Source organism: Leopardus geoffroyi (assembly GCF_018350155.1).
Source record: "Leopardus geoffroyi isolate Oge1 chromosome D3 unlocalized genomic scaffold, O.geoffroyi_Oge1_pat1.0 chrD3_random_Un_scaffold_49, whole genome shotgun sequence".
Lineage (NCBI taxonomy): Eukaryota > Metazoa > Chordata > Mammalia > Carnivora > Felidae > Leopardus > Leopardus geoffroyi.
In genome coordinates this window covers 16,278-77,225 of record NW_025543561.1, presented here as the reverse complement: position 1 = coordinate 77,225, position 60,948 = coordinate 16,278, and the positions used below count along the sequence as shown (strand labels likewise).

General features: G+C 45.3%; 1 long non-coding RNA gene across 1 annotated transcript; it reads left to right on the top strand.

The window, feature by feature from the left end:
- Positions 1-7,765: 7,765 nt before the first annotated feature.
- On the top strand, positions 7,766-19,834 carry LOC123595694. Its single transcript, XR_006711306.1, has 4 exons — positions 7,766-7,777; positions 13,510-13,518; positions 17,644-18,738; positions 19,420-19,834. It is a non-coding gene; the product is annotated as an uncharacterized LOC123595694 (long non-coding RNA).
- The last annotated feature ends 41,114 nt before the right edge of the window (positions 19,835-60,948 follow it).

Here is a 60,948-nt window from a genome sequence, read left to right as displayed (position 1 = left end):
AACCACCAATGGTTAAGCCAGTCTTTATCAATTTGAGCCATGGTGTGTACATTAAGATCATTGTAGCAACTCTGTCTTTAATGTTATCAAAAGATACAAGTCCATCGTTTCTTAAGATTATACGTTATTGTTATTGAAAATCATTTTAGTAGCAGATTTGGCCATTGTTTGGGTTTTCCAGAACTTGGCATGGGAGATATATCCAATAATTCTTCAAATGTGCTGTGCTAGTAATAGCTTGGGAGAGCCAAATGATCGGATTATGTTGGAGGGTGTCTCTAATAAAGCCTAGACTTAAGTAAGTAATTAGTTACTGGCAACAGAAAAAATAAACTAATACAGACTTGGATAATCATACACTTATTAAAAGGAAAATTGTGGCCAAGAAAATCAAAAGCAAATATATGCCAAGGAGAGTGTGACAATCAGTGGTTCCATTCATCTAGGAGAATCTTGTTCGCAATGATCTTGAATGGAAGGTATATGCTTCCAAGAATATTTCAGTCAGTAGTTGACTTCCAAGGACTGTGTGCTTCTGGAGGTGCTTTTAAGAACCTAAGTTTAGGATGCATAATGGCTATAACTCTCCAATTATTGCATTTGAAGATGACCAGTGATGTTGTTTTAGTTGAGAAATATGTTTCCAAGGATCGATTGATTGTGATTTAGTTTCTGTAATGGAAGCCAAAAGTACCTGGAAATCATTCCAGCAAGTTTCATAGAAAGTGTTTCTCAGGTGTCTTTTGCAGAACATCCAATCACTCTGTCTTAGGTTATGCACAATGTATCAAATAACTGGCAAGGAAAATAAATCTGTCACTGTTGATGAAAGGACTGAGTGTATAGTCCTTTACAATACTTACCTATATCAGCTTATGAAGGATTGAAACCAAGTATGGATAGAAATATTATCAGTCTCATAGGGAAACAATCCATGATTTGCTGAGAGGAGGAGGCTAAATGTGACTGATAGTTTAGATAGTTTGGCTTTAATATTCCATTTGTTCCTTTTGTTTTTCTAATCAATCAGTGATGATAAGGCCCATGAAGTTTCTAAGTAAGAGGCAAAACCTTGCCCAATTCGCAAAGAACTATCCCAGTAAAATGTGTTCCTATCAATGGATAGATAAGTCAGAATTACCCATGTAAGATAAGGGACATAAAATCTGATACTTTTTACCCTTGGAGAGTACTGTGGCCTTTTTACAGGGGAATGTTTCAATACGTTCCTCCCCATCCCCAAATATATATTGCATTACTAACAGATATTCAACACCTGTAAAAGGAGGAAATTGTAGGAAATTCATTTGGAGATGCTCAAGGGGTCTCTTAGACATGGTTCGAGTCCATGACTCACAAATCTCTGCTTTTCCAGAATTGTATCGGTTTACAGGTGTGACATGAGTGGTCCATATCCTCTATCCTCCTTACAAAGTGTCCCCATCATGGGGCACCTTGGTGGCTCAGTCAGTCGTGTCCGACTTCGGCTCAGGTTTTGATCTCATGGTTCATGGGTCTGAGCCCTGCATCTGGCTGTGTGCTGACAGCTCAGAGTCTGGAGCCTGTGTCAGATTCTGTCTCCCTCTCTCTCTCTGCCCCTCCTCCCTCCCTCCTTCCCTCTCTCCCTCCCTCCCTCTCTCTCTCTCTCTCTGTCTCTCTCTCTCAAAAATAAATAAATGTTACCAAAAAAAGTGTCCCCATCAATGTTCATTTTGTATCACAGCCAATTTGTCCCTACCATGATGGGTTATCTAATGGAAAATCTTAGCAAATAGCCATTTACATTTATCTGGTACTACCATATGGCCAGCCTGGCTTTGCCAAAACCTATAATCATGGATATTATAATCTAATTGTTCCCAGTACGACTGTCCAGAATTGCAGGCCACTTTTTGTGTGTTTCTGATGGAATCCTTGAAGACCTTCATGGATTTTTCTTTCAGTTCTTATGAAATCCTTGCAGGCAGACTTTTATCAGGGCAGCCTATTTAGCATGATGGCTAAGATTTAGAATGTGGATCTGGGCATGATTGTTACCATTATGCAGTAATTTCTGTAGAATGCAGACTGGCATTGGTCACATAGGAAGACAGCATCTAGAAGCACGGAAGGCCAGTGAGTGTTTCTTTGAAGAAACACTGTAGAGTTTCTCTAGAGGTGACTGAAAAATAAGTGCTTGGTAGCATTATACCTTTTGCCATAGAAGAGCAAAGAGGGAGAGAAGAGTGCCCCACCTCCAACCTACTTCCCTAGCAGCCAAGGTCAGCACATCAGCTAGTACTGACCCTAAAGTATGGAGAGACAGTTGGCATTTGGTAATATCTGGGTGAGAATTTTCCCAGCTACTATAAAGTATGATGTACATGGTACATTTCCAACTGGAAACTTTTCTGCTGTGAAAACACACGATGTCAGGAATTAAGACCTTTGATGATGCCACAACAGGAAAAGAGGTGGCAATATGATCACCAATCTTCACTTCTCTAACATCCTGGCTTATGGCTGTAACTGTACCACTGAAGTTCAGCGCCAGTAATTTATGTTTCTCCATCGTGTCATCAGCCCCATATAAAGTATTGCTGAAATATTAGCTGGAGGTGCTGACAGGAAAATAATCTTCTGAGTGGACACATATTTTATCAGTCTCAGCTTCCACAACGGATCGTTGAGCAATGTGTTTGTGCCTTTCTGTCTCAGCTGTCACCTCTCCTACACTGTAGAGATCCAAGGTGTAGCAAGTAGACATCTGAGTTCGGTTTGCCTTTGTGAGGTTTGCTATCATAAGCCTTTCCAAGGAGAGTACACTTGGTTTCAGGAGTGAATAATCTCCCCTGATCAATAGAGAGTTCTGGATAATCCTTCCCCTTACACTTAATAACAGCTTGTGCTATACTTGCCATGTCCTATGGGCTTGTATCATCAATATGTATCATCTGAAATGTGATTCTTGGCACTTCAATCAAAGAGACACTTGTCAGACTAGAGAGGACAAATCCTGGAATAATGTCATCCACATTTCTCATTGTTTTATAAGAATAGATTACTATCACAAAATAATCAGCACTTTGGTCTTTTATGGCCAAAATAAGTTGCTGAAATGCCTCACAGCACATTGGTGGGTACTGAAGACGTATACCTGGGATTTCTTCACTTAGTTGTTTAATTCCTCACAGGAATAAAGATGACACAGTCTTTTATTTCAGTCTTTATCTTATCACCTACTCTCATCTCAGAATCTTGGCTTGCTTCCCATTCCTGAAACCTAACATACTCAGAATCATAAGGCAAATATTTTGTAAGCTCTTGAGCTATTGCAAATATGTCAACTAGAATTTGTAATAGAAGCACTTCACCAGCCCCATGCATCTCAGTGTGCAATATGTGTTTCCAATGGTTTCTAGAAGAAAACTGTCATTAGATTGCGTTTTGTTTACATGAATCCCATCTCTTCTAGTTTTGCTAAAATGTAACCATATTTGTCCTTAAAGAACCCACACCCTTCCAAATAGTTTTCTTTACATTTGGTGACCTTTACGTTTGTATTCATTTCCCCTTCCAGATTTCTGAAAACTGTCAATTTGTCTATCTTTGATGAAACACCAGTGTTCCTCCAATATTCCCTCTTGTGGCCATGACTACTGTCATTCCTAAGAAAGAGTCTAACAGTATTTTTTTTCAATATATGAAATTTATTGTCAAATTTGTTTCCATACAACACCCAGTGCTCATCCCAAAAGGTGCCCTCCTCAATACCCATCATCCACCCTCCCCTCCCTCCCACCCCCCATCAACCCTCAGTTTCTTCTCAGTTTTTAAGAGTCTCTTATGCTTTGGCTCTCTCCTACTCTAACCTCTTTTTTTTTTCCTTCCCCTCCCCCATGGGTTTCTGTTAAGTTTCTCAGGATCCACACAAAAGTGAAAACATATGGTATCTGTCTTTCTCTGTATGGCTTATTTCACTTAGCATCACACTCTCCAGTTCCATCCACGTTGCTACAAAGGGCCATATTTCGTTCTTTCTCATTGCCATGTAGTACTCCATTGTGTATATAAACCACAATTTCTGTATCCATTCATCAGTTGATGGACATTTAGGCTCTTTCCATAATTTGGCTATGGTTGAGAGTGCTGCTATAAACATTGGGGTACAAGTGCCCCTATGCATCAGTACTCCTGGATCCCTTGGGTAAATTCCTAGCAGTGCTATTGCTGGGTCATAGGGTAGGTCTATTTTTAATTTTCTGAGGAACCTCCACAGTGTTTTCCAGAGTGGCTGCACCAATTTGCATTCCCACCAACAGTGCAAGAGGGTTCCCGTTTCTCCACATCCTCTCCAGCATCTGTAGTCTCCTGATTTGTTCATTTTGGCCACTCTGACTGGCGTGAGGTGATATCTGAGTGAGGTTTTGATTTGTATTTCCCTGATGAGGAGCGACGTTGAGCATCTTTTCATGTGCCTGTCGGCCATCCGGATGACTTCTTTAGAGAAGTGTCTATTCATGTCTTCTGCCCATTTCTTCACTGGGTTATTTGTTTTTTGGGGGTGGAGTTTGGTGAGCTCTTTATAGATTTTGGATACTAGCCCTCTGTCTGATATTTCATTTGCAAATGTCTTTTCCCATTCCGTTGGTTGCCTTTTAGTTTTGTTGGTTGTTTCCTTTGCTGTGCAGAAGCTTTTTATCTTCATAAGGTCCCAGTAATTCATTTTTGCTTTTAATTCCCTTGCCTTTGGGGATGTGTCGAGTAAGAGATTGCTACGGCTGAGGTCAGAGAGGTCTTTTCCTGCTTTCTCCTCTAGGGTTTGGATGGTTTCCTGTCTCACATTCAGGTCCTTTATCCATTTTGAGTTTATTTTTGTGAATGGTGTGAGAAAGTGGTCTAGTTTCAACCTTCTGCATGTTGCTGTCCAGTTCTCCCGGCACCATTTGTTAAAGCAACTGTCTTTTTTCCATTGGATGTTCTTTCCTGCTTTGTCAAAGATTTGTTGGCCATACACTTGTGGGTCTAGTTCTGGGGTTTCTATTCTATTCCAATACCATGCTGTCTTGATGATGACAGCTTTGTAGTAGAGGCTAAAGTCTGGGATTGTGATGCCTCCTGCTTTGGTCTTCTTCTTCAAAATGACTTTGACTATTCGGGGCCTTTTGTGGTTCCATACAAATTTTAAAATTGCTTGTTCTAGTTTCGAGAAGAATGCTGGCGCAATTTTGATTGGGATTGCATTGAATGTGTAGATAGCTTTGGGTACATTTTTTTTTTTAATTTTTTTTTTCAACGTTTATTTATTTTTGGGACAGAGAGAGACAGAGCATGAACGGGGGAGGGGCAGAGAGAGAGGGAGACACAGAATCAGAAACAGGCCCCAGGCTCTGAGCCATCAGCCCAGAGCCTGACGCGGGGCTCGAACTCACAGACCGCGAGATCGTGACCTGGCTGAAGTCGGACGCTTAACCGACTGCGCCACCCAGGCGCCCCTCTTTGGGTACATTTTGACAATATTTATTCTTCCAATCCATGAGCAGGGAATGTCTTTCCATTTCTTTATATCTTCTTCAATTACCTTCATAAGCTTTCTATAGTTTTAGCATACAGATCTTTTACATCTTTCGTTAGATTTATTCCTAGGTATTTTATGCTTCTTGGTGCAATTGTGAATGGGATCAGTTTCTTTATTTGTCTTTCTGTTGCTTCATTGTTAGTGTATAAGAATGCAACTGATTTCTGTACATTGATTTTGTATCCTTCAACTTTGCTGAATTCATATATCAGTTCTAGCAGACTTTGGGTGGAGTCTATCGGATTTTCCATGTATAATATCATGTCATCTGCAAAAAGCGAAAGCTTGACTTCATCTTTGCCAATTTTGATGCCTTTGATTTCCTTTTGTTGTCTGATTGCTGATGCTAGAACTTCCAGCACTATGGTAAACAACAGCGATGAGAGTGGGCATCCCTGTCATGTTCCTGATCTCAGGGAAAAAGCTCTCAGTTTTTCCCCATTGAGGATGATGTTAGCTGTGGGCTTTTCATAAATGGCTTTTATGATCTTTAAGTATGTTCCATCTACATCCCGACTTTCTCAAGGGTTTTTATTAAGAAAGGGTGCTGGATTTTGTCAAAGGCCTTTTCTGCATCGATTGACAGGATCATATGGTTCTTATCTTTTTTTTATTAATGTGATGTATCACGTTGATTGATTTGCGAATGTTGAACCAGCCCTGCATCCCAGGAATGAATCCCACTTGATCATGGTGAATAATTCTTTTTATATGCTGTTTAATTCGATTTGCTAGTATCTTATTGAGAATTTTGCATCCATATTCATCAGGGATATTGGCCTGCAGTTCTCTTTTTTTTTTACTGGGTCTCTGGTTTAGGAATCAAAGTAATACTGGCTTCATAGAATGAGTCTGGAAGTTTTCCTTCCCTTTCTATTTTTTGGAATAGCTTGAGAAGGATAGGTATTATCTCTGCTTTAAACGTCTGGTAGAACTCCCCTGGGAAGCCATCTGGGCCTGGACTCTTATTTGTTGGGAGATTTTTGATAACCGATTCAATTTCTTCGCTGGTTATGGGTCTGTTCAAGCTTTCTATTTCCTCCTGATTGAGTTTTGGAAGAGTATGGGTGTTTAGGAATTTGTCCATTTCTTCCAGGTTGTCCAATTTGTTGGCATATAATTTTTCATAGTATTCCCTGATAATTGTTTGTATCTCTGAGAGATTGGTTGTAGTAATTCCATTTTCATTCATGATTTTATCTATTTGGGTCATCTCCCTTTTCTTTTTGAGAAGCCTGGCTAGAGGTTTGTCAATTTTGTTCATTTTTTCAAAAAACCAACTCTTGGTTTCGTTGATCTGCTCTACAGTTTTTTTTAGATTCTATATTGTTTATTTCTGCTGTGATCTTTATTATTTCTCTTCTTCTGCTGGGTTTACGCTGCCTTTGCTGTTCTGCTTCTATTTCCTTTAGGTGTGCTGTTAGATTTTGTATTTGGGATTTTTCTTGTTTCTTCAGATAGGCCTGGATTGCAATGTATTTTCCTCTCAGGACTGCCTTCACTGTGTCCCAAAGCGTTTGGATTGTTGTATTTTCATTTTCGTTTGTTTCCATATATTTTTTAATTTCTTCTCTAATTGCCTGGTTGACCCACTCATTCGTTAGTAGGGTGTTCTTTAACCTCCATGCTTTTGGAGGTTTTCCAGACTTTTTCCTGTGGTTGATTTCAAGCTTCATAGCATTGTGGTCTGAAAGTATGCATGGTATAATTTCAATTCTTGCCTACTTACGAAGGGCTGTTTTGTGACCCAGTATATGATCTATCTTGGAGAATGTTCCATGTGCACTCGAGAAGAAGGTATATTCTGTTGCTTTGGGATGCATAGTTCTAAATATATCTGTCAAGTCCATCTGATCCAGTGTATCATTCAGGGCCCTTGTTTCTTTATTGACCATGTGTCTAGATGATCTATCCATTTCTGTAAGTGGAGTGTTAAAGTCCCCTACAATTACCACATTCTTACCAATAAGGTTGCTTATGTTTATGAGTAATTGTTGTATATATTTGGGGGCTCCGGTATTCGGCGCATAGACATTTATAATTGTTAGCTCTTCCTGATGGGTAGACCCTGTAATTATTATATAATGCCCTTCTTCATCTCTTGTTACAGCCTTTAATTTAAAGTCTAGTTTGTCTGATATAAGTATGGCTACTCCCGCTTTCTTTTGGCTTCCAGTAGCATGATAAATAGTTCTCCATCCCCTCACTCTCAATCTAAAGGTGTCCTCAGATCTAAAATGAGTCTCTTGTAGACAGCAAATAGATGGGTCTTGTTTTTTTTATCCATTCTGATACCCTATGTCTTTTGGTTGGCGCATTTAATCCATTTACATTCAGTGTTATTATAGAAAGATACGGGTTTAGAGTCATTGTGATGTCTGTGTGTTTTATGCTTGTAGCAATGTCTCTGGTACTTTGTCTCACAGGATCCCCCTTAGGATCTCTTGTAGGGCTGGTTTAGTGATGACAAATTCCTTCAGTTTTTGTTTGTTTGGGAAGACCTTTATCTCTCCTTCTATTCTGAATGACAGACTTGCTGGATAAAGGATTCTCGGCTGCATATTTTTCCTGTTCAACACATTGAAGATCTCGTGCCAATCCTTTCTGCCTGCCAAGTTTCAAAAGAGAGATCAGTCACGAGTCTTATAGGTCTCCCTTTATATGTTAGGGCACATTTATCCCTTGCTGCTTTCAGAACTTTCTCTTTATCCTTGTATTTTGCCAGTTTCACTATGATATGTCATGCAGAAGATCGATTCAAGTTACGTCTGAAGGGAGTTCTCTGTGCCTCTTGGATTTCAGTGCCTTTTTCCTTCCCCAGTTCAGGGAAGTTCTCAGCTATTATTTCTTCAAGTACACCTTCAGCACCTTTCCCTCTCTCTTCCTCCTCTGCAATACCAATTATGCGTATATTATTTCCCTTTAGTGGATCACTTAGTTGTCTAATTTTCCCCTCTTACTCCTGGATTTTTTTTATCTCTCTTTTTCTCAGCTTCCTCTTTTTCCATAACTTTATCTTCTAGTTCATCTATTCTCTCCTCTGCCTCTTCAATCCGAGCCATCGTCATTCCCATTTTATTTTGCATTTCGTTTAAAGCGTTTTTCAGCTCCTCCTGGCTGTTCCTGAGTCCCTTGATCTCTGTAGCAAGAGATTCTCTGCTGTCCTCTATACTGTTTTCAAGCCCAGCGATTAATTTTATGACTATTATTCTAAATTCACTTTCTGTTATATTATTTAAATCCTTTTTGATCAGTTCATTAGCTGTTGTTATTTCCTGGAAATTCTTCTGAGGGGAATTCTTCCATTTGGTCATTTTGGATAGTCCCTGGAGTGGCAAGGACCTGCAGGGCACTTCCCCTGTGCTGTGGTGTATAACTGGAGCTGGTGGGCGGAGCCGCAGTCAGACCTGATGTCTGCCCCCAGCCCACCGCTGGGGCCACAGTCAGACTGGTGTGTGCCTTCTCTTCCCCTCTCCTAGGGGCGGGATTCACTGTGGGGTGGCATGGCCCGTCTGGGCTACTTGCACACTGCCAGGCTTGTGGTGCTGGGGATCTGGCATATTAGCTGAGGTGGGTAGGCAAGGTGCATGGGGGCAGGAGGGGCAGGCTTAGCTCGCTTCTCCTTAGGGGATCCACTTCAGGAGGGGCCCTGTGGCAGCGGGAGGGAGTCATACCCGCTGCCGGAAGGGTGGCTCCGCAGAAGCACAGAGTTGGGTGTTTGCGTGGAGCAAGCAAGTTCCCTGGCAGGAGCCGGTTCCCTTTGGGATTTTGGCTGGGGGATGGGCGAGGGAGATGGCGCTGGCGAGCGCCTTTGTTCCCCACCAAGCTGAGCTCTGTCATCCGGGGGCTCAGCAGTTCTCCCTCCCTTTGTCCTCCAGCCTTCCCGCTTTCTGAGCAGAGCTGTTAACTTATGACCTCCCAGACGCTAAGTCGCGCTTGCTGTGGGAACACAGTCCGTCAGGCCCCTCCGCTTTTGCCAGCCAGACTCGGGGGCTCTGCTTGGCCGGCGGGCCGCCCCTCCGCCCCGGCTCCCTCCCGCCGGTCCGTGGAGCGTGCACCGCCTCTCCGCCCTTCCTACCCTCTTCCATGGGCCTCTCGTCTGCGCTTGGCTCTGGAGACTCCGTTCTGCTAGTCTTCTGGTGGTTTTCTGGGTTAGTTAGGCAGGTGTAGGTGGAATCTAAGTGATCGGCAGGACGCGCGGTGAGCCCAGCGTCCTCCTACGCCACCATCTTCCCTCGGTCCGCAGTCTAACAGTATTGAATGTATATGATATTCGTACATTTCTCTCTGCAGACCTTTATTAACTGTGATGATTGTATGGCTTCCATTACCTCATCAGAGAGTAAAATGGAAGGCTGCTAACCCACAGAAGAAGGTAGAGAGTTAGCCAAAACGCCAAGACAGAGGAATATATCCCAAATGAAAGAACAAGATAAAGGACACGGACAGAGATCTAAGCAAAACATATAACTAACATGTCTAATGGAGAATGTAAAGCAAGAACCATAAGATATTCACTGAACCTAAGAAAAGAATGGAAGATATCAGTGGGACGCTTACAACAGAGATAAAAGAGTTAAAAAAGAATCAATCAGATTGGGGTGCCTGGTTGGCTCAGTCAGTTAAGCATCCAACTCTTGGTTTCAGCTCAGGTCATGATCTTACAGTTTCATGATTTCAGGCCCCATCTGTGCTGATGGCATGGAGCCTGCTTAGGATTCTCTGTCTCCCTCTCTCTCTACCCCTCCTCAACTTGTGCTGTCCCTATCTGTCTCAAAATAACCTTTAAGAAAAAAGAATCAATCAGAGATGAAGAATGCAGTAAATGAGACTGGGAACAAGCTTGATGTAATGAACAGCAGACTGGAAAAAGCAGAAGAATGAATTAGTGGCCAAGAAGATAAAAGAATGGGCAAAAATGATGCTGAACAAAAGAAAGAAAGATGAATATGCAACACAATAGACGTAGGAAATTCAGTGACTCCATCAAAAGTCATAACATTTATATTATAGGATTCCCAGCAGAAGAGAGAGAAAAGGGGGCAGAAAATTTATTTCAATGAATAATAGCAGTAAACTCCCCCCCCCCCCACGAACACTCATAAGATCTGCTCTTGTCTTTGATTTTTAACAGTTTGACTCTGATGTGTTCAGGAGCAATTTTCTTTGTGTTTATCCTGCTTGGAGTGCCCTGAGATTCTTGGATCAGTGGGTTGGTATCATCAATCCAAGAGATTTCTCAACCATTATTTCTTCAGATTTTTCCCAAATTCTACTCTCTCTTTTCTCCCTCTGGGACTGAGTTACATGCACAACATTCAGTCATTACTGTTATTGCCCCACAGAACTCAGATTCTCTCTTGTTTTTAACCCCCTTCCACCCCTCCTCACCTCCGTTTAGTTTAATTTTAATAATTTCAATTGACTTGACTACAAGCTCACTGGTTTCTTTTCCTCTGCTTTGTCCAGTCTGCTGAGTCTCATATCTGTTATGTTTTTATTTCTAACATTTCTATTTGTTTCTTATAATTTCCTGCTCTCTGTGGATATTGCCCATGTATTTATGCATTGCCCAATTTTTAATCACTAGATCCTTTTACATATTTTTATAGTTATTTTAATATTGAGAGAGAGAGAGAGAGAGAGAGAATGTGTATGAGGCAGAGGAGGGGCAGAGAAATTGGAAGACAGACAGAATCCCAAGCAGGCTCTGTGCTGTCAGGGCAGAGCCCGATGTGGGACTCAAAACCACGAACCATGAAATCATGAGAGAGAATGTGTAACTCACCCGCCAAAACAGCAGGGGACAAGCCCACAAATGGAGTAACCCACTTGCCAGGGGCTTTCAGGAATGGGGGGCAGGGGGAGTCTCTTGGCTCCTGGGGGTGGCTCCAAGTACTGAGAATTTGCGGGAAAGGGCAGATCTGGGATGAGGGGCATTTTTCCACAGTGAACCTTTCCCCCCTTCCGAAGTCTGGTCTTCCTTCTGCAGCTCCATTCAGCCCTCCACCACCCAATACACCCAGTCAGCACCCCCAGGCGCTTGCCTCGCCTTACTGAGATCCAACCACCGGCTCATCCACAAGACGAGGTCCTAACCAGACATATCCAAGGATGCCCCACACCGAGGGAGGGCCCTCCCGCTGCACCCGCCCCTGCACACAGCATAAAAACATCCAGAGTCCCCCTATACTCCAACCCCCAAACTCACCCGCCTCCAGTTCTGCGGGAGGTAAATACCCAGCCCGGTGAGCCCCAAACCGGAAATGGCCGTCCCCGCCGCCGCCACCGGCCACCTCTCCTTCGGAGACCCTTCCCCAGGGGCTTGAAAGCCCCCTCCCCCAGGAACGCGACCCCGCCCCCGGCACCCGCCTCCTTCTGGACGGTGCGCAGCAGCCTCTGTCGAGTGTCCGCCTCTGTGGGACGAGATGAGGGGACAGCCGGTCAGCCAAGCACTGGGGGCGGGGGTCCGGGGCTGCCCTCCCGCTGCTCCCGCGCCGTGCGCCCGCTTAGCCGAGGCGCCAGAGGCCATGGCCACGCGCGCTGCATTCTCAGCCCAGACTGCGTTGGTGCCTGCTCTCAGGCTCCGCAACTGCAGCCGTGGTGGGGGCGAGTCCGAGTGCCCGGTGACGTCAGGCCCTGCCGCGCAGCCGCCCCGCGCAGCCACCCCGCCCCTCCAGGAAGGAGCCGCCATGGACGCCGCCACCGCCACACGCCGCCGCCACTGCGCAGCCTGGCCCCTGGCGGCAAGGTCCTCGGGGCCCACGCATGCTCTGGGCCCCTGCCACCAGCAGCCCCGCCTCTGTGGGAAGCCCCGCCTCCCACGCCCGGCGCCCCAGGTCCCACTCCCCCTCTATTGGGCAGGGCGGAAATGCATCGTTCATTCCCAGATGCGTTCCTTGCCAGGCTGCAGGGAAGTGGCCTGAGGCGGTGGGGCCTGTTATTGACACCCTGCAAGCCTCAGGGTTCTCATCTTTAAAATGGATGTAATTTAGGGGCGCCTGGGTGGCTCAGTAGGTTGAGTGTCCGACTTCGGCTCAGGTCACGATCTCATGGTTCGTGGGTTCAAGCCCCGCATCGGGCTCTGTGCTGACTGCTCAGAGCCTGGAACCTGTTTCCGATTCTGTCTCCCTCTGTCTCTGCTTGTGCTCTGTCTCTAAAAAAAAATAAACATTAAAATATATGTATATGTATAAAACGGATGTAATAGGACCACCTCATCAGAATGATACCAGACGTAAAAGAGATAGTGAATGTAAAGCACTTAACAGAGACCTAGGAAAAAAGACCAGCAACCATAAAAGCTGCCATTTTTATTATTATTATCATTATTAATATTATTGAGCCTTCCAAGATACAGTGGCTCTTCACCCAGATTGGCCAGGCCTTACGTGACTCCCTCCCCCACACGCAGGTCACTGGGAGAGTGGCAGAGTGGGATCCTTCCAGGACCCCAATAGGGCACTTGTCAGGATCTCCAACACTCTTTGGGACCAATGCTTATTCCACCAAGTTCCTGACCGTGTCCATCAAGACTGCAACTCGGGTTTACAAACGTTTATCGAGCACCTACCACATGCCAGGTTACTGTACTGAGGATACAGAAGTGAGCAAGATGGGCAAAAGCCTGCCCTCACAGGGCATAGGAGGTAGACAGAAAAATAAATAAGCAGATGATGTGGTATGTTGGAAGTTTCTGGAGAAAAATGAAGTAGGCAGAGGAGACAGGTGGGGTTTGTATTTTTGAAGTAGGGTGCTTGAGGGAGGCCCCATGAGGAGATGCCATTTGAGCAAAGAAGAGGAGAGTAGATTGGGGGATTTCTGGAGGAAGAGCATTCCAGGCAAAGGGAACAGCAAGTACAAAGGCCCTGAGGTAGGAGTGTGCCACTGGGTGTGACAAATAGCTAGGAGGCCAGTAGGGCTGGAGTGGCATGAACAAGAAGGATTGGCAGTCTTCCAAGGTCCTGTTAAGGCCTTGAAGTCCACTTAAAGGACTTGCATCCTGCCCTCAAGAGCCCCCTGGGTTTCAGCCCTCCTGTCACAACTCAGAGCACGCCCTCTTGCTGAGGGGATTCAGAGTCCCCTTGTAAGGGTTAAATTGTAGTGTAGGGCTAATGCTTAGCTTGAAAAATAACAGCTTTGTGTTGACACTGAAGGTTAAGAGATAACAGCCTTGCTTTGCTCTGGTAAACTAGGCCTCATACTCTTGTAAATTAGGCTTCACCAATTAAGGAAACAAAAGTTCAAAGAAAAGAGCATCAGAGGCAGGGTCAAGGAGATCCACTGGTTGCAACTTAGAGGCAGAAAGTCTAAAGTAAACACCTCTGTTTCCAACTCATCTGGAAACTGTTTCTTTGTTCTGTTCCCAGGTGATGATAAAACGATGTGATCGGTTATAAAAACTCTGTACCCCGGCTGTTCGGGGCCGCACTCTTTCAAGAGTGTTGGTCCCGATCGGTCGGCCTTGCCTCTCATTGTAATAAACTTTGTTGTGACTGTCACTGGTGCCTGTAGCATTCTGTTTCAGGAGTCGTGTGGATGCAACATTTGGTGCATTGGCCGGGAAAGTTAAAGGTCTGAAACAGGGCCCTTTCCTTGGATTGTTCCGCTGGAAATTTAAAGGTCTGAAACAGGGCCCTTTCTGCGGATTTCTCCGCCGACCCCTGGGAAGAAGCTCGGGATTGGAAGAGGTAAGGAATTCTTGGGGCGCGCCATTTGGATGACTCAGGAGGGTCTGCTGGACGCGGCTATAGACCTAGAGTCAGGGATCCTACCGGGATGCTGGTAGACCCCATTTGGTTTGGTTTTTGTCAAGAAGGATCCTGTTTTCAGGTGGCTGCCACAGCCTACTGGCCTAGAGATCTCAAACTTGTGTTTTCTTCATGTCTTAATTGTCTTCTTCCTGTTGACTGTGCGTCCTTGTCAGTTCTGCCTATCTTTGTCAAGGGTCAAAATCAGAGTACCCCCACCTCTCTGAGTCTCATACTAACCCATTTCCAGGACTATAGGTGAGCTACCTCAGTTTTCGGCCTCCAAGTTAAGAAGCCAGTCCTTCGAACTCTCTGAGAGGTGGAATGGACCAGCTTTCAGGTGGAATGGCCTCCACAGGGGACCTTTGACCTTACATTGGTATATGGGTTTCATGATATTGTCTTTTCTAGGCACGAAGACCAAATCCCATATATTGGGGCATGGAGGACCCTCATCAAAAACCCTCCAGATTGGTTAAAACTTCTCCTTCCCCTTCCCCCTTGCCTCCCTAAAGTACAGGCTTTACCACTCAAAGGCAGCCCATCTGGAGCTCAAAATAAGAATCTTGACGGGACTAAGCAGCTGCCCTCTCTACCACCTGCATCAAAGGAAGAAGAAGAAACTTACCACCCACCGCCCTATAGTTCTCGCCCAAAATATACGGGTCAAGATGCCTCAGATCAGGAGGCAAGCCCGAGTCGGGACATTCCCCTGAGCTTGTCTCACACCCAGTCAGGGACTCCCTTCCACCCCCCTCCCGCTGCCCTACCCCTTTGTCCAGGGCCACCCCTGCAGGATGAAGTCCGACCCTTTATGACTTATGTACCCTTCTCCACTAGCGACCTTTATAATTGGAAGCTTCAAAACCCCTCATTCTCAGAGAAATCCCAAACCTTAATTTCTCTTCTTGAAACCATATTTGTGACCCATCAGCCAACCTGGGATGACTGCCAGCAGCTCTTGCAGGTTCTTTTCACCACTGAGGAGCGAGATAAGATCCGTCGCAAGGCCCAGAAATTAGTGATGGGGCCAAACGGGCAACCCACCGAGGATCCTGCTGTGCTCGAGGAAGTTTTTCCTTCCTCGCATCCTGAGAATTGGGACCCAAACACTCCTCACGGTAGGCAGTCATTGACCCTATTTTGCCAGACTCTACTGGGAGGTCTCCGAATGGCCGCCCGCCGGCCCACAAACATATCTAAGGTAACAAGTAATTCAGGGAGCTGAGGAAAGCCCCTCAGCCTTCTTAGGCTCATGGAGGCGTACCGCACCTTTATCCCTATTGACCCTGAGGCACCTGAAAATAAAAGGGCATTAAATCTGGCTTTTGTCTCACAGGCAGCCCCAGACATTCGGAAAAAGTTACAAAAATTAGATGGGTTTAAAGGAAAAAATTTATCTGAGTTAGTTGAAATAGCCCAAAAGGTTTTCAACAATAGGGATTCTCAGGAGGAAAGACAGACAAAAAAATTAAGTAGGGTAGTGGTGTCCGTCCTGGATGCCCATGAGGGAAGAAGACCCGGAACGCCCAAAGAATTCTGGTCTGGACAAAAGAAAAAAGATAAACAAAGGGTTAAAGTGTCACTAGGAAAAAATCAGCGTGGGGGCGCCTGGGTGGCGCAGTCAGTTAAACGTCCGACTTCAGCCAGGTCACGATCTCGCGGTCCGGGAGTTCGAGCCCCGCGTCAGGCTCTGGGCTGATGGCTCAGAGCCTGGAGCCTGTTTCCGATTCTGTGTCTCCCTCTCTCTCTGCCCCTCCCCCATTCATGCTCTGTCTCTCTCTGTCCCAAAAATAAATTAAAAAAAAATTAAAAAAATCAGTGTGCATATTGCAAACAAGAGGGACACTGGAAAAAGGATTGCCCCATCTTAGCCCAACGCAAAACTCAGCCACCCCAGGTATCTGTGATGGGAGTCGATTTTGACTGACGGGGCCGCAGCTCAGTGGCCCCTTCTGAGCCGTTGGTTACTGTTACTATAGGGGGCCAACCTAAGACCTTCTTGGTGGACACTGGGGCAACATTTTCAGTTCTAAAACAAGATCCTGACCCCACCAGGCAAGGGGCAACCCTGGTGCAAAGAGCAACTGGGTCCCAGACTTGTAAATGGACCACTGAACGACAAGTAGATTTAGGCCATAAAACTGTTACACATTCTTTCCTAATCATGCCTGAATGCCCCTACCATGGATTACTAGGTAGAGACCTACTGCATAAACTAACAGCTTCTTTGAAATTCACTGAAGGGGGTATGCATATTAAAGTCGGCCAGGATGGCCCAACAACAGTAATGGTGACTGTGCCACTTGGGGAAGAGGGCCTGCTCACTCCAGTGCCTAATGAAAATGTCCATGCAGTCAATCCCCTCCTTAAAAGACTCCAGGCGGATTTCCCCCATGTGTGGGCTGAAACCAATCCACCTGGGCTGGCAATTCATCAAGCTCCCATAATAGTGGAACTTAAGGCATCCGCGCTTCTGGTAAGAGTAAAACAATATCCCATGTCCCGGGAGGCTAGGCGGGGAATCGCTATTCACATCAAACGTTTGCGTGACTCTGGCATTTTGATCCCATGCAAGTCGCCATGGAATACTCCGCTTCTTCCTGTCCAGAAGCCTAACTCATCCGATTTCCGGCCAGTTCAAGACCTAAGAGCAGTAAACGCCAGGGTAATGGAAATTCATCCCACTGTACCCAACCCTTATACTCTCCTTAGTCTGCTTCCCCCTTCTCAGGTGTATTATACAGTTCTGGACTTAAAAGATGCCTTCTTTGCCATCCCGCTGGCCCCACAAAAGCCAGCCACTATTTGCATTTGAATGGACTGATCCTGAAGAGGGAAAAGCCGGACAGCTCACCTGGACGCGACTCCCCCAGGGATTTAAAAATTCTCCTACTCTTTCTAATGAAGCCCTGCACCAAGATTTAGAGCCATTTCAGATCTCCAACCCACAGGTAACTCTACTGCAATATGTTGATGATACCTTGTTGGCGGCCCCTTCTCGTTTAGAATGCCTGAGTGCCACCAAAGGACTCTCGAGTCTTCTACAAAAACTGGGGTACCGAGTGTCAGCCAGAAAAGCACAGATCTGTCGTACCGCAGTGACCTGTTTAGGTTACAACCTTAAAAAAGGTAAGCACTATCTTGGTGAACAAAGAATTCGGGCTATACTCGATATTCTTCAGCCTAGAACTCGCAAACAAGTCCGCGAGTTCCTTGGGGCAACCAGCTACTGCAGACTGTAGATACCTGGTTTTGCTGAACTGGAGGCCCCTTTATATGCCACTCTCAAAGGATCTCCAGAGTCCTTCACGTGGGGAGAGACTCAAACTAAAGCCTTACGAGATGCTCTCATAACCCCACCAGCCTTGGCTTTGCCAGATCCCACCAAGCCATTCCATTGGTTTGTAGCCGAAAAAGGGGGGGTAGCCAAGGGAGTTCTGACTCAGCGCCTAAGACCTTGGCACTGAATGGTGGCTTATTTATCCAAACGGCTGGGTCCAGTTGCTTCCAGATGGCCCCCATGCATTTGACAAATTGCCGCCACTGCGCTTCTAGTTAAAGATGCAGACAGACTAACCTTGGGGCAAGCATTGTCTGTCATGGGGCCCCATGAAGTGGAAACTTTACTGCGGGCTCCCCCAGAGCGATGGCTGTCAAATGCTCAGATTACCCAATACCAAGCATTGCTACTCGACCAGCCCTGAATACGTTTTTGTGCTCCCACAACCTTAAACCCAGCCACTTTGCTGCCCGAAGGACAGAATCCCCCTCTACACCCTTGCCCAGAAACCTTGGCAACGATCTCGTCCCTCCACTCTGATCTTACAGACATTCCTTTACATGACCCTGATATCAGCATGTTTTCAGACGGCAGTGGTTTTGTGTTTCAAGGGCAAAGGTATGCTGGTGCTGCGGTGACGACAGACCGTGAAGTTTTATGGCAACAGACCCTTCCCCCAGGAACTTCAGCCCAACGCACAGAGCTCATTGCACTAACAAAAGCCCTAAAACTTGGAAGAAACAAGTCAGTTAACATTTATACAGACAGCCGCTGTGCTTTTGCAACCGCGCATGTACACGGATCCATTTATCAAGAGCGCGGTCTCCTCACAGCAGAAGGCAAGGCCATCAAAAATAAAGCTGAAATTTTAGATCTTCTAGCAGCCATCTGGGAACCTGCAAGACTGGCAATCATTCACTGCCCAGGACATCAAAAAGGCAACTCCCTACAGGCAATCGGAAACCGCCTGGCTGATGCAGCAGCCTGAGAAGCTGCCCTAACTAAAAGTGAAAGTGCCTTGGAGCTACCGATCTTGACAGAGCCCCTGCTTCCACTGGAGCCCAGTTACACTCCTAAAGATTTGGAGTGGATTTCCAGAAAAGGGGGAAGTAAGATGCTGGGACAAAAGTGGTTTCAGGATCCTGAAGGTAAGATACTCTTACCCGCGGCACTCGGGCGGCACATGGTGGGTCAGCTCCACCAAGGGACTCATCTGGGAAAAACGAGGATGGCGGAATTAGTACAGAGAAAGTTCAGGGCGCAAGGGCTGGGAAAAGAGATTGAAGAGGTGGTTGAAAGGTGTGTAAGTTGCACCCAAGTGAATCAGGGTGCAAATAGGAAGGTTTCAGAAGCTAAAAGAGAGGAATTGAGCCAGGCCGCTTTTGGGAAGTAGATTTTACTGAGATCAAACCAGGGAAATACAGATATAAATACTTGCTTATTTTTGTAGACACCTTCTCCGGGTGGGTTGAGGCGTTCCCCACTAAATCAGAAATGGCTCAGGCGACAGTTAAGAAATTATTAAATGAAATAATCCCTAGATTCGGGCTGCCTCTGAGCATAGGATCGGACAATGGCCCGGCCTTCATGGCACAGGTGTCCCAGGGTCTAGGCCAGGCATTGGGAATAGATTGGAAATTACATTGTGCATATAGACCCCAGAGCTCGGGTCAAGTAGAAAGGATGAATCAGACCCTAAAAGAGACCTTAACCAAATTGTCCCTTGAGACAGGCGAAAATTGGGTTGATGTCCTGCCTTTTGCCCTTTTGCGAGCACGTTGTACTCCATTTGTCAAGGGATTTTCCCCTTATGAAATTTTATTTGGCAGACCTCCAACTATCCTGCAGAGGCTAGGAGATGACGTAATGGAACAGTTGGAACGGGACCATTTGCTGGCTTCACTCATGGCCCTGCAACATGTACAGAAGAAAATAACCAGGGCCTTGAGAGAAGCCTTCGCTCATCCTCCTGTTCTTCCCCACCCCTTTCAACCAGGAGACTTAGTCTGGGTCAAAAGGCACGAGCCTAAAACCCTGGAGCCGCGCTGGAAAGGACCACACACCGTGATTCTGACTACGCCCACGGCCATCAAGGTAGATGGTGTCCGAACCTGGATTCATCACTCTCAGGTTAAGAAAAACTGCGTGAAGGCGGGAACAACCCAGACTGATACAGAACCAGATAACAAACAGCAACAGAAGGTTCAACGGCACCCAGAGGATCCTTTAAAGCTAAGACTGATGCAGGCATAATAATAATTTGTATGGTGTTAAGTGTGGGGGACTGTATGAAATTGCATCCCCTATCTTTTTGGCCATATCAATGGGAACTCAGGGACACTGTCACGGGGAAGGTGATAGCATCTAATACCTCTTCCACTGTGCCTTGTTTTTTTTGTTTGATTTATGCGACTTGGTGGGGGACTCATGGGGGACTTTAGTTACTAATTATAAACAGCCAACGGGCTTTGCTCCTCCGGTCCCCGAAAACCCCTATATGGTTACCTATGGATATGGACACAGGGATCAAGAACAAAAATTGGCTAACATACCAGGGTAAAAAGGGCAGCACCAGTCCTCATTCCACTCCTAGTGGGACTGGGAATTGCGGGATCCACAGCTATTGGAACTGCTGGACTCATTGTGGGGGACCAAAATTTCAAAACTGTAAGCAAGCAAGTAGACCGAGACCTAGGCTACTTGGAAACTTCAATTTCTCGGTTAGAACACCAAGTAGACTCTTTAGCCGAGGTTGTATTACAAAATAGAAGAGGGCTTGATTTACTCTTCATGAAGGAAGGGGGCCTCTGCGTGGCCCTTGGAGAAACGTGCTGTTTTTATGCGAACAATTCCAGAGTAATCCGAGACACTCTCAGTTTGGTCAGGGATAATCTTAGGACCAGGGAACGTACCGGGGAGGCCAGCAATAATTGGTATCAGAGTTTATTCTCTTGGTCCCCCTGGGTCACATCACTGCTTACGGCCATAGCTGGGCCACTGCTATTGTTACTTCTCGGGTTAACTATTGGCCCGTGCATTATCAATTGGTTAGTACAATATGTCAAGAAGCGAGTTAGTGAAATAAAAATTATGATGATCAGGTCCAACTATATCCCCTTAGTTCCTAATGATGAAACAAGGGATTGATTCACTGACAAGAAAAGGGGGAAATGTAAGGGTTAAATTGTAGTGTAGGGCTAATGCTTAGCTTGAAAAATAACAGCTTTGTGTTGACACTGAAGGTTAAGAGATAACAGCCTTGCTTTGCTCTGGTAAACTAGGCCTCATACTCTTGTAAATTAGGCTTCACCAATTAAGGAAACAAAAGTTCAAAGAAAAGAGCATCAGAGGCAGGGTCAAGGAGATCCACTGGTTGCAACTTAGAGGCAGAAAGTCTAAAGTAAACACCTCTGTTTCCAACTCATCTGGAAACTGTTTCTTTGTTCTGTTCCCAGGTGATGATAAAACGATGTGATCGGTTATAAAAACTCTGTACCCCGGCTGTTCGGGGCCGCACTCTTTCAAGAGTGTTGGTCCCAATCGGTCGGCCTTGCCTCTCACTGTAATAAACTTTGTTGTGACTGTCACTGGTGCCCATAGCATTCTATTTCAGGAGTCGTGTGGATGCAACACCCTTTTCTCCATTTGTCAGTGCCATAAGCCAGAGAAGATGATTTTGACTACCTTAGGGAAAAGAAAATAAGCTGGAAGGATAATGGGCATTCCCAGACTTCAAGGGGGGCCTGGAGGACTGTGTTGAAAGCAAGGTAGCTCCAGAAAGAGAGACCCATGGGAATAGTCGCCTGGCAAGGACAGAGTGGTTAGGGTGCCACCACTCAGGTGGAAGGAGCTCCAGCTGTTGGAGGTTCCCATTCCAAGGAGGGAGCATCCTATTGGCCTGGCCTGAGACCTACGCCTGCTTCTTGCTGGGCAACGGGAGTCTCAAGCACAACCCACCGCCCCAGAATCTCCAGTGAGAGTCCCCGGGGAGCCCAGAGAATGTGAAATGGTTGCTTGGTAGCCAACCCCCCCCCCATATCTTAGAACCATATATTGAGGACCTACTGTGTGCCAGCCACTGCATTAAGGGCTTTAGGGTTTGGGTTGCCTGCTTGAAACACAACAGACATGAGCCCAAGCTTCACTTTTGGCTTCTTAATATTATCTTCTTCAATATATTACATTGTGAAAGGTGAAATGAAATAGTCACTTATGTCAACAGGTTTTCAAATGGAGCCAGAGGCCAGTAAGGAGATGGGCCTTATGCACATCCTCACTGGTAGGAGAACCACAAATGGTGGAACCGGGCCAAACTGCAACTCTTCCAGGGACTTGGCCCAAACACCTGCAGCTTGCTATAGTAAGAGACCCTGCTTAGTGATAGCCTTAGACACCAGTTACGGTCACCAAGTTTAGTTTCCTGCCACCAACACCAGTCTTGGTCATCAGAATTCTTAGTAAACGACATATCCAAGCATTCCCTTTTGTCTGCAAAAACCTTTTCCTTTTATTCCCTGGATGGGGGTGGGGAAGGTAGAGGCACTACTTTGGTTGCTGCCCAAATGTGTTCTTTCCCAAACTGCAATTCTGAGACCCCAAAATAAATAACTTTGTTTTTATTTCAGCTCTGCCTCTTTTCTCAGTTGACAGAGTTACATTGTGCTTCACTAAGTAGGAATGCACAAATGCTTTCTTCACAGCTTCTAGGCCTCTTCATTTTGATACAATTTGAAACCTGTGGGGGTGGTGGGCGGATGAATTCAAGCACAGCGCAAAGCATCTTGATATATTGATCAACTCAATTCATCAGTTGTTAACTGAGATTCATCAGCTGTTAACATTTGCTGCATTACCTTTATGTTCTCTGTCTCCCTCTTTTTACAACAAATTGCACACATTGATTGTATACATCTTGATGAATTTTCTCCTATGCACTCCCCTGTAATACCATCACTATAACGAAGGTACTAAACATATTCATCATGTCCAGAAATGGATGTGTGTTCTTTCATGGTTCTTTCTTTCTTTGGGTAGGAACGTGTAGCATGTGATCTATCTCCTGGAAGCAGAGGCGTGGGAACAAGGTGTGGGAGGGAAACATGAAGGAAGCAGAGAGGGAGCAATTGATGTGATTTTATGCAAGGTGGTGTAGACAACCATCCCTTTGACCCAGGTTTCTCCATTACTTTGCAGAGAGAGGCCTGCTAATTATTCCTCTTCTCATCCTTTCCCTCTCTGTGATCATTTCTTCATTATCTTTGCAAAGATTCTCGGCGCTTTCTTTTTGTCTTCATTAGGCTTCTTGGTGGTTTAGCCGCTTAGCTGCTATCTTGATTTCTTAAAGAACCACCTTAGTTTTTTCACCTTCCGTTTTGTCAGCCTCTTCCATTAGGTTTATTTTGGTGTGAGATTGTGTTTTCTCATTTCAGGTGTAAGTAAATACATACATACGTAAGTTCATGCAAGAATGCGTGTGTAGGTCCAGTATATGTACAAACTGTATATCCAAATTGCATTTAGTTGTCTACCACTTTTTGCCTGTGTATCCCCAGTTTTCCAACTTAAATACCACCTTCTCTCCCACTGCCCTCCACTCCTTTTTTTTTTTCCCAGAAAGAATGCTGGCAGATTCCTGCATGTCATCAGGAAGGTAATGATAATCAGATCAACTCTGTGGCAATTGGGGTTGTCTATAAGAGTTATAAGTCAGGGGCGCCTGGGTGGCTCAGTCAGTTGAGCATCCAACCACCAGCTCTTAGATGAACACTGGCAAGCCCATGCTCCGCCCAGTTGAATTTCCCATAATAAATGGGAGCCCGTTGCTTTGCCTCAGCCCACCTATGCAGTAAAGATTCAAGAGTTATGGGGGTGCCTGGGTGGCTCAGTTGGTTGAGCGTCCGACTTCAGCTCAGGTCATGATCTCGTGGTTCCTGCATTCAAGCTCCACATGCAGCTCACTGCTGTCAGCGAGGAGCCTGCCTCAGATCCTCTAAGGATCTCTCTCTGCCCCTCCCCCACTTGTACTCTCCCAAAATTAAATATAAGGAAAAAAGAGTTTTGTATTCCAAGAGGACAGTGGAAAATCTCCCCTCTGATTCAAATGCTAGTGTAAACAACTAAGCCCCCACAACAGGCTCGAGTTTCTTTTTTTTTAAGTTTATTTATTTATTTTGAGAGAGAGAGAGAGGGAGCTCTCCAAACTGTCATCACAGAGCCTGATGCGGGGCTCGAACCCACAAACCATGAGATCATGACCTGAGCTGCAGTCAGATGTTTGACTGACTGAGCCACCCAGACACCACCAGGCTGGAGTTTCTGAGAGAATTCTGTGCAGCTCTCTCAGACGACAGCTGCATTTTTGGATTAGAATACTTCCTGATTCCAAGGATGCAGGCAACCCCTTAGGCGTGCATGCTATTGGCATAAAGGACCTCACATTATATTGAGGTCCTTTCTCAGGTCTCGAGTGGTATTGAAAGGTCATCCTAGAAATATCTGTGAGACAGAACACATCCATAAAATGACATATGCTAAGAGTGGGGGGTATTTCTGCGAGGATGCAAGCAGATCAAGTCTCTGCCTCGAGGAGTGGTAGCAGGGCAACCTGAGCACCTGCCCCCATTGTAGAGCCAAATGTTCTGGACTTTGTATCCCCCCACTCTGCTGAACTAAAGCAAGAGGCTTAGCTCTCTGAGGGAGTTCTCACATGGCAGGACTTTCATGACATGGCTCCAGAAGCGACACCATGGCTCGTGAAACACAACCAGATTGTAATGTACTTGTCAAGGCCACCCCTCCTCTCTGGCAATGACTTTCACCCACAGCCTCAGACTCTGAATCTGTCTCATGCTGGGAGGAAGTGTGTGTCCTGGGGGGTATCCTTCATCTCAAACCAGCTGCACTGCACATAAACACTGGGAAAGGCAGCACAGTGGGATCCTCCTTCCCATGAGATCATGTGACCACAGACCTCGGATCTGTAGGCATCTTGATCGGTTATGTTCAAAATAAAATTTATGGGGAGCACTGTGTGATGTACGGGATTGCTGAATCTTTTTATCGTATACCTGAAGCTAACACAACATTGTATGCCGACTCTACCTCAATTTTAAAAAAATAACAACAAAACAAAATCCAATGGAGTACATTTGGAGATCTAATTCACTATATTAAGCAGCCCACCAATCCGGCAGCATTGCAGCTAGCAAGCAGAGAGATGCTCCAAGGAGTTGTACCAAATGGGAAGTTTTCATAAGGATAGGAGGAGGGTGAGGTCGCAGGCTAGGACATCTTCTTTGGTAGGGGTGGGGGGGACAGGAATGGCAGCGTTTTCATCATGCATATGACCTCACTAGTAATGATCAGGAAATTTCAGAATGACTTTTTGGGGGGTCACATTATAGAACTGTAAACATTTGCCCATCACTCACGTACTTGACTGTGGTCTCTGGGCAGCTGTATCGCCCATGCCGGATGGGCTCTGCAGAACAGTTCAGAGGAATAAACCAATATAGATGCAGAAGAGAAAAGACAGGAAGAAGCTGAGGATGGTCCTGAAGAAAATACTATCCGGTTCACAATTGGTTTTCATGTAGGGACTCTGTGTGCCTGGCTTGGGGTGTGTCTTTCAATGTCACTAAATTCAGCCTCTGAGAAAAGTCAATTAAATTTTGTTTAATGTTTGTTTATTTTTGAGAGAGAGAGACAGGGCACGAGTGGGGTAGGGGGAGAGAGAGAGGGAGACACAGAATCTGAAGCAGGCTCCAGGCTCCAAGCTGTCACTACAGAGCTCAATGCGGGGCTTGAACCCACAAACTGTGAGATCATGACCTGAGCCAAAGTCGGAAGCTTAACCTACTGAGCCACCCAGGTGCTCCCAAAATCTGTTAGATTTATGGCTAAGTGACCTTCATAATTTTACCTTCCCAACAAGTTGTCAAAGATGAAATACATCCCCTCATCTGTGTGTCTATGAGTCTGTCTATCCATCCATCATCGATCCCATGGATCTGTGTGTCAGCTGTTGGGCTGACAGTTCCAAACACTCCTTCCATAGCCACCAACCGTGTTCAACAAATCAATCTTTTTTGATTGTGATTAAACAATCATATCTTCTCCTCCTATCTTTTTTTTTTTAAGTAGGCTCAACAAGGGACTTGAACTCACAACCCTGAGTTCAAGACCTGAGGCAAGATCAAGAGTGGGACGCTTAACTGCATGAGCCACCCAGGCACCCCCATCTTCTCCTCCTATCTTATTTCTATATGCCCCTAATACATTCTCTGTTCCAGCCAGGCAGATTTCTTCACTTTTACCCACATATACCAAGCTCCCCACACATGCAATACCATATTTCTCCTTGTGGAGAGAAAACAAAGACTGCTTTTTAAAGACATTTCTAAAACAGTTATTTCTTTTATTTTTTATTTTTACTGTTTTCAGTTTTTAGAGAGCGAGAGAGACAGAGGGAGAGAGAATCTCAAGCAGCTTCCATGCTCAGCACAGAGCCTGACGCAGGTCTCTATCCCACACCCTGTGATCAGGACCTGAGCTAAAATCAAGAGCGAGATGCTCAACGGACGCTCAACCGACTGAGCCACCCAGGTGCCCCTGAAACGGTTCTTTCTTTTTTTTTCCAGATTTTATTTTTTTATTTTTTTAACTTACATCCAAGTTAGTTAGCATATAGTGCAATAATGATCACGAGTAGATTCCTTAATGCCCCTTACCCATTTAGCCCATCCCCCCACAAGCCCTCCAGTAACCCTCTGTTTGTTCTCCATATTTAAGAGTCTCTTATGTTTTGTCCCTCTGCCTGTTTTTATATTATTTTTGCATTCCTTCCTTTGTGTTCTTGTTCTGTGTCGTAAAGTCCTCGTATGAGTGAAGTCATATGATATTTGTCTTTCTCTAATTTCATTTAGCATAATACCCTCCAGTTCCATCCACATAGTGGCAAATGTGGCAAGATTTCATTCTTTTTGATTGCCGAGTAATGCTCCGTTGTGTGTGTGTGTGTGTGTGTGTGTGTGTGTGTGTGTGTGTGTGTATATATATATATATATATATATATATACCACATTTTCTTTATCCATTCCTCCATCGATGGACATTTGGGCTCTTCCCATACTTTGGCTATTGTTGATAGCACTACTACAAACATTGGGGTGCATGTGCCCCTTCGAAACAGCACACCTGTATCCCTTGGATAAATACCTAGTAGTGCAATTGCTGGGTCGTAAGGCATAAGGTAGTTCTATTTTTAACTTTTTGAGGCACCTCCATACTGTTTTGCAGAGTGGCTGCACCAGTTTACATTCCCACCAGCAGTGCAAAAGAGATCCTCCTTTTCTGCATCCTCACCAACATCTGTTGTTGCCTGAGTTGTTAATTGAAATGGTTATTTCCTATCCTACTTCCTTCATGAGAATTTCTCCAGCAGCCGTCCCCCACCCCAGTCTTTGTTTATCTAATATTTTTAAAGGCATTAACAGTTTTTAGCACTTCAGGGTATGTTTTCTTCAACCATACACTAAATTGGTTTGGTTTGGGTTGCGTTAGGTTCTTTGACTTGAAGACTGGGTCAATGTCTTCTCCTCCTGTTTCTTTTGTCTATCAGTGATCCACAGGAAGACTGGCCTATAGTTATTCCTTCTTCTACTTAGTTTTTGTCTGATTTTGGTATTAAGATCACAGTGTTCTCACCAAATGGTTTGGAAAGTAGCCCTTTTCACCATTTCATGGAACTATTGCAATAAGATTAGAATGACATCTCCAATGAAATTTTGGTATTTAGCCAATAATACCAATAAGGACTGGTGTGTGTGTGTGTGTGTGTGTGTGTGTGTGTGTGTGTGTGTGTCTGGGAGTGTGTGTGTGTCTGGATGTGTGTGTGTGTGTGTGTGTGTGTGTGTGTGTGTGTGTGAGAGAGAGAGAGAGAGAGAGAGAGAGGGAGAGAGAGAGAGAGAAACAGACAGAAAAAAAAGCTTTTAAACTATGATTACATTTATTCAATGGCTATAAGACTATTTAGAGGTCACATTTCTCTAAGTATCAGTTTTGGGGGCACCTGGGTGGCGCAGTGGGTTAAGCCTCTGACTTCGGGTCAGGTCACGATCTCACAGTCTGTGAGTTCGAGCCCCGTGTCAGGCTCTGTGCTGACAGCTCAGAACCTGGAGCCTGCTTCAGATTCTGGGTCTCCCTCTCTCTCTGTCTACCCCTCCCCCCCTCTCTCTGTCAAAAATAAACATTATAAAAAAAGAATCCATTTGGGAAATTTGTGTTTTTCAAAGACTTTGTACATTTGGTACACATTTTCCAAATGTATTGGCATAAATGTGTTCATAAGATCCATTTGTTGTCTTTTCTATATCTGCTGTACCTATAATGATGTCTTCTTTTTAATTCTTAATTTTTTAATGTTTATTTATCATTGAGAGACACATTGGTATCAGTTATGTACTATTATCAATAATACTGAATGGGACATAAGCTATACATTCATTGGTTGTTACATAAGCTATATTTTTTTCTTCAATGATTGATCTTAGAAATAGAATACGAAGGAAAAGGTGTGGATATTTAATATTTTGGTAAAAATGAAAGATTGGCGTTCCAAAAAGAAATCACCAGTTTAGGGTACCACCATCAGTATATGAGAATTCCTATTTACCCATAGCCTTGATTGCAGAGAATATGATCAATCATAATTAGTCAATTTGGTGATTGAGAAATAATTTTTCCTTTTAACTTCTTTTTCTCAAATTAGTGAGATTACATATATTTACATATATTTAATAGCCATTTGTATTTTATTCTTCTGTCACTTGATCTTTAATCATTTCCTATTTATAGAGAAATGTTATTTATATAGTCTGTGGGCTTATTTGCATATGAGTTACAAATGTTTTTTCTTAAAGTCTGTCTTAACTTTTAACTTTGTGTTGTCTTTTGTGGTACTGCTGTGTTCATTTTTTAAATTGTGCTAAAATACACATTGCACGAAATTTACCATCTTAATCTTTTTTAAAATTTATTTATTTATTTTGGCGGGGGAGCCTCCAGTGGGGGGGCGGGGCTGAGAGACAGAGTGGGGGGAGAGAGAGAGAGAGAGAGAGAGAGAATCCCAAGCAGGCTCCATGCTGTGTGGGGCTGATGACCTGAGCCAAAATCAAGAGTCGGATGTTTAATCCACTGAGCCACCCAGGCGCCCCTGAATTAACTTCTGCTGTGAGTGTGAGGGGGAGGTCCAACTTCATTCCGGATTCTGTGAACATTTATGGCCTTTCCCTCTGCTTGGGCCTCAGCCTTGGCGGATGCACAAGGTTCCCACTCATTTTTGCTGCGCAGGAGCGGCCTGTCTGAAGCCTGAACGAGAGGACACTGAGTGGCACTGTTGGCCCGTAAATGACAACAAAGGCAACTACCAGCTGCAGTAGTTTAACCTTGTGGCTGATTAGATTGCTTCATCCTCCCAAGGACCTGGAGCAGACAGTGAGGCACAGAGAGGCCAGGTTACTTACCCAAGGTCACACAGCTAGGAGGTAATGGAACAAGACTGAGATCCATAAACCAGTGTTACAAGTTACCAACTGTCCCTGCCTGGAAAGGGCTATGGTTCGTTTTTTCTAAAGTTATGTCCTTCTTACTCTGTGTATTAAGATGGCCTCCCTTTTAGGAAATGATGGAGAAAATGGATATGTAGTGTGTGTGTGTGTGTGTGTGTGTGTGTGTGTGTGTCCTTAATCACCAAGGGAAAACATTTCCTATCCAATACCTTTTGCCACAGTTTTCAGGCCCCAAATACTCAGGATTGAACTTTTTCCTTAATGAACAAGTTGGAGTGCTCAGTTAGGACATATTGAGCCAACAGAATTATGCTGGTATCCATTCCTACTGGAGTAAACTCATAGTGCAGCATATATCGTTATCAATGCACCAAACAATGAGGATTCTAACACAAAGTTTTCATATCAAAAGTCACCATTGATGAAGAGGAAGAGATAAATTTCAAATAGAATCAAAGATTAGGCTCTTGGATTATTTCATAATCAATTTAAGAAAGTGGAGTAAATCTTAACCTATTGAAGGAATAGAAAAAGTTCTGACTGGTTTCACACAAAATCAAGATAATAGAAAACTCTTTACAAATTTACATTGATGACCAATTAGTTACTGAATGTGATTACCTCAAAGAGTATTAACAGTTAATCAGTTCACAAAGAACACTCAAAATGCTCAGATCATGGACATTATCACATAATGATAGAAGTTCAGGAAAGTCCTTCCCAAATTTGGCAACAATCTCAAAATTTTAGATGGTATTACAAATGATGATATGCGACACTGACATTGTTTGTTTTTCAGTTTATTTATTTTGAGAGAGCCAGAGCACTAGCAGGGGAGGCAGAGAGAGAGAGTGAGAGAGAGAGAGAGGGAATCCCAAGCAGTCTCCGCAGGGTCAGCGCAGAGCCCAACATGGGGCTCGATCTGACGAAACTGTGAGATCATGACCTGAGCCGCAATCAGGAGTCGAATGCTTAACTGACTGAGCCACCCAGGCACCCCAACACTGACATTGCTTTCTAAACTAAGAAAGAACAAGTTGGTATCTTCTATGTTAGAAGAAAGACTGCAATCCTAGCTTACTTGTTCTTTAGAACATATTAGAAAAAGCATTGCCCTATGGAGAAGCGATCAAAGACCATGACATCAAAGTAAATTTTTTTTAATTAAAAAAAAAATGAGAAGAAGTGTTATACGTTTGGCAGGCAATACAGGAAAGCATTGTTTTCTGGGTTTTGTAATGTCGCCAATATTTTGACTTTCCGCAGTTTGCCACTTTTGAACCGAAATTTGTTTTTGCAGTTTTAATTTTTTCCTCAAAGCGGTCTTCAAAAGTCTGGCAGTTTCAGACCCTACAATATGTAGATTGGCACTTGTGGCCAGGCATCAACTCATCCTGTCCCCACCCCTACCCCTCAGCCACCTGGGCACCTGGGATCTTGTTTACCCCATAGTCCCAGGTGCCCCCAAAGGGGCAATACACATGTGCCCAATGAATGGCTAAATCTTTTGTTATTATTGGTGGTTGTCATTATTATTGTTAGCAACAAGAAGGAGAGGAAGAGGTTCCTGACATTTTGTTGAGGAAGTTAGGACGAGGGTGGCTTTGAACTTGTAACACTAAGTTGGCAGCTGAACTTGCACACCTGTGGGATATACTCTGGAGCAGAAGCACTAAAGACAGTGCCTACATTCAGAATCGTCCACCTTCATCTTTGGATAAGCCTGCTCCCGAGGACTCTAATGGAGGGGAACCAGGAGGGAGAAAAGTCACAGGCGCCTCAGGGACGTGGGAGTCTACGGAAGCCACTGGAGGCCACTCTAGGCGTGGCCTGGGAGCCCAGAGGCTGCTGACTGGATTCCTGCTTCCCAGGAGCTGCCTCCTGACTCCCCTGGATGCTGCAGCTGTCCCCTGAGGTCCCCAAAACCCATCATGATACACAGCGCATGGCGGGAATTTGATATGAATTTGCTGATTGAATCCATGGCACCCTTTGAGATGCGGTTCTGTTGGTTTTGAATGTCTGTGGTCTTCAAGATCCTCTACAACAGAGATTCTTTTTTTTTTTCAACGTTTATTTATTATTTATTTATTTTTTTGGGGGGGGGGGGACAGAGAGAGACAGAGCATGAACGTGGGAGGGGCAGAGAGAGAGGGAGACACAGAATCGGAAACAGGCTCCAGGCTCTGAGCCATCAGCCCAGAGCCCGACGCGGGGCTCGAACTCACGGACCACGAGATCGTGACCTGGCTGAAGTCGGACGCTTAACCGACTGCGCCACCCAGGTGCCCCTACAACTGAGATTCTTAACTTAGGGTCTAGGAAGCCCCTGAAACTGGATGTAAACTACAGGCTCACGTGTGCTTTTCAGGGGGAGGCATCTACAGAACTCAACATATTCTCTATACTGTTTAAGGCCCCCAAGAAATCGAGAAACACTGGGAAAAACGAAGAAGCATGTGCCACTGGAAAAGTCATCCTAAACCACTGTTTTACAGAGAGCGGCACTCCAGGACCGGGAGGAGCCTTTGGGATGGTCCAGTAGGGCTAAGCCGACAGACCCGAACAGATGCCTGAGGACCCAGACAGATGCCTGGATGGGAAAAACGTGAGGTCCCAGGACATAGTCTGTCCTGCACTTTCCCTGGGATGGAGCACAAAAAGTCTTCAGACTTGAGTGCTTATTGTATAGCCAATACCTGTTCATTTATCCGTCACTGACTGAGGCCTCAGTCTGTGCCAAGCTCTGTGCTAGATGCTGGGGACATGTGGGGGCTAGGTTCCCAGGAGAGGGGACACAGTGAGTCTGTCTTATTTATCTTCGTTCTCTAAGCTTTGGCTGCTGTCCAGCACATAGAAGGCATTCAATCATTAGCCAGTGCCTTAGACAATGGGACAGGAAAGTGGTTCAGTCTCTGGTGTTTGGAACCTAGGAACCTCGGTGCAAATCACAGCCTGTCCACTCACGTGCCGTGTGACTCTGGGCAGGTCGCGTCACCTCTCTGAGGTTCAGTTTCCTGGAAATGTAGGGCAGGAACTAACTTCAAGGGGCCTGGGGGTGGTTAAGAAGCTGGCAGGTGAAAAGAGCCTGACTCAGGCTGAGTGCCTTTCCAGCTCTAGCTCTGAGAGTTAATAATATTGTCACCATAATATCAAGGAGCCCAGGTAAACACTCGGATCTCCACTCACCTTCCAGGGAATGGGGAGGACTCCCCCAGATCACCTCCGTGCCTCGTCCACACGAGGACGTAGGAATCAGAAATGCGGGTGTTGTAAGGGACGGTAGAGCAGCATCTAGTGGAAGGGAAGGACATTTGGAAGAGAAAGTTTCAGAGACTGGGACAGAGGTTGGCACAGAAACCATAAATGTGACCCGCATGAGCTGGTGGCCTCAGCACAGGAGGTTGGACAAGGTCCCCTTAGCAGGACCCAAGACTCAGGGCCAGTGTCGGAACAGCCTTCTCCCTGCCTCCCCAGGTGCTGGGTCTCCGGGTCCGCGGGCTCAGAGTCCCATCTTCCCTGTTCTGCTCCATCTGTACTGTGTCCAGCTAAGGGCACTGCCTCCGCTGCCCCCAAGTCCCCAGCGCTCAGGATGCCCGGGCAGGAGAGGGCTCTGTGCAGGGCGCAGCTGGGCGTTGCCATGGCTCTGGGCCGCCTGTCAGCAGCTGGGCCTGTGTCCCTCTGGACACCAGGTCCTTCCTTGGGTCCCTGGCTCTGCTCGTCTCTGCAGGAATGTTCAAGAATGCTGTCCCTTCCCCTTTCTCCACCACCCCCCTGCCCTCCCTCACACCCCTGCCCACAGCCCTTCCCCTCTGCCTTCTGCCAAAAGAATCCAGAACAAAGCAGCGTTCTCTCCTGGCCTTGTCTGCCTGGGAGAGTGGTGAGAAGGGACAGTTCTTTCAGGTTCATGAAATAAACATTTGGTAGCAGAGGTCGTGAGGGTCTGGGGATCCTTCAGAAAATCCTGGAGTGGGGCCACAGGCTGTGGGAAAGGAGTGGACCATCTAGGAGGAGATGGGACTCTGTCCCCTGTCCCTGCAAGGTCTAGGGATGGATGAGGAGTCCTAGAGCCTGGATTTTGGGGAGAAAGGAAGGAGCAGGGAAGGTGCCCTCTCAGAGCCAGTACAACCCCTCCCTGCTGTCAGGCGGGCCTTAGCCCAAACTGCTTGGACACTTACTCAGACCAACAGTCAGTGAAACACTGAGAGTCCCAGACTTCATTCAATAAACCACCAAAGCACCAGCCCAACAGGCCACGTTCCCAGTTGGTTCACATTAGCTGCTCAGCCAGGGTTGGCCAGTTGAAGGGAACTTAATTCTTGGTAGAGCCGTCGTGTGACGGTTGTTTTGGGACGTCCTGGCTTCTGAGTCAGCTTGGGAGCCGAGCAGACGCCTGGCCACTGACGGTGCTCAACTGGCCATTGGGGAAGGCTCCACATGAGGCGGCTGATGGTGTGAAGGTGTGCGGGCAGGATGTGCACGGCTGGGCTTCCCCTGCTCCTTCAGTGGGGCTTGGTTTGGGGAAAACAGTGTCATGTTTTGGGTCAGGGATTGGTAGACACAGAGAAGAGGCTGAGCTGTGATTCAGACAGCTTTTTTTGGCTCAGACGCCTCCTCCAGGAGGAACGTTGGGGCAGGAGGAGTTGAGGATTGAAGGGAGGGAAGCCCTTGGTTCAGGAGTCAAGGGCATGATTCAAAGGACTTGCTTGGGGGTTCAGGGATCTCTGTCCCCGGGAACCCGTTGCATTCCTGTCCCAGATCCATCGCTCATAGGTGTTGTGAATCTCTGAAGGTCTCTAAGGTTCCATGCTGGCAACTATAAGATAGGGGACCCCAGGCCCTGCTCTGAAGCAGGCTCCAGGCTCTGAGCTGTCAGCCCAGAGCCTGACGCGGGGCTCAAACCTAGGCATTGTGAGATCACAACCTGAGCTGAAGTCAGGACACTTAACCGACTGAGCCACCCAGGCACCCATATCTGCTGGGTTTTTTAAGTGCACACGGCAAGATCCTGGAGTGCAGGATCAGCTCGTGCACAGGAGATCAAAAGTTTGAACTGTGAATAAGTCATTACTACTTTCGCTATGATCTTCTGCCAGCCAGGTGCCCACTAGCTCTCATTGTGTGAATGCATTCCCCAGAATGGTATGAGATGGATATGGAAAGACAATGTGTTCCTCATTTAAGAAGACACACACCTCACCCCCAGCAGCGGGTAACAAAAACAGCATCCTGCCGCACCCCAGGGTGCACCCTGCAAACAAATCAATGGAAGGTACTGTGGAAATTCAATCATTAAGCAAATTCAATACTGATGGAAGTTTATTCAGTGTACCCGTATAATGGAAAAGTGTAAGATGCTATGCCATATGCACTTTTATTCCACGTGTGAAAAGTTCTCATTGACGGCGTCAGACAGACAGTAACGCTATGACCATGGAAGTAAACATGGGTTAACAACTCAGCCTTGTTGACATTGCATGGGAAACAACGTCTCAAGCTAATGTTTGCATCTTAACTGATTGCTGAACATTAGTGGAGCTAGATCTCTCCCTGAAACAGGGCTGCCAGATTATTTTCAAATTAATAAACCAGGTGTTTTAAAAGTAATTTTTGCTCTTCAGATTAACATAAAAATGGAGCAGATAACAGAGAAAGTTCTCCTATGCCCTATCCTCTCCCCCATCCTATTTCTTTTATTACTCACCCCTAATCGTTTTGTGCTATACCTGTCACTATTAGGGAACCAATATTGATGGATACTTGACATTGACGTTCGCTCCTTGTGTTGTGCGTTTCTATGTTGTTGAGAGATTTATTTTGGAAAGAGAGCGTGCACACGTGCAAGTGGGGGAGGGGCAGAGAGAGAGGGGGAGAGAGAGTCCCAAGCTGTCAGTGCAGAGCCTGACGCAGGGCTCCAAGCCACGCACTGTGAGGTCATGACCTGAGCCGAAATCAAGAGTCGGATGCTTCATAATCAACTAAGCCACCCAGGTGCCCAATTTCTATGTCCTTTTTTTGGAAAAATATTGAACATCTGCTATCAACCAACCAGAAGAGTCTCACTGCTCTAATGATGCCCTGGTTTCACCTGTTCACCCCTTCCTCTTTCCTTGAAACCCCTGGTCTTTTTAGTGTATCTCCAGATCTGCCCTTTCCAAAATGTCATGAACATTTCACAGTGACTTAGATAACCTTTACTGGAAAGTCAAAAGGCTCTGTTTCTCATTTCTCTTCTGCTTCTTCCCATGCCTTCCTTTTCCACCAAGGAAAACCCTGGTCATGGTTATTAACTAACCGGCTCCATAAGCCCCCTTCCGTGCCCAGTCGACCAAAGCTCCCTAAGTGCCAAGGAGCACCACTCATGACTGGCACGTCGTTCTAGATTCCCCCCAGGGCCTATCGAGGAAATTCCTCCTGACACAGAGGCTCCATCTAATGCCAAGGTAAGGTCTCCTGTCTTTGTCTGAGATTGATACGTTGCTTTGACGGTTTATTTCAGGTTTGATGGATTTCACGCAGGAGGATCTGACAATGTATATTACGGATGGCATATGCAGTTTCCATGGTGGGGAGAGTGTCAGTTGGGAGTTTCTTACCAACAGATACCTGAGTCAAGAGGGCACTCAAAAATGATAGCATCCATTCCAAACTGGACAGCAGTGAACATCTTGGCATTTCTCTTCCTTGGAAAAGAACTTTATAATTGCCAATCAAAATGGACCTGAGACCTACTGTCCAGGAAAAGTTGGTGCCTTTGGCCTTTTGCTCTGCTCTTGCTTTTGGGTTCCCTTGAGTCAACTGCTTTTTCCCATCTGGTTTTCTAGACTCACCAAGAGAACAAAAGCCCCATGCAAGCAGAATACAGTATGACCTGACTCTCACTGTGTTTTCATTTCTGTGATTGCAGGGGGACTCAAGGCCCCGTGAAAATGGTATGTGTTTTAGAATCATTCACCTATGGAGGAAAAATCCTTAAGAAAGGAAAGGTGGGGCTTTCTTGCTGGTTTTAGTCTGGAAGGTTACCCTATTTCCAGCTTCCTGTTGGGAAAGGGGACATTTCTGTAAGGACCGATTTTCCAGATAAGAACCATGGCCAGTGCTACAGTCCCTGGAACAGCCACGCTCCCTTATACGGTGTGGGTCTGTGTGTATGGGCTTTAGGGGCAGGGTCTCTGTGTGCGTCTGCGTGGTGTGAACGTGTGGTGCGGGCAGTGCCTGTGGGTAAGAGCATGTGTTTCCCCAGTAGATATATGCCCATGTAGACGTCACAACGCTGGGTCCTTTTTCTCAGAAAGAACCCCATCACCCTGCACGCTTTGCATACATTTACTTGTTCACCCCTTGCCACAGCTGTGCTGGCATTGGCTTTCTCTCCCCGCCCCTCGGAGAGAGGGGCTGAGGTGCAGAGATGAAGGGCCCAAGCTCAGGAGCTACCATGCGGCCCCCAGGCACGTGGCTGCAGCTCTGAACTCTGACCTGCACTCCTCACGCGCACTCGACGTGGGGTGAGGGAGTTATGGCATCTGGGAACATGCCTGGAGCGCCAGAGTCCACCCAGGTCCCAGATCCTGCCAGCCTTACAAGGTGGCCTCATCGGTCACGCAGCCCCCCGCAGCCACAAGTGCATTCAGCTGACTTTGGCACGGCCATTAGTGTGAAATGCACGTAGCAAGCCCTGTGCTCCCGGTCGGCCCACAGTTTCTGAGAAGTGTGAGGCCACCTCGGACAATGTAGGTCAACACCTGTCAGTGCTGGGCTCACTCCTCAGCCTCTGGCCCAAAGCAGATAAGACTCAGGGAGATACTTTAGGGCATTTAATAAGAGGATCACCACAAGCCCTGGAAGCGTCCGGTTGTGTGAGCCTAATGGCCGGGGACAGTGACAAACAGGAACTCAATATGTGCTTTGTGATCAGCCCGGACTCTGCCTCTCTCTCCCTTCCCGCCCCTCTCCTTTGCCTCCTTCCTTCACCAAGACGGGTGGCCCAGAACAGCTCAGTTCTTGCTTGTTAACCCATTTCTGCCGGGCAGCCTGGGCCCGTGTCATGTCAAGCAGAACCCCCTACGTGAGCACAGCAGCACCACCATTGAGTGATAGTTACCCTGTGTCCTCTTGGCTGCCCCCTGAGGGCCTGGCGGAGCAGCATCCTGGGACAGGGCCGAGGCAAAGGCCCCGTCCAATGCCACGGTGAGCTGACCTGCCTTTGAGACACAAACCCTGCTTTCTAGGTTTCTTTCTTTCAGTTGAATTCATGTGTGAAAATGTGGGCATGCTCATCAGAGACGATATTTATCAGTTCCTTGTTGGGGATGGGTGTCGAGTCCTACCAGTGACATCTGGTTCATGCAGCTGTTTGTGAAGGGTTGCACCAGCTCCTAGACTGTGGGGGGGGGTGGTGGTGGAGGGGGACAGGGCTTTCCTTAGCAGAAATCCCCCCTCATCGGATTAAGAATTTCATGATTGGCAACCGACACGGACTTGAGAGGACGTGATCCAGGAATTTTCAGCAGCGCTCTCTACTCTGGCCACTGGGGCTTCTACTGGGTGGTCTCCCGGCTAGGTCTCTAAGGTCACCCAGAGGATACATGGGAGCGATCTGATCCTCATGCTTTTCTGTCATTGCAGGTGGTCTCGGGATTAAGTGAAAATAGTAAGTTCTTCGGAGTCCCACACTTGCTGGGGAAAGATCTAGGTGGTGAGAGACACGGGGCTTTCCTGCTGGCTTTCATTGGGAGCGCCACCCTGATTCTGGGTGCCTGTTGGGAACGGGGGCTGGGAATGTGGGGAACGAGGCTGACCCTATAGGGAAAGAGAGATGGCCATTTCTTCACAAGCACTTTTGCTCCCTTTGGGTGGTGAGGGTTTGTGTGTATGGTGGTGGGCTCTTCCCTGTGTGAATCTAGGTGGTGTGGCTCTGAGTGTGTGTGTGTGTGTGTGTGTGTGTGTGTGTGTGTTTCCCTAGACTGGTGTCCCCTCCAAAAACACAGTTGACAACATCAGCTTCTAAGTGAAAATTCCCATCACCATTGTTTCATGCAATTGTATGTACTTCAAACACGATCAAATTCTGCACTTTGAGTGTGCACAGGTCGTTATATGCTAATAAACTTGGGGGGAAATCCCATTGCCAGCTAGGAAGGGTTCCCAGCATTCTAAGTGGACAAAACTGTTTCAGAATCACCATTATTGGGTCAATAACCACTTCATTTAATGATAGATCTCACCTCTGAGCAGACTGTTTCCTTAACCCCATGGCAGGTGGATCAATCCTAATTTAAGAGAAGGAGCCCTAATGGTATCTAATTGGCCTCTGGGAAAAGGGAGGCCAGAGAGGGTGATGGATTACGGGGACTAGCACAGCGTGTGGATGGGGAGCCAGGCACTGCGACGAGACCCTCGGCCCTAAGCCCCATGGACTGTCTCTCACCCATCCCCTGCCTGGGTACCACTTATGAGCAGGGATGAGGCAGGACGAGCCGGGGTGCCGGGTGAGAGCACCGCATGGACATCATCCAAAAAGCCCCGGGAGAGGGCCTTCCTTCCTGTCCCAGCCTCTTCTCCATCTACCAGACTCTTTCCTTCATTGACACTGGGGAGGGGCAGACAGTGGAGTCAGGTCTCCTGTTCTCCCACCCAGGACACATCACAGAGATGGAACCAGAGCCAGGCCATACACAAGGAGGTTCCCAGGCCTATCCACTGGGGGCCGGGGGGGACCAGTTTGTCCTTTTCACCTGCTTCTGGGGGTCACCTGACAACCAGTCCTTGTCTACACACTGTTGGCCAAGAGGCTGGAAACACATTCATACACAAGGGATCTCACCCCATGTGACCAGGGCAGCTGTAGAACATTCTAGTTGCAGAGGAGGTGAGAGGGGCACAGGCTCCAGTGCACAGGGAGTTCAGCAAAGTGGTGGGGGCTGATCCCAGGGTTAAGGTAGTCCTCGCTGTACCTTTCCCTGGCTCCGAGGACATCAGTTGGAGAGTTTGTCTGACAGGTATTGGAATTCTCGGTTCTAAACCCCATCCATTCTTTTTTTTTTAATTTTTTTTTTCAACGTTTATTTATTTTTGGGACAGAGAGAGACAGAGCATGAACGGGGGAGGGGCAGAGAGAGAGGGAGACACAGAATCGGAAACAGGCTCCAGGCTCCGAGCCATCAGCCCAGAGCCCGACGCGGGGCTCGAACTCATGGACTGCAAGATCGTGACCTGGCTGAAGTCGGACGCTTAACCGACTGCGCCACCCAGGCGCCCCCTTCCTTCTTTAAAATGTTCAGCCATACCCACTCTCTGTGGAAAAATGAGCGTGATATTAGAGTTTCCTAAGGACCTAAAGGAACAGGACTGCGTGGGGTTTTATCCTCTTTGCTTGCATAGACATGTCACGTACCTACTACGTGTCCTCCCTCTACTAGGAAATGCCACACACTACAAATATAAACCTAAGTGACTCTTGGTGCCGCTCTTCTGATATCTTCTGATATTTGAGATGCTAAGTAGAATTAAAGACTCACTTGGTCATTCAGCTTTGACCTGAGCTGGTAAAATAGACCAGACCTGGGGTGTCCAATATTGTAGCCACCAACCACCTGTGGAAATCAAGCCCCTGGAATTCAGCTCCTCTGAACTGAGCCATGCTCTGAGTGTGACATGCACACTGATTCTGAGGACAGAATAAGAAAAAGAAGAAGAAGAAGAAGAAGAAGAAGAAGAAGAAGAAGAAGAAACTTTCTTGTTGAGGTTTTAAAAACAATGTATTTTTGAAATCAAATACATGTTGAAGTGGTACCATTTTGCCCATTACAATGATTTGATTTTTGATTTGTTTCTTTTTACCATAGAGCTACTAGACAGTGTGTAGTTGACATGGGTGGGTCTCATTCTATTTCCGCCTGCGATTGCCAGTCTAGGCTGAGAGATCCTCCCAACTCGCAGAACCAACCTGGAGGTGGCTCAGACCCACAGCAGCAGCTGAGAGGTTGAACCAATCAATAGGAGAAACTCAATTCAACATCTCGTATAACGGTCCAAGTCATGATCTGTTTAGGGAAAAGAAAGAACCTGACATCTCTCAAGCCTGGGTACTGAAAATCTACTCCCGCCCACAGCTCCTAGAGCAGGGGGCCCAGGCGTATACAGTGTCCCTAGGGGCACACACTGTCTTTGTGATGGAGGTGGCCTCAATAACCTTTGCTGTATTCATAGAAGGATTCGTTCCCTGCACTTTGCCGTCTCACATGTGCCTTCTGTAGAACACTGACCAGCAAAAAGGAGGTTGCAGAAGAGTGGACTCCTCCTCTAGGAGATTCTTCTCTGGTTCCCAACTCCCTTCAAAGGGGACTCAGTTCTGAAATGAGATGGACTCACAACGGGCTTCTTATGTTAAAGGGTCCTCTTGCCACCCTACCATATCAGGACTCACCTATTTCATCATCTGATCAAGAAGGGGAAATGTTAAGATTATCTAAGAATTATTTCTAATTTCCTACCTCAGAAGTAAAGTCTACAATTCTCCTGCTTCTTGTACATTTTCACACATTTCCAAACTTGAGCTGAACAAATGAAAGCAAATATCAAACTCATACAATGCCAATATCGAGAAGTGGTGGTGGTTTTTGACTTTGAGAGACATTGTTCTAAATGGACTATCAATGCTCTGAGTTCACACCTTTGCCAGCCACCAACAGATTTATACCTCATACACTTTACTAGGATTACCAAGGGGTGGAAATTCTGTGAAATGGCTAATCAATAATAGTTTTGATGTGAATGTTAGTTTAGATAAAAGATGTAGGATAGGATTTATTGTAACATTAGTAGTCTCATTTCTGTTACACTCGGTAGCAGAAGTTTCAAAACAGAAACGTTACTGTCCAATTTCCTGTGATTTTGCACACAGTCCAGTTTGCTTCACAAATCCTTGAAAATACATATTTGCAATCACAGAGAGAAATATCTGGGGAGAAATGATGGTGTCCACGGAGTGAGCTTTTAGAGTACACTTCTCGAAACAATGATTGTTACATCTCATTAAAACATTTTAGTTTTTAACAGGGCCCCTGGGTAGCTCAGTCAGTTAAGCATCTGACTTTGGCTCAGGTCATGATTTGTTGTTTTACACGTTCAAGCCCCACATCAGCTCTGTGCTGACAGCTCAGAGCCTGGAGCCTGCTTTGGATTCTGTGTCTCCCTCTCTCTCTGTCCCTCCCCCACTCACACTGTGTCTGTCTGTCTCTCTCTCAAAAACAAGTAAACAGTAAAAAAATTTTATGTTTGGGGCACCTGGGTGGCCCAGTCAGTTGAGCATCCGACTTCGGCCCAGCTCCTGATCCCGCGCTTCATTGAGGTTTGAGCCCTGTGTCGGGCTCTGTGCTGACTGGCTCAGAGCCTGGAGCCTGCTTTGGATTTTGCGTCTCCCTCTCTCTCTCTGCCCCTCCCCTACTCTGTCTCTCTGTCTCCCAAAAATAAACAAACATTTAAAAAAATTTTTTTAAATTTTCCTTTTAAGTAATCTCTGCACCCAATTTGGGGATCAACTTCATGACTCCGAGATCAAGAGTCACACACTCCACGGATCAAGCCAGCCAGACAAGCCCTCATTACTTTTTACAAAATCTAAATATGAGAATATATTTATTGCATTCACACCAGTGGGGTCTGTGCCTAATTCCTTATAGATAGATAGATATCGACCCTTTAACATTGGGTTCAAAGAGATTGGGAGGAATCCTCCTTTTTCTTAAAGAGACTTAATAGACATGGCTTAAGACAGGGTTTCTTAAACGGGGCTCTGTTGACATTTTGCGCAAGATAAGTCTTGTGAGGAGCTGCAGGATGCCTTACAAAATGTTTAGCTGCATCCCCGGCCTCAACCTGCCAAATGCCAGTGGTGCCTTCCCCACTGTTGACAACCTTAAATGTATCCAGAATTTGCCAGATGTCCCCTGGGGGCCCAATTTCTCCCTGATTGGGGACCACCAGAAGCCAATATCATGTGTCCCAGAGAACTGGGAAGGTACTCTCTCCAGGTACAATAATCTAGTATGTACCTGAATTAAGTAACAGTAATATTGGACTAATGAGGCATTGAGAGGGTGTGAATACAGTGAGTGAGAGAGAGAAACTCCAGTGTAAGTCTGGAGGCCAGGATTCAAGGGGAGATGAGGGGAGCGCTGAATTATTTTAATTTAAATGATTGCTATACATTCATTAAATTAATTGGTTTCTCACATTTTAAAGAAGATGGCTAAGGAGATAGCAAGATGCAGAATTTAGATGATTAAACCATTGCTGAGTGCCTACCATCCAATCTGTGCCTGGCAACATGGATGTGGTTTTGTCACACACTGACTCTGGGTCTGGAGATTCCAGGCAGAGATGCGATTCTCAGGACTCAGTCTGACAAAGTGGATTATTTCGTTATGTTCCTAAAGTATAGCCTAGGAGATCCTGAACAGTACCGTCCACTCTATTGCTGTGCTGTGAATGATCTCTATCTACACTCTCCTCTACGGTAGCAACCAGCTCTGAGAGGCTCTCGAGCCCTTGAAATGTGGTCACATTTCATGTGTCACAGTGGAAATCTTAACATTTTGGACGTATCGGATTAAAATATATTACTCACATTAGCTTCACTGTTTTACTGTTTTTGATTTTCCTTTTTCCAGTGTGTTTACTGGAAAAGCCGAAACTATGTATGTGCTTTGCATAATTTTTATCAGAGAACAGTGACCTAGAAGGTGGAGAATTGTGCCCTGTTGGAATCCTGAAAGTCACCCTTGTTCTGGGTTCATGTCTAGGCCAGGTAGTACATGCAGACAGAGGGGGATCCTGCCAAGTCTGGGTCCTCCTTGCATCTCAGCTCAAAGCCCTGGACATTTTTTTTTTCTTTTTGCAATGTAAAGACATATCTTTATTACTTCACTTTATACCTTTATAAAATGTATATTAATTTAATACCTTTCCTATTGTTTTTCTGATTAAAACATACATACAATGGCAGAGTAGAAAATCTTAAGATTTAGAACATATAAAATTAATAGAAGTCTGATTCTACTACTCAAAAAGAACACGATAACATTACTGTTCACCTTTCCCATATTGACACAAGAAAATTTTACCTTAGTTTTAGTTGACATTTTTCTTTTTATTATATTTTCTTAATGTAAATATTATTTTAATTACTATTTTTCATTTTATGCCTTTTTCTGTATGTACCATCCCTGATTCTAAACTTCTAGACTAATTTGGTAGAGAAAAAACATGTAATTAATATAGCTGTTAGTTTTTCATCAAAAACGCAGGCATGTGTGTTTCAGTGAAGAGCTAAAGGTAAACTCCTTGTCCCACACCTTTGCTAAGAACATAAATATGGCTTCTATGTAATTACTCTACATCAAATTGTGTTTATAATTAATGGGTTTATAACCTGACTAAATTACTTTAAGATATAATGATAATTTTAATATTTCATCTGGGACAAATTTTAAACTTCGTTCTAGAGATGTCCTTGGACTCAGGTTGGTAGAAATGGGTATGCATTGTGTTTTAAATTAAAAAATGGGACCTCTCTTTATTCTCAAAATATTTTCTTTTTCCCTCTTCACCCTGAAATTTTGACTAGTGATTATAATTGGTGTTGGAGGAGTCAGGTCATTTCCCTTCATGTAATTTATTTTCAACACAGAGAATGACAATGTGTGAGACCAGGGTTCAACTTTTGAAACAAAAGCACTTAATCTCCAATGGTGCCCCTGTCTCTGTAGAGACGCACCTGTCCACACAGCAGAAGTTGGACAGTGGGCAACTGCATTCCCCATGAAAGTTCTGTTGCCGTGGCAACGAAATGACGTAAGATGCCCTTTTTTACAACTGCCAGTCTCTGAGCTGAGCAGTTCAAATCTGATAACGAGTGAGTTCTCAGATCTGTACCTAGCGTCTTCGAAGATGGGCAATCTGAATTGTTGCTGCGGTGGTATGTTCATAAAGATCTTCTTAACACTGTCTGCTACTAACTGGACAGTTAGCTGTTGCTCAAAATATTTTTCCGTGGTTTAAAATCTCCTCTCTCTATCTGGTCGTACAGAGTTATGAATGTTTTATAGTTTTGTTTTATCTCTTGATTTTCGGTTATTCTATCAAGATAGCTCCCTTGATATTTTTTCTCCATTGAGTAAAATGGACTATATCCTGCACCCCTTTCTTGTCACCACTAGGTATTCCTAGGGGAAGACATACGGCAATGTCTGTTGTAATGAAAGATCTTTTAAAACTCCAAAAGTATGTATTCAAATTATTCATTACAGAAATGTAGAGTGAATCCAGAATGGTTGATGTGGAAGGTATCCATCATTGTTTTTAACACGCTTTCCCTATACTCCTTATACCAAAAAGGGGTATTGGGTTCAGCATTTGGGGAGATGTGCTCCTTCATTCACATAAAGAGTTGTCCAAAAGAGACCCTAACAATATGAGAGTTTCAACAATTTGTGGCCCCCAAACACACACTTACTTTTATCCTTTGGGTGTTATCCAGAATTACACTGTATACATTGGATCACTCTGGAGAACAATCATGAATATTTCTGGTCAAGGGCCACAGAGAGTGGGATCCAGGGGTCACCAACAGCTTTTTCTTTTTTCTTTTCTTTTGTGTTCCTTTATTTATTTATTTATTTAGTTAGTTAGTTAGTTTTGATGCCTATGATTCTGTCAAAACTAAATTGTGTTGAGGTAAAATGATAGTTTTTAGGCAAAGCAAAGCAGCTGTGTGTCATAGAACGGTTTGGGAACTCAGACTCCCAGGTTTGAAGCCACCTCTGGAACTTGCAAAATTGTAAGGTCTCATTTAATATCTATACCCTCTAATGAATCTTTCTGACCACTTGTCATACACCGCACACTTTACATGCAATAATTCATTCAATGCCATCACAAACATATGGTGATGGTTTGTTACTCTTCCTACTTCTCAGGAGGAGAAACTGAGGCACAGAGATTCTTGGGTCCAGGAGCACAAACTCCTAAGAGTCAGGATGTGAACCCAGGCCTGTAATCCCAATGCTCATGCTTTAACTACTGAACCGCATTTCTACTTAGCCATGGGATCACTGGCTGTGCAAAGGAGTTCCAGCATTTGTGTGTATGTCAGGAATCACCTAGACCAAGGAAAATCCCAAATGCTGTCTATTATTATGAGGTAGTCTCTGTGGTCCCATAGCCCAGGGAAACTCTCAAGCCAGATTATTATAAAACTTGCCATAGTCACTAATATGAAAAGGATCTAGAAATCTTACATGGTTCTGGTCAGTTCAAAGATTCTGAAAGTTTGGAGGCACAAGTTAGGAAAACCTGGTCAAATTCTGCCAGTGCTGAGCTACTCTTCGGCACTTGGCCTGAGTCCAGTAAGGACTGAGGAGGTCCTTTAGAGGTGTTGGATGGCATTGTCAATACGAGTGAGCCCTAGTAATGCTGAAGTTCTGTGAGCCTACCCGTGAGACAATGAAAATGAAGTCTCAAACTACCAATTCACAATGAACCTTGTGCCATCACCCTCATTGCTGCTCCCTTGTACAGCTGAGGTAGAGAGCTGGTCAGTGCCTGGTCAGCCAGTTTCATGGTGTGGTCATTCTTCAGGACACGACACAAATCTGATAAGAATCGGGAACATAACGGGCTGGTGCCTTACTCAGCTGCTGGAGCATGCATCTCTTGCTCCCTGGGTGATGAGTTCAGGCCCCGTTGCATGTGGTGTGTGAAGACTCATTACGGAAAAAAGATTCAGGGACATCATGTAGTATATTCGGTAACATTATCAGCATGAGCCCTAAAAACAGCTTGATTCTCATGAACTACACACTGTAGGGACCGTGACCAATAAGAACTCAAACATTTGATTACTAGCCCGGTGTCCATCCTCCTTGTTTTGACACTCTCACCCATGCTCCAGTGGGGCCTTTGCTCCTTAATGAACTATCCCATGGCTTGCTAGTAAATGAAAGTCAATAGCTGACATGCTTAATGAATATATATCCAGGTAGCATCTCAAGGCAAGACTAGAAGAAAAATAGCACATAATTAATAATACTGTTTGGTTTTAAATGGTGGGCTTTCCTTATGTACAATTTGTTAATAATTGATGAGCTTCATAACTAAGGATTTATGATTAAATAACAGACTGCTGTGCCTAGATTTGAATCTAGTCTCTCAGTAAAGGGTTGTTTATAACCACTTGCAAAACAGTAAACAGCAGATGAAAGATCAATGCAGGTCCGGGTGATCCTTAGGGAGAGTCATGGCGGTAGAGGGGGAGGAGGCTTCTCCAGGCCGTGGGTATGGAGGGGTCCATCTAAAAGGAGATGGGACATGGGCCCCTGCCACTGCAGGGTCTAAAGAAGGATGAGGAGTCTGTAGAGATCAGATTTGGGGGAAGAAGGAGGAAGTGGGAAGGGGCCCCCTCAGAGCCAGTACAGCCCCTGCCCTCCACCAGCCAGGCCTTAGTCCTGGCTACTCAGATGGTTCCACAGACCAATAGTCAGTGCCACGTTAAGTGTCCCAGCCTACATTCAATAAACCATCAAAGCACCAGCCCGATGGGCCAGTTTGGCAGTTAATTCACAGTAGCTGCTCAGCCAGGCTTAGTCAACTGAAGGGAAGCTAACTCTTGGCAGAGCCGTTACGTGACAGTTGGTTTGGAATGTGGTGGCTTCGGAGTCGGTTGGGAGCTGAGCAGACCGTTGCCACTGAAGGTGGCCAAGTGGCCATTGGGGAAGGCTCCTTGTGAGACCCCTGGTAGTGTGGACGCCGGGGGAGGATGGCCACTGTTGGGCTTCCCCTGCTCCTTCAGAAGGGCTTCACTTGGTGGTAACTGCATTGTGCCTTGGGTCAGGGGTTGAAACCTAGAGGTGGGAGGCTGAGTTAGGATTTGCACTTTTCTCTTAGCTTAGGCACCTCCTCCAGGGCATCAACTGTCTTCCACATAGACCTTGGGGAGGAAGGTTTGATAAAGAGACTGGGGGACCCCCTGGCTCAGGGGTTCAAGGCATGATCTCAGGTGCCCTGGGAAGGTCCCAGATTTTCAGGGATCTCTGTCCCTGAACATCTACATTCCTATCCTGGACCTCCCACTCTTCAGAATAGTGAATCTTGGTGAGTCACTTAATCTCTCACAGGAAATATGGGTCACAGGCCCTGCCCTCTCTGCCCCATGGGGTTGATATGGGGATCCCAGGAGATGGTAACAGGTCTTCCCCATGAGCTGTAAAGCATCCTAGCCATGGACAGGATGAAAAGGAAGCTTCCATCCTCCTTTGTCCTGTAGCCATCCAAGTCCCCACTCTAGATTCAACCACTACCAAGTGTTTAGATTAAAGTTCCAGACATTTAGTGACTAAACACTTACACACTGCTTCTGAACCATCAGTCATTTTTTTCCGAAGGCTTTTCCTACATTTAATCACTTTCAACTTCATACCATAAGACTAATAAGCAGACCCTAAGAAAGTTTTCATTGTGCAGTACAGGGAACTTAGGCACAGCCCAACAGGCACCAACCCCATGCTCTCAATGACTGGATTGCTCTGATTTCTACACTGTCTCACCCAGATAAAGGTATTTGCCCACACAATGTCTGTTGGAGCTTTTCTTCTTTCTCTTTCGTGGTAAGGGTACTCAACCTACAAACACACTCTTACTGATTTTCAAGCAGTTCATCACAGGCCCTATGTTGCAAGGCAGGTTTCCAGAACTGACTTCTTTTGTACAAATGAAACTTGGTGCCCTGAACACCAACATTGCCTCCCTTTCCCCTCCCTCCAGCCCCTATTCTATTCTCTGTTTCTATGCATTTGACTATTTTAGGTTCCACATGTAAGTGACATCCTGCAGTATTCGTCTTTCTGTGTCTGGCTTATTTCGCTTAACACCAAGTCCCCCAGGGCCATCCGTGTTGTCACAAATGACAGGATTTCCTTCCTTTTTAAGGCTGAATAGTCTCCCATTGTATGGACAGACCACATTGTCTCTGTGCATTTGTTCATCAGTGGACCTTCAGCTGTTTCACTATCTTAGCTTTTGTGAATGCAGAACAAGGGAGTGCAGATAACATTCGGGAGACAAGATTTCAATGCTTTTGGATGTGTTAGCCCAAAGTGGGATTGCTGGATCAAATGGCACTTCTTTTCTAAATGTCTTGAAGCACTTCCATATTGTTTTTTCATAGTGACTGCACCACTTTACATAGTCTGTTGGGTAACTTTTAAAAGGTCATTGATTGATTGATTGATTGAGGGAGCAGGGTGGAATCCCAGTCAGGGATTTGATCCCAGACACCTTGAGATCATGACCTGGGCCAAAATCAAGAGTGGGACACTTAACCAACTGATGAAATAATCGTTATGGTCAGGAAGATTGGGCATTCCTGGTGGCATCAGTGTGGAGAGCTACCCTGAACCCAGGTTCCATGCAGGACAGACGCTTGAGGGTGTGGAGAAAAGACAGATTTCCGAGGGGAAAACCTATGTCTATGTTTACAGTGTGAGAAGACACTGTATTCACTGTGGTGTGTGTGTGTGTGTGTGTGTGTGTGTGTGTGCACGCGTGTGTGTTTGAGACAGGCAAAAACTGAGGGACAGGGAAACACACCAAGAGAATGAGACACACTCATAAGACAGAGAGACAGGTGAGAGAGAGAGAGAGAGAGAGAGAGAGATGTGTGTTTCCACAGGAGACACGTGCCACTGACACTGCACATGACGAATGTCTACATGCTCAAAAAACTCCTCATACTGCACACTGCAAGAAATACAGCTGAGCGTGGCTCAGCAGTCACATTCAGTCCATGCAGGTAACCAAAGCCTCCGTATGCTCTTGCCCATGTTCATATCAAGCAACAGTCCTTGAGTTATTCTTGAGGAGGACCTACAAGGTACTGACGTGTATTCTGTGTCCTTCTAGGTGTCCCTAAGGAGGAGAAGCAGCGGGCCCTTCCTGAAAGGAGGCAGCAGGCTGTGGCTGAGGTGAGCTTGCCTTTCTTTCCACGAGGAACACAAGTGTTGTCTTAGTGGCTTTCAAATCAGCTTCTGTTGTAAATATGACTACACACATTTTCGATGATAATGTTACTTTCCCTGAGGGGAGAGTGGTGAGTGGCTGCCTCTTGCCAAGTGTAACCTTGGTCACGGGGACATTTACCACTGGCACTGCAAAACCTGGTAATAAACAGTGTCCTAGGATCTTTTTCATCAGCAGCAATTTGTCCTGCTTGGGTGAAGAATTTTGTACTCGGCATCCTAAGTGATCTTGAGAGACACATCCCCAGGAAAATCAACTTCTGACAAGTATCGTATTCATTTGCTTTTGGGGACCTTTGACTCAACAACTGTGTCCCATCTTGCATCCTAAAGTCACCAAGAGAACTGAAGAGTGGTGGAATTACTGTATATCATGATCTCACCCCGATGGTGTTTTCTTTCCTAACATTCAGGAGGCTGTAGGAGCACAGGAAGAAGGTATGTATCCTGGAAACTGTTTCTTGCTGAGGAAAATGTTTAGATGGTGACGTAGGTGGGGCATTCTTGTTGTCTTCAGTCTGGAGAGCTACTCTAATTCCAGAGTCCTGGGACGACTGGTGCTTGTGGGTGGGGGGGAAAGACCGATGTCCCAGGTGTAAAAGTAGGCGATGTTTCTACAGTATAAGAAAGATAACGTATTCCTTGTGTTTGGTGTGACTTTGTGTGCATGAGTCTTGGGGTTGTTCTGTATGTGTGTGTATGTTGTGGGATTGTGACTGTGTATGTCTGCGTGTGTGTGTGTGTGTGTGTGTGTGTTCTCGAGAGATTAAGAGACAAAGCCATAACAGAAAGAGACAGTCACATTGAAAGAGCGGGAGGGAGAGAGAGAGATGTGGGTTTGCCTAGAGGATATGTGTCACTGACACTGCACAATTACCAATGTCTACATTCTCAAAAAACTCCTCATACTGCACACTTCAAGGAAAACTGCTGTGCGTGGCTCAGCAGTCACATTCAGTCCATGCAGGTAAGGAAATCCGCCGTATGCTCTGGCCCATGTTCGTGTCAAGGAAAAGTCCCTGAGTTTTCTTGAGCAGTACTAACAATGTACGGATGTGTGTATTGTGTCCTTCTAGGTGTCCCTATGGAGGAAAAGATGTGGGCTTTTCCTGTAAGGAGGCACCTGTCTGCTGGGCTTTTCCTGTAAGGAGGCACCTGTCTGCTGGTGAGGTGAGCTTGCCTGTCTTCCCCTGAGGAACACAACTATTTTCTTAGTGTCTTTCCAATCAACGTCTGTGGTGAATGTGGCAATATACATGGTACATGATATGGTTTCTTTCCTTGGTGGGGAGAGTGGTGAGTGGCTGTCTCTTGCCAACTGTTACCTTGGTCAGGGGGACATTTACCACTGGCAGTGCCAAACCTGGTGATAAATAGTGTGTTAGGATTAATTTTATCAGCAGCAATTTTCCCTGCTTGGGTGAAGAATTTTATAGTCTCCGTACTAAGTGAACTTGAGAGACACATCCCCCAGAATATACAACTTCTGACAGCCATCCTATTCATTTGCTTTTGTGGCCTTTGACTCAACCACTGTGTTCCCTATTGGATCCTAATATCACCAAGATCTAAAGAGTGGTGCAATCAGTGTGCCTCACCTTCTTACCCTTATGCTATTTTCTTTTCTATAGTTTCCTGTGGTCTCTGGAACCATGGAGAATGGTAGGCATTCAGGAATCAATCATTTGCTGTCTTTAGTCAGGGGAGTGCTTCTGATTTTGGGTTTCCATTGAAATGAGGGCCACAGATGTAGTGACAAAGCAGATTGTCGAAGGGTAAAAACCATGTTCATGTGTTTACAAGCACTCGTGTGGCATTCAGGTAGTGAGTTTGTGTGCATGGAGACTGGGTGAATCTCTTTGTGAACTGACAAGTGTGTGAAGTGAGCAGGTATGTGCTTCTATGTGGTCTCTGTGTGAGAAGTTTATGTTCCTCTAGATTAACATTTCCCTAAAGAGCACAGTTGCTGGTGTGAACTTTGCCATTCATAAGAAAAATCCCATCACCGAGCTTCATGATGTGTGCCTGTATGTCAAAGTATATAAATATGGACAATTTAAATATAGTTAGTATATTATACAGCAAACATAGCTTGTTTAGGCTGAAAAAAATCCTATTACTAGCCAGGAAAACATTCACAGGATTCTGAAAGGGAAATATGTTTTCAGAATCCATATGATTCTGTGAATCATGACTTCAGTTCAAGGTAGACCAACTCTGAGGAGGCTGTTTCATTGCCTTCAGGGCACTTGGACCGATCCCGATGAAGGAGAAGGAGCCCTAATCGTATCTAATTGGCCTCTGAGGACAGGAAGCTTATGGAAGTGATGAATTATGGAGGGGTTGGCACAGGCTGTGGGGATAGGGGCTGGACGGGGAGACCAGGGCTTTTAACCCCCAATTCCTAGTACTTTCTCTCACGCCTCTACTTTCTGAGGCAGACCCTGAATTTCTAGGCTGAGTTTGTCATCAGTAATAATTTCAGTCCTTGCTCCTGATCCTCCTTGTGTGGGGCACCCGCCAGAGCTGAGACTAGAGTGATCCCAGGGTCCTTGCTCCATCATACTTCAGCAGTAAAGGGATAATCCCCCCAGGGTTACTGCCTTCCTGCCCCTCCTATCCTTTCCCAAAAAGAGATTCAAGGAGCCTGAGAAGGAACCCTCCCCCTCTTAGCTGGAGGGCTGGGGCAGGTGGCCCCTGGTGCAGGCGTATGCCACACCCAGTTCTGGAGGGTATCTGAGAAGAGGATCCTCCAGCTTCTAAATCCTTTATCTCAAGATCTTAGTATCCCAGGGTGTGGAAGATAATGCCTGCTGTGTGTGGTTACATGCAGGAATGAAACAAGCAGCCAGGCTCTAAGGGTCCTTGCTCCTTCAAATACTTCAGCTTGAAAGGGTGAGAGCACGATCCAGGGTCTTGGACTAGATCTTAAGCGGGAAATATTGAGGGGTTGCAGAGGGAAGACACGAAGGACATCCAGGCTATGTGAGGGTGGGAGGAGACACCATGGTGGCAGGATTATTTGAATCATTGTAGCATCAGCACCTGGGCCCAGCCTTATCCTCACCACGGATGACATTTGGGCTCCTTCTGGGTGGGACGAGGCAGGACAAGCCAGCATGCCGGGTAAGAGCACCGTACGGCCATCTTCCTAAAAGCCTGGGGAGAGGGGCGTCCTTCCTGTGCCAGCCTCTTCTCCATCTACCAGACTCTTTCATTGGTGGACACTGGGGAGGAGCAGACAATGGAGTCAGGGCTCCTGTTGACCCACCTGGGATGCGCCAGCAGGGATGGAACCAGGGTCAGGCCAGACACAAGTACGTTCCCAGACCCGATCCACCTGGGCCAGCAGGGACCAGTTTTCACTTTTCACCTGCTTCCGGCCATCACCTGACAGCCAGTCCTTGTCTACACACTGTTGGCCAAGGGTTGTCTGGCTGGAAACACATTCATACAAAAGGGATCTCATCCCATGTGACCAGGGCAGCTGTAGAACATTCTAGTTGCAGAGGAGGTGAGAGGGGCACAGACTCCAGTGCACAGGGAGCTCAGCAAAGTGGTGGGGGCTGATCCCAGAATGGAGGTGGTCCTTGCTGTGCTCTTTCCTGGCCCAAGGACATCAGTGTGAGAGTTTGTCAGAAAGGTATGGGAACTGACAGGTCCAAATACTGTCTCTGACCTTCCTTCCACTCATGGGCACAGGAGCCACAGCTCTGGATGGTCACTGCAAGGGCACCGACAGCCTCTCCGTCACTGCTCGTCCCCCAGGGGCTCAGCCCTAGGCAGCCCATGTTTGGCCCCAATAAACGCCTGCTGTTCACAGCCTTGGGCTGGGAACTGGTTTAGGGGTGGAAAGGTCCCTCCTCAGTTCACCCAGGCCTGTTGGGCCCCACACTATGCTAGCTGTCTGCCCAGGCACTAGTCCAGATCAGAACGAGAAGGGTGGGCTCCTGGACAGTGAGGTGCTCCCCCTCTGCCCCGCTGCTCTGGATTACATGCAGCATGAGTGTGGGGGTGTCATGCTCTTCACTCTGTTTATAATGTGCCCCTGCTGGGATTCCCCTAAGACCTGGGTGTTGACCTTCCACTCTAAGTGTCCCCAGGGCCTCAAACAGTGGCTGCCACATATGCATGAGCCCAGGGAGAACCTACAAATGAATGGTCAGATGAGGCCAGCAAGCTCCTCTGCAAAAACCTCCAGGACTGGGAGGTCACGTCTTCCTCATGTGTATATCCTAAAGCTGTGCTATCCAGGGCAGCGGCCACTTGCCACATAGCCATTAGCCACACTAGCCACATTTCAGGTGCCCAGCAGACGCATGTTTACAACGCAGAACATTTCCACCCTCACAGAGGGTTCTTCTGGGCAGCTGCTCTGAGTCGGGCACAGGGTCTGCTCATGGAACCCGCCAAACCCTATGTCTGTCTGTAACAGTTGGAATGTCAGGTTGCGCAGGTGGCCCCTACTTGCGCAGGGGAGAGCTATCATGATCCGGTGCAGCTGGAGAAGTACCAGATGAAGGGGGATCCTTTCTCTTGCTTGAAGGTTTGCAACTGTGGTCAATGCCTTGTGGAAGGGCTCTGCCTCTGCCAAGCCCAGGGAAGGTCTGAGGACCCAGAGGAAGGGCAAGTGATGCCGGCTGAGCCAGCATGGCCTCAGTGGGCGTTGCAGGAATGGTGGAGCCCCTGTCTCTAATAACCTGCTTGCTCATGCTTGTGTCTCCAAAGATTTGGTGTTGGAGAGCGTGTCTGACTGTGGAACCGATGATGAATAGTCATCAGATAGGGAACTGCACTCAGGTAGGAATCAATGGGAGAGAGTTCCTGGGAACAGCTGGCTTATACCTGCTGCTTTGTAGACTTAGAGTGGGAGGTATGAAATCAGAAAGACAAAGGAAGGATTGTGAAGCCTTGTTTTGTTCTTTTAATATAATAGTAGGGTCTTTTAATAGAATAGATGTGTTCTCACTCTGGGCTTTGAATGTGCTCTGTCTGTAACCATCTTTTTAAAGGTTTTTTTTTTTTTTTTTTGTTAAACCAAGTTGGTTAACATAGTGTAATAATGGTTTCAGTAATAGAATTTAGTGATTTATCACTTCCATATAACACCCAGTGGTCATCCACACCAAGTGCCCTCCCTAATGCTCATCACCTATTTAGTACATCCCTCTACCCAACACCCTTCCAACAGTCCTCAGTGTGTGAAGAGTTAAGTCACTTATGGAATGTCTTCATCTCTGTTTTTATCTTATTTTTCCTTCCATTCTCCTATGTTCATCTATTTTGTTAGATTCCACATATGAGTGAAATCACATGATGCTTGTCTTTCTCTGACTGATTTAATTTGCTTACCATAACACATTCTAGTTGCATCCACGTTGTTGCAAAAGGCAAGATTTCATTCTTTTGGATCATGGAATAATATTTGCAAAAGGCAAGATTTCAATTTTTTTGGCTCATGCAATAATATTCTATTCTATATCTTCTTTATCCATTCATCAGTCACTGGACACTTTGGCTCCTTCCATAATTTGGCTATTATTGATAGTGCCACTATACACACTGGGGTGCATGTGCCCCTTTGAATCAGCACTCCTGTATCCTTTGGATAAATATCTAGTCATGCAATTGCTAGGACATAGGGTAGCTCTATTTTTAATTTTTTTGCAGACCTCCATACTATTTTCCAGAGTGGCTGCACTAGTTTGCATTCCCACCAACAGTGCAAAAGTGTTCCCCCTTCTCCGCATCCTCGCCAACATCTATTGCTACCTGCGTTGCTAATTTGAGCCATGCTGACAGGGGTGAGGTGGTATCTCATTCTGCTTTTGATTTGTATTTCCCTGATGATGACTGCTGTTGAGCCTCTTTTCACGTGTCTGTTAGCCATCTGGTTGTCTTCTTGGGAAAAACGTCTGTTCATGTCGTTTGACCATTTCTTCCCTGAATTCTTTGGTTTTTGGGTGTTGAGTTTGGTAGTTCTTTACAGATTTTGGAAGCCAATCCTTTATCTGATATGTCATTTGCAAATACCTTCTCTGATTCCATCAGTTTTGTTGATCGTTTCCGTTGCCATGCAACAGCTTTTTATCTTGATGAGGTCCCAAGAGTTTTGTTTTTGTTTTTGTTTGTTTTTGTTTTTTGCTTTTGTTTCCTTTCTCTCCGGAAACATGTCTACTAAGACGTTGCTGCGGCTGAGGTCAAAGAGGTTGTTGCCTGTTTTCTCCTCTGGGATTGCGATGGTTTTCTGTCTCACATGTAGGTCTTTCATCCATTTTGAGTTCATTTTTGTGTATAGTGTAGGTAAGCGGTCCCATTGCATTCTTCTGCATGTCACTATCCTGTTTTCCCAATACCATTTGTTGAAGAGACTGTCTTTTTCCATTGGCTATTCTTTCCTCTTTTGTCAAAAATGACTTGGCTATACACTTGTGAGTCCATTTCTGGGTTCTCGATTCTGTTCCATTGATGTATGTATCTGTGTTTGTGCCAGTACCATACTCTCTTAGTGATTATAGCTTTGTAACATAGCTTGAGGTCTGGAATTGTGATGCTTCCATGTTTGGTTTTCTTTTTCAACATCACTTGAACTATTCGGGGTCTTCTCCGGTTCCATACATATTTTAGAATTGTTTGTTCTAGCTCTGTGAAGAAGGCTGATGTTATTTGATAGGGATTGCATTGAGGCTGTAGATTGCTTTGGGGAGTATAAATGTTTGAACAGTATTTTTTCTTCCAATCCATGAGCGTGGAATGTCATTCCAATTCTTTGTGTCTTCTTCAATTTCTTCACAAGCTCTCGATACTTTTTAGCGTACAGATCTTTTACTTCCTTGGATACGTTTATTCCTATGTATCTTATGGTTTGGGATGCAATTGTTAATGGGATAGATTCCTTAATTTCTCTTCCTTCTGCTTCATTATTGGTGTATAGAATGCAATTGATTTCTGTACATTGGTTTCATATCCTGCGACATTGCGGAATTCATGTAACAGTTCTAGCAGTTGTTTGGTGGAGTCTTTTTTTTTTTTTAATATGAACTTTATTGTCAAATTGGTTTCCATACAACACCCAGTGCTCATCCCAAAAGGTGTCCTCCTCAAAGCCCATCACCCACTTTCCCCTCCCTCCCACCCTCCATCAACTCTCAGTTTATTCTCAGTTTTAAAGAGTCTCTTATCGTTTGACTCCCTCCCTCTCTAACTTTTTTTTTCCTTCCCCTCCCCCATAGCCTTCTGTTAAGTTTCTCAGGATCCACATAAGAGTAAAACATATGGTATCTGTCTTTCTCTGGATAACTTATTTCACTTAGCCTAACACTCTCCAGTTCCATCCACGTTGCTACAAAAGGTCATATTTCATTCTTTCTCATTGCCAAGTAGTATTCCATTGTGTATATAAACCACAATTTCTTTATCCATTCATCAGTTGATGGACATTTAGGCTCTTTCCATAATTTGACTATTGTTGAAAGTGCTGCTATAAACATTGGGGTACAAGTGCCCCTATGGATCAGCACTCCTGTATCCCTTGGGTAAGTTCCTAGCAGTGTTATTCCTGGGTCATAGGGTAGATCTATCTTTAAATTTGTGAGGAACCTCCACACTGTTTTCCAGAGTGGCTGCGCCAGTTTGCATTCCCACCTACAGTGCAAGAGGATTCCCATTTCCCCGCATCCTCTCCAGCATCTATAGTCTCTGGATGTGTTCACTTTAGCCACTCTGACTGTCGTGAGGTGGTATCTCAGTGTGGTTTTGATTTGTATTTCCCTGATGAGGAGTGACATTGAGTATCTTGTCATGTGCCTGTTGGCCATCTGGATGTCTTCTTTGGAAAAGTGTCTATTCATGTCTTCTGCCCATTTCTTCACTGGAGGATGTGTTTTTTTGGGTGTGGAGATTGGTGAGTTCTTTATAGATTTTGGAAACTAGCCCTTTGTGTGATATGTCATTTGCAAATATCTTTTCTATTCCATCGGTTGCCTTTTAGTTTTGTTGATTGTTTCCTTTGCAGTGCAGAAGCTTTTCATCTTGATGAGGTCCCAATAGTTCATTTGTGCTTTTAATCCCCTTGCCTTTGGAGATGTGTCAAGTAAGAAATGGCTGCAGCTGAGTTCAGAGCGGGTTTTTTCCTGCTTTCTCCTCTAGGGTTTTGATGGTTTCCTGTCTCACATTCAGGTCCTTTATCCATGTTCAGTTTATTTTTGTGAATGGTGTAAGACAGTTTTCTAGTTTCATTCTTCTGCATGTTGCTGTCCAGTTAGTTCTTGCTAACTTTCCATTACACACATAAAATGATGAGACACAGGCTACTGTTAAATTTTAAGAGTAAATATGGGAGAAAACTAAATTCAGAGTAGGAAAGTGAGTTTCACAGGAGGGTACTTTACCTTGGTACCAAAATCGAAGTCTTGGCTAGGCGATGTAGGCCATGAATCATCAGGACCAGGTTTGTTGGAAAGCCTCTAGAGCAAAAATATACAACAAAACCATGTTCATTTTTTTTTAAAAACAAAATTTAAAAAATTAAGGGAAAGGTCAGCTCTCTGTTTATTCAACGAAGTTTGTTGGCATAATTAAAAGTGGGCCTCTGTTTTTTCCATTAAGTTTTATTTTAATTCCAGTAATATTAACATCCAGTGGTATATTAGTTTAAGTTGTACAATACAGTGATTCATCAACTCCATACTCACCCCGTGCTCATCATGACAAGGGCACTCCTTCATCCCCATCACCTCTTTCACCCCTCCCACCACTCACCTCCTCTCTGGGAACCATCTGTTTGTTCTCTGCAGTTAAGAGCCTGTTTCTTGGTTTGTCTCTCCCTTTTTTTTCTTCCTTTCCTCATTTGTTGTTTCTTAAATACTACTTGAGTAAAATCTTATGGTATTTATTTTTCCCTGACTTTGCTTACCATACTACTCTCGGGCACCATCAAGGTCATTGCAAAGGGCAAGATTTCATTGTTTTATGGTTGAGTAATATTCCAGTGTGTGTGTGTGTGTGTGTGTGTGTGTATGCATATACATATCCACACACGTACATAGATATAGGACTTCTTCGTTCCCTCGTTTGTCAATGGACGCTTGCGCTGGCTATTGGAAATAATGCTGCAATAAACACAGGGGTGCGTGTGTCCCATGGAATTCGTGTCTTTGTATTCTTTTGGGTAGTATCCAGGAGTGCAATTACTGGATCATAGGAGAGTTCTGTTTTTAATTTTTTGAGGAACCTCCATAATGTTTTCCACAGGGGCCGCACCCATTTGCATTTCCACCAACAGTGCAAGAGGTTTCCTCTGTCTCCACATCCTCGCAAACACTTGCTTCTTGTGTCTGGGAGTTTAGCCATTCTGACAGGTGTGAACGTGGTATCTCGTTGTAGTTTTGGGGAACATCTTTTCAGGTGTCTGTTGACCATCTGTGTGTTGTCTGTGGAAAAATGTCTGGTTATGTCTTCTGCTCATTTTTAAACTGGGCTTTTATGGAGGGGGAGGGATGCTGACTTGTATCCATTTTTTATACATTGTGGATACTAACCCTTTACAGGTTTTGCAAAACATTTGCAAATATGTTCTCCCATCCCAGAGGTTGCCTTTTAGTTTTGACAGTTTCCTTCACTGTGCAAAAGCTTTGTAGTTTGATGTAGTCCCCATAGTTATTCTTGCTTTATTTCCCTTGGCTCAGGAGACATAACTAGTAAAATGTTGCTACAGCCAAACGTCAGAGAAATGACGGCCTGTGCTCTCTTCAAGGATTTGTTATGGTTTCAGGTCTCACACTTAGGTCTTTAATTCATTTTGAGTTTATTTCTGTCTATGGTAAAGAAATCGGTCCAGGTTCATTCTTTCGCATGTAGCTTGTCCAGTTTTCCCAACACCATTTGGTGAAGAGACTGCCTTTTCCCCACTGGACAGTCTTTCCTGTTTGTGGAAGATTAACTGACCATACAGTTGTGGATTTATTTCTAGGTTTTCGGTTCTATTCCATTGAGCTATGTGACTATTTTTACGCCAGTACCAACCATACTGTTTGGATTACTACACCTTTGGAATAAAATTGAAATCTGAGATTACAATACCTCCAGTTTTCCTCTTTTGCAATATTGCTTTTGCCATTCAAGGTCTTTTGTGGTTCTATACAATGGTTAGGATTGTTTGTCTAGGTCTGTGGCAAATGCTGTTGGTATGTTGACAGGGATTGCATCACATCTGTAGATTGCTTTGGGTAGGTAGTGTAGACATTTTAAAAATATGTATTCTTCCCATCTATGAGCATCAGATGTCTTTCTCATTCTTTCTGTCATCTTCAATTTCTTTCATCAGTGTTTTACGGTTTCCAGAGTACAGGTCTTTCATACTTTGGAGCCTATTTTAAAAAAGCTTTCAGTTCTCTATTTTGCCTCCACCTCTCCTAACCTGTGAAATCTCCAGGAAAGACCCAGCCTGAGTTTCCATAACCAAGTGTGGCAGGCAGGGAATTCTCTGAAACGGTTGAAAATTAAATCTATAAACGTTACCACAATGACTTCTCACATCTGTCAGAATGGCTCAATTTCAACACACAGGAAACAACAATCATTGCTCAGGGTGTGGAGAAAAACAACCCTTGTGCACTGTTCATGGGATGTAAATTGGTATCGCCACAGTGAAAGCCAGTACGGAGGGGCCTCAACAAATTAAAAATACAAATACCACAGGATCCAGTAATTCCACTACTGGTATCTATTTACCCAAGGGAAATGGAAATACTAATTTGAAAAGATATATGCACCCCTATCTTTATTGTAGCATTATTGACAATAGACAAGATGTGGAAGCAACCCAAGTGTCCATCAATACGTGAACAGACCAGGTACACACACACCCATACACACACACACACACACACACACACACACACACACACACTGGAATATTACACAGCTATAAAACAGAATGAGATCTTGCCATCTGCAACATCATGGACATACCTAGAAGGTATGAGGCTAAGTGAAATAAGTCAGACGGAGAAAGACAAATCCTATATGATTTCACTTCTATGTAGAATCTGAAAAGGGGAACAAATGACAGAGAAAAAGCAGAAACAGACCCATAAACGCAGATAATTGTCTCCATGAGGGAGGGGAGGTGGGGGCATGGACAAAATGGGTGAAGGGGAAAGGGAAGTTCAGGGTTCCAGTTACAGAGTAAATAAATCACAAGGCTCAAAGGAACAGCATAGGGAATCTAGTCAGTGATACGTAATAGCATTATACATTAACAGATGGGAGCGACACTTATGGCGAGCATGGAGGAACATCCAGAGTTGTTGCATCACCTATTACATTGTGATTCAGGTAGACCTCCGTTTAAGTAAATATACGAAAGTGAAGGTTTCTATGTGATGAGTGGAAGTACTAACTAGAGATTAAAAGATTAAAAGTTCCCAAGTCCAACTCTTTTCCTATACTGGTCTTGCCGTATTGAGGTCCATAATAACTATCAAGTCCTTAAAAACCTTCAGGGGCATTCAGCTCCCCAAGGAGAGAGACTGCGATCAAAATGGTCCTGGTAGTTGTGCCTCTATTTCTCTATTCGCTGCCTGAATATTTTCTTCCCTATGAGCTCCCACTCCTACATCCCTCTTCGGCACGGTTCAGTGGCATTCTCCAACCTTTCAATCTTTAGCCTATGAAGGCACAGACTCCTACAACAAGGATGGGCTCAAATGACCGAGGG